General features: G+C 36.4%; 1 protein-coding gene across 1 annotated transcript; it reads left to right on the forward strand.

Moving 5' to 3' along the window:
- The first annotated feature begins 26,265 nt into the window (after window positions 1-26,265).
- Window positions 26,266-53,261, forward strand: TYRP1 (tyrosinase related protein 1). The gene is made up of 7 exons (XM_043976452.1): window positions 26,266-26,644; window positions 29,288-29,610; window positions 34,909-35,113; window positions 40,428-40,595; window positions 43,249-43,428; window positions 51,165-51,311; window positions 51,829-53,261. Exons 1-7 carry the CDS (start codon window positions 26,266-26,268, stop codon window positions 52,032-52,034), a joined length of 1,608 nt encoding a protein of 535 aa, XP_043832387.1. The 3' UTR covers window positions 52,035-53,261.
- The last annotated feature ends 18,828 nt before the right edge of the window (window positions 53,262-72,089 follow it).

Here is a 72,089-nt window from a genome sequence, read left to right on the forward strand (position 1 = left end):
TTTCATAAAACCAGCTCTTCATTTTATTGATTAATTCTATAGTTTTCTTGCTTCCGATTTTATTAATCTCTCCTTTAATTTTCAGGATTTCTAATTTAGCATTTAATTGGGGATTTCTAATTTGTTCTTTTTCTAGCTATTTAAGTTGCATGCCCAATTCATTGATCTCCTCTTTCTCTTTTTTATTCATGTAAGCAGTTAGAGCTACAAAATGTCCCCTAAGCACTGCTTTGGCTATATTCCATAGATTTTGTTATGTTGTCTCATTATTGTCATTCTCTTGGATAAAGTTATTGATTGTTTCTATGATTTGTTGTTTGACCCACTCATTCTTTAGAATGATGTTTCACAGCCATCTACCCTAGATAACTTGCAACATCTTGCCATGCATTCCATTGCTATATATGTACTTTTCTACTCTTCTCTGGGAATGATAATCAAATCAATAATGTATTTACAAATCAAAATGTGTTTACATGCTACCACTAATTAAATCAATATGTATTGTGGTAAAAAAAAAATGAAAGTCTTAGCTGAATCATTTGAGAGTTGAGCACATGCTACTGAAGTGGCTTTTGAAGGACCACCCTTTTGGGGAGGAGATCGTGACGAATGGCTGTGCGCCTGCTGCTGCCCAGAGAGATGGCCAAGCACGCTGTGTCTGAGGGCACCAACTTCTGGGATGGCAGTTTAAAAACTGAGGGTGGAACGGAAGTTGACTCTCTCTCTGGCTTTGCAGATTAGCCTGGTGGCACACGCGTTTGATAGTCAGCTCTGGTTCTTGGCCTGGCAGGCAGTTTGGGATTTGGTGAGTTTTATAAAAGAATATAGACTAAGCTTAGATCTAAGATTATTCATTTGTATTTCTAATTTCCTATTTCCCTAATTGGTATCACCTTTTTGTTATCTAATTAATTCCCAAATCATAAAAACTAATCCTTCACTGATTAAAGCTCAGAGGCTTCTTTTTCTTAGTGGTCTGGGAGATATATAAGGAAAAAGTTAAAGGGGGAGTTTAATGCTCATATACCCAATTTTAAATCTCACAGTATTGTATGCTCATGTACTATTCCTTGACTTTGCCCACCAGCCCTGTGATTTCTAAGACAAAAACTCCCTTCCTTGGCCACTTTTTCCTTTCATATGTTATCTACCCCATTAGAATGTAAGCTCCATGAGGTCAAGAACTGTCTCAGTTTTATACTTCTATCCCCAGGGAAAAAGTAGGTTCTTAATAATTACTTTTTTTAAACTTATTCATTAATTCATTCATCCGTTTAAGAATAACTCTAAAATATTAAAAGAACCAGAGACAAGCCTTCAACCTATAATTGGATGTTCTACAAATGGTTTATGAAAAGGCATTGACAAGTTAGATGTGGTTGGTGCATACTTATATTCCTTGTTAATGGGAGAGACTGGGGTTGGTGGGTTGCTTGAATTTGAGAGTTCTGAACTGAAGTAAGGTTAAAGTCAATTGCCTTGGGGGCAGCTAGGTGGCACAGTGGATAAAGCACAGGCCCTGGATTGGGGAGGACCTGAGTTCAAATGTGACCTCAGAGACTTGACACTTATTAGCTATGTGACCCTAGGCAAGTCACTTAACCATCATTTCCCCACACACACAAAAAAAAGTAAATTGCCTTTATGGTGAACCCTTGGGTATGGAGTAAAAGAGGAATAAGGCTACCTAAAGAGGATCCAATCAGACCATGTGAGAAATGGAGAAGGTCCAAGTTTCTATGTCATTCATCACTAAGATTGGACCACTGCCCTTCTAACTGGGTCAAGATAGGAAAAAGAGAGAGAAGGGAGGGAGAGAGGGAAGGAAAAAAGGGAGGGAATGAAAAAAAAGGGAGGGAATGAAGAGAGTGAGGTAAAGAAGAAAAAAAGAAACAAAAAGGAAAGAGAAAATAGGAGAGAAAAAGAAAAAAGGAAAGAAAGGGATTGAAAGGCATGGACAAGGATTGCATAAGATAAGAATATGGAGGGGTTGTTATCTATCTATATCAGAGGTGAGAGTATCAATACCAAGGATGATGATAATTCACATATTAAGGCTCTTTAATATATATGATCAATTTCTTGATAGCAATGCTATGAGGAAGATTTTTCTAGGACTATTATCCTTTGTTACGGGAGAAGAAACTGATACTGAGGCAATATGATGATTCCAGGGTTATACAGCTAGTAATCAACTAAAGTGAGCTTCATACCAAGGTCTCCCAATTCCAAATCTAGCTCTCTTTCAAGTTTGCCTCTCATGAAATTATAGATCCACCAATGTATTTTATTAAATTTGATAATCCATTTTAGGGAGATGATAATTCTATTTTCTTAATATGAAAACTAAATACTACTTCCTCCTTGAATCTAGAATAGTATTACCTTTCAGTGACATTTCAAAAAAACAAATAACAAAAAAGGAAAACTAAAACTAACGAAAAATGTTTTTTTAATGTCTAGATTAAAATGACAAAAATTATTTTAAATGTTTACACTGTTAATACTTTATTTTTTTTATAGATGGTCAGTGGCAGAAAAAGACATTTTTATACTTATGTCTTGATTTCCTGTTATATGGAAGAATTTATAGTGGGTCAAAGATTATTTTGCATTTTGTATGTACATTTCCAAAAGTGACATTCACATGTTAGAAAAATGTCACTGCATTAACATGTGTCCTTCTTCATTTTAAAATAGTTATGCCCAAGCTTTACAATAATTGCCAAATCAGGCCATTGTATGGATTGTGCTTCCATATCCATAGATACCATTTCCATGTTTATAAGTTAATTATATCTTCTAAATGTCAGCTAAATGACTTTGACATTCAGGATCCATAGCAGCATTTTGAACACCATGATATCTGTGCTATTTGTAATTCATATTCATGCAAATCCCTAGTCCCTTTTCCATTACTCCATCCCATCTGCTACACAGGTTCTCACCCTTTAGAATCCTATCTGGCTAGAGTGAATGTCACATGTGAAAACCACATTGGAAAACACAGTCAAGCTAGTTGTAGTCATTCCTAACAGGCAAGATGCTATGATTATTCAAGTCTATAGCTATAAAAGTTATATTTATTTCTATCTGAAAATAGTTAAAAACATATCTATATGGCATACCAATGACAAAAATAGAGGAAATATGTAAACACAGTTTTTAAAAAACTTAGGAAGGTATAATAATTCTTCTAAACCATATGTAATCTGGGCTGACTCCTGTGTTACTTAAAACCAATAAAATAGATATTTGTAAACTATTTCCCTATAATAACATATGAAAGTGAACAAATATATTGGTGTGGGCAAAAAAATTAGCCCCAGTTCTCGGGGTTTTACTCTGTGTGAGATGGAGCTGCCCCTCCCCCTCCATTTCAGCTGCAGGGGTCTCAAAGCCGAGCTAAGCAACACAGAGGAAAACCCCAGGCCCCAGGGATGGCATGGCAAGGCCCTGAGACCCTGCATATCAGGGACGCACAGGAGGCCTGAGGGACGCCGGAGCTTCCTTCACCCAGCCCCCAGCTCCCAGAGTGCCAGGCACGGGGCTCTGCAGAGGCACTAGGGCAGTTAACCAATTAGTTGATATGTCGGGGAGCTTGTCCCCTGGGTTCCCAAGGGGAGAGGCCTTTTATATACCCAGGGTTGTTAGACAGTGAGGGGGACGTTAGAAGGAAGGGGGCTTGGAGTTAGAAGGAAGGGGCAGACAGTGAAAGGAGAACAAGCAGAGAAGACCTAGTGAGAGAAGAGATGCTGAGAAAGGAGAGGAAGTACTGAGGACTCTACGGAGTGGGGAGGATGGGGAAAGTGATGGAGAGCTAGCGAGAAGGGAGAGAGGCTGAGAAGTCAGTGGGAGAAGAAGCGCTGGGGAACTGGAGTGAAGGAGAAAAAGAGTGAAAGGGAGAGGACTGAGAAAGTTGGAGAGGACTGAAGGTGAACCAGTCAGAGTGAGGCATGGCTGCGGGCCTCAGCAGGAGCGGCCAACCATACTCTCAGGTGAGGGACAAGTGGGCAGAAGAGAAAGTTTAAAAAGCAGACAAGTCATATTCTACTTTTGTTATCCTACTTCTCTTGTTATCCTTATCTTTAAGTTTATTCATATAAATAAACCCTGCTTTGATTATTTTTTTTTTAAAAAAGGCGTTTGCTTATCAGTCTGAGAGGCAGTCGGGGAAGAGGCAGGCCCTTGCTTAAGGAACCTGGGAGAATTTTTAAACCCCCAAGCAGGTAGGCAGCTAATAGCCAGCTATAGCTTTACCAACTAACTAAAAGCAGTCAGATAGCCAGCCAGGAGTTGACAGATTAGGCCCACCAGCCAGTTAAAATAACGTTTACATTTGGATGCCGACCGTGAGGGGACATACAAGCCAATTATAATCTTTCTTATAGATATAATTTTTCATATAGCCTACAGTTATAAATTTTTCAGATTAGCCATTAAGTTAGTGGTTTTTTTACATTGATAAGTATTAAGTAATATAAGAGGAATTTAATAATATCAGAGTTAGGAAAGGCCTCAGACAACATCTGGCTCACCCCAGACTGGAATAAAAATATTCACACACACACACATACACATGAGCACATGGGCAGACAGACACACATACATGCAAACAAGGATATGATATGTCGTAGGAGCATTCTTCTAGCCTTTAATTGAAAGTCTCTAAAGTGAGAAAATTATATCCCAAAGCAGTGAATTCCAGTTGTAATATCCTAGCTTTCCTCAAAACTCAGCTCAAGTGCCATATCCTACACAAAGCCATTTTCCTTCAAGAAGCCTATACTGTGTTGTACAGAATCAGTAACAACCACTTTGGCTGGCAGGTCCTTCTGAGGGTCTGTGTCTTTTTGTTTCTTTGTTTCTTTGTTTGTTTCCTGAGGATTAATTAAGCTTTCTGGCTGCAAATGTTTGTCAGTTCTTGGCGTTCTGAGTTTTTTACTACATTTTCCCTTGTGCTTCATTAAGACTGTACTTTATTCCAATGTGTGTGTGAGCAATGTGTAAAACACTGAGACTTCAACCAAACATTCACTACAATATCTCCAATAGTCATGGAAGTGTGCTTCATAGACCTACAACATTCAGAGTTGTAGGGAGGGGACTGAGAGGGATTCTTGAAGGGATGGGAGGAGAAGATAAAGTAACTAGGATAGGATGAAAAGAGAGGCTGAGAAAGAAAATAGTAAAAATAAAATGGAGGGAAGTTTACAAATAATAATTATAATTTTGAACGTGAATGAGATATTTATAACAGCTCTCTATGTGGTGGCAAAGAATGGGAAATTGCTGGGATCCCTGTCAATTGGGGAATGACTGAACAAGTTCTGGAATATAGTTGTGATGGTTTGATACTGTGCTATAAGAAATGATGAACTATAAGAAATAATCTTAGAAAGGCATGGAAAGACCTGAACAAAATAGTGAAGAGTGAAGTGAGCAGAAACAGAAGAACATTGTATACAGTAACAGCAATATTGTTCTAAGAAGAACTTTTAGCAACTAAATCATTTTGACTATTATAAATGCAGAAATTTAAAATAAAGGACATATGAAGAAAGACACTATCTGAATATAGAGAAAAAACTAATATATGTTTTGAATAATTTTACACACACATTTATATTCATATGTATATGTGTATTTGTATACATATTTGTTTATATGTATATGCATATATATATGTGTGTGTGTGTGTATCTCTAATGGTAGCCATCTCTAGGGTGGGGCGGGGGAGAAGGAAGAAAAAAGGGAAAAAAGAAATTGACAATAACATATTTTAAAGGAAAGCAAGTTGTACATAATAGATTTGCAGTTTCATGTTCAATTGTCTCTTTTATTATACTATGTTATGATAAGGGTTTTTTAATTCCATAAATTTAAAAATATATATTTTTGAAAGACCCATAATTTTCATATGTTTTCTTGGAATAATAACCATTCTTTAAAAAAAACTTTTAAAAATAAAGCAATTAAGCATGTGTGTCTGACACAAAATACAGGACTCAACTCACAGAGAAACCAACCCAAAGTCAGGAAAACGGTTTGATGTAGTTTTACTCTGAGTCAGCCTAAAGTGAAAAGAATGACTTTTGTCACACATGACTTTTGTTTTTCAAAATGAAATATCAAAATGATTGTCCCAAGTAATTCTGGGTTGGAAGTAGGAGAAGAAGACAGAAGAAGAGAGACAGAGACATAGAAACACAAAAAGATATAGAGACAGACAGGTGTAGGTATAGGGGAAGGAGAGCTGGCCACAGCATAAGGATGACATGAGTTCAAATTATGTCTCCAATAAATATTGGCTTTCTGACTTTAAGCAAATACCTTTTTAGGACCTTTATACAAGTATATACATATAAATATATGTTCAAATATGTGCACAAATGTATGCATGTATAATTCACTCTTTTTTTCCCCTAGTCATTAGTGTAATAGTAGGTAGACAATAAACTGAATAAGGACTTCAGGCAGGATTATATGGGAATTTTGGTTCTTTTAATGATCTCAGATTGGCCACTCCCATAAAAGTCTTTAACACTAATATTCTCCAAGCAATACTAGGTGTTTGTGAATCATGAAAGACCATAGACAAAATGATGATAGTACCTTAAAGAATTTTTTTTCAGAATGATTGGTCACTGAAGTCTTAAAACTACAATAATCTAAAAGCAAGGTGAAAGTCACTGGACTGGAGCTTATTGCCAAGAATGACCTATTGTAAAAAGTGGAATAGAGGACATTGAGACTCTGGCCATGATCTAAGACCAAGAGATAATAGATGGATAGTGCAGGTGTAACGCTGGTACTTCTGAGCTATTAAAAGAATAAAGAGGAGTTTCTAGAACATGAGATAGAACTTTTCTGGAGGATTTATAGAAAAACATGAACAACAATCCCAGAGAATGAAAAGACATGACATAGAGGGGATGCAATCTATATATATGGAAGAAGAAAGCATGGATGACACAGAGCTTTAAAATATGAGAGAAGGAAGTGACCTTTCAGATCATTTAGTACAACCTTTTCATTTTATATTTGAAGAAAATGAGGTCTACAGAGTTGAAATGTGTTGATCAGTGTCATACATAACATTACATATAAGTGACAGGATTCAAAACTAGGTTTTCTCACCACAGTCCAATGTTCCTTCTACTACTTTATCCTCCCACCTCCACCAAAGAATCAATTAGCATGACTCATAGATCTTGGAACAATATTAAAATATATCCAATAATTTCACTATGAATAATTTATAGTTTAAGTAAAACAGAGGCAAATCTCAACAGCAAAGATATTATTAATAAAAAATTAAACTGCTTCTTGAGCTATTTACACTTACATATATTTGATGTATTTGAACTCTTGTAGTTTGGAGAGGGTGCTTGAAAGTTGCATGACAAATCTAATAAATATATAATGTGAGAGTATTGCCTTATGAGAAAAAAGCATATATTAACCAAATTTAAAACTGATGACTTTCAAATTTGTGGGAAAAATACAATATTTCATTCATCTCACAGATCATGAGTTACTACTACTAGTGTGCATGACTTACGTCAATTGACTCATGAACAAACAGTACTAAATTATCAATGCATCCAGAAAAGGCTATTTTGGGACTTGATTTTGTTTCCCATTGCTAATCTCTCTTATGAGAATTTATGCTTTTAGTAATAATTCTCCTGTTTGAGAATCATTCCCTGGTTCACGAAATTATTAGAAAATAATAAAGGGCCATTTTTCAAATTAAACATATATGAATATCTTAGTGTATCTGTTACTTATGTCCTAGAAGTAGAGTCCATAAAATTCTCTAAGATACCCAACCCCATTCCATCTTTATCTATTCATGTTTAAACAGACTAGATATAAATGTTCCCATTTAAATTCTACCCACTTTCTTAGAACTTCTCTCCCATGCTCACAACTTTCTGGGAATATTAAGGCATTCTTTCCTTCCATTACTTCTTCATAATATCATGGAGGTGACTTTGGGTTCTCAAGGGCAATGCCATTGCAATGTAATCTCTGGAAATTCCTAAAAAGTCAAGAATATTTTAAGTATGGCTATAGTAATGAATTATGTGTCTATCCAAGGACTAGTATAAATTGAGAGATTCACCATCAAAAGTTTAGACAGAGGATGGTGTTTGTTGTTAATGTTAATGTTGTTATTGTTGTCTGTACAGCCACTCACAAAAACTACCTACAAAGGCACAGAATATTTGAAATCTGTTACAATCACAGATTTTCAGAGTTGGGATGGACCTCACTGGCTATTAACCCAAAATACCTTTCTTCAGTAAAATATCCAGACACATTTAAAAACCTGTTCATTTAAAGCTATGAAGGGCCAAAGGAAGCATAAAAGAGTAGGAAGAATATTTGACTGGTTTACAATATTCCTGAAGCTGTCAAGGACTGGCTTCGTGACCTAGCACAAGTCTCTTAACCATTCTGGTTTTCATGTGTAAAGTGAAGTGTATGAAATAAATGATATGTAAGATTATTGCAAATTCTAAAATTCTCTTAGCTCATGATTTCAGTTCCTCCAAAAAGAAAGTGAGTCATTCAGTTAATGATCACATCCTATTTTAATATCATGCTTATTGCCTTGTATCATGATTGGGGATATTTTTTTTATTCTAGCGGCCCACTGATCTCCTTTGATTCTACAATAGATTGGGAATGAAATCAAGTTACACAGTCCTCCTTCTGATCTTCCTTCTTTTTCTTTATTCCTTCCTTTGGTCTTCCCTCCCTCTAAGGTAGGTAGTATGTTATAAAAATAAAATCAAATAAAAAACACTGGATCTGAAGTCAGATAAAGGATTTCAAATAACATCTTTGTTCACTCTATCTGAATGACTGGGCAAGCCACTTATCCTCCATGGTCCTCAGTTTCTTCATCTGTAAAATAAGGAGGCTGGAATATGTGGTTTCCAAGGTCCCTCCCAACTCTACATCAATAACCCTTTCTTCTTTCCTTTCATAGAGAATATTAAATATTTGACACCTATTTTTTAACTAAAATTCTTACATAATACAAATGTATAGGTACTTAGGTTTCATATAATGGAAAATTATTGAGACAAACATGAAGGGAAAGGAAAAAAAGGAAAATTCAATGAGGAAGAGAGAGACAAAAAGGAAGAGAGCATCAGGTTGTGACAAAGGCTATCTTCTTACCACACCATGTTGTTTACTTGGGCCTCAGTCTTCAGAGAGCATCATTTATTATCACTACCCTTTGAGATATGAGTTTCTTAGTGGATTGACATCCATAGTTCTCTACAAATCTGTCCTTTGTACAATAGATGAATAAGTGGCTCTTGAATGAATCAGTGAAGAAATGAATTTCCAATTGTTTTGTATCCTTTACTTTCAGAGGTTCTTGCTTAAATGGGCTAACTGCAGCCACCTACCAGAAGGAAATTATTCTATGGGTTGTAGAGGATATTGCTAAAGCAGTTTTAGTCACTGGTCAGATTAAAGAAGTTTTGGACTAGGTTCAGATCATGGAACAGAATTTCTCCAACTGCCCCTTACACAGCAAAGGGTGTCCTAGGTTGGATGACATAGGTATAAATCTTCTGTATCACATGAGGACAATCAAAAAGAGCCACATACAGATTTTTGAAGTACTGTACCATGTCCTCAAGTCCTTGGTATCTTAATACAGTATATAGGACATAGTTACTGTGCTATTACAAACAAAACATAATTTGGCCAACAATCTGGATGTAGCTGATATTCAACATAATATGTCTGAGTTATTCCAGAATCACAAGTTTTAAAGGAGAAAGAAGAAAGGAATGTAAAACACTTTAGCTTGAGATTCAGCTGCTGAGCTCAGTCATATGAAAAATCTGGAAGCCACTAGAGATTATACCCATAAACCTCCCTTTCTGAATATTTCTAAGCATTGCTAGTCTAACACCATGAATTATAAACAGCAAGTCATAGCAAAAACATTCTATTCTAATTTCCCTCTACACTTGAGAGGAGGAGGGGAAGATTAATAATTTTATAGAAGACTAATAAGGTTTAGAGAAGGAAAGGACTTAAGAGATTACATATGGCAGAAGTGTTTAACCTTATTTGTGTGTAATGAGCCTCTTTGGCAGTCTGGATATTCAATAGACCTTTTCTCAGAATAGTATTTTCAAATGTATAAAATAAAATCCACAGAACTACAAAGGAAATAAATTAGATTGAATTAAAGATTCATTTTTCCTTTTCAATTTCATGGATCTCCCAAAATCTAGAACTATATGGACCCCATGTTATGAATTCTAATCTAGTGAAATAAGCTAAAACTATGATTCTATAATCATAGATCAAATCTTTCATGTTACAAAGGAAATTGAGACACAGGGAACTTGCACTAGTGACTCGCCCCAGGTCACACATGTAACATTTAAACCTAGGTCTTCTGACTTCATATTTAGTTCTCTTCCCTTTATACAATGTCTAATTTGGATTTTTTCCCATAGGCTGCCAAAAAGGAAATCTCTATCAATGATTATCAGTCCTTTGAAGCTGGCAAAAACTTCACTGGGATTTGGGATATTTTATTTTAAATTTCATAAAATGCATTATCCACGAGTTCCAACATGACAAATTGTGTGTAGACCCATATTAAGGCCAGTGCTCGTAATCAAAGTCCCATGTTTTACCTGATGTTGGTAGCACTCATTTGGTAAATACAGAATGGCAATATGCATCTGACTTTAGGGGAAAGACAAGATTAGACTTATTTCCTTGTATCATACTATCCAGATTCTTTCTGTGTGTAGGCAAACTACAAAAAGAGGAGAGAGTTGTTATTTCCCTGTGTTTGGAAAAGAGCTCCTGAGTTCAAATCTTGATTCTATCCTAACTGTCCATATGATACTATGAGTGAGTCATTTAACTTCTCTCAGTTTCCTAATATATTAAAAATAATAAAAATTAAGCAGTTTCTGTGGTTCTATGTTCTTCTTAATAGTGGAATACAAGTACACTACTGAGGATGGTTGCTGCATTGATTTGTTATGATTGAGTGCCTTTCTTAATGGGTCTTAAAGAGGGTTTAATTATTAGAAAGCATTAGCAAAAACTTTTTTTTAAAGAGAGTTCTAACAAATATGCCAAGATCATGATATGGTTACTGTTTTTACATATTCTAAATGTATACTATTTTGCCATAAACCCTTATTATTGTTGTTTTTATCATTATTAGTATTATAATATGTAATGTAAAATGGTCAAGGACCTTAGTGTCCATTCAGCCTTATCTTCCAGCCATTTCAAGAATTCCTCTATAGCATTCTTGACAGGTAGGCATACAACTTCTGCATGGATATTTTGTGGGTAGGATAACCATTCCCTTGAAATGGAATGGAAATCTCCTTGGTATGAATGGGAAAAGCCATATTTTCCAATTTTTATAGTTATTATTTAAATTTTTTCATATATTCAGCTAAAAATCTGTTTCTTAATATCTACCACCCACTTGAAACAATAAAAAAGACACTTCCTCTTTTACATGGTAATCCTGACAAAAAAAACATGGATCGATCAACAAGTATGTAATAAGAACCTGCTGTGTACAAGACATGAGGTGTTGGTGGGGAGGGAGGGGATAATCAAAGGACATCAGATCTATGCTGTGATTAAAGAAATACATCATAGACTGTCAGTTGAAAAAAAAATTTTCCCAAAGATAGTAAGGTCTTCTAGAGTTTCCTATTTTTTGGATAACATGTTTAGTCAACACGCATTTTAAAGTGTTTACTATAGGTCACTCACAGTACTAAGTGCAAGAGATACAAAGAAAAGCAAAAATAGTCCTTGCCTTTGAGGTGTTTACATTCTAATGGGGAGGACAACATGTAAATAACATGTAGATAAAAGAGCTAGGATGTGGTCTTAGAGAGAAAGGCACTAATAAATGGGGACATCAGGAAGCTTCCTAAAGAAGACAGAATGTAAGCAGAGTCCTAAAGGAGACCAGGGAAGCTTCAGGAGGTGGTGGTGAGGAGTAGCAGGAAAGCATTCCAGACAGGGGTATAGTTAGTGCAAAGAAATGGAGATAGGAGATGGAGTGTTTTGTGGAAGAGCAAATGAGCCATTGTAACTAGATCATATGGAGGAGAGAAAACTGTAAGGTAAGAAGAGACCAAGTTATGAAGAGTGTTAATCACCAAACAAGTCTCAGAGGTTCTTGGAAGAAATCTATAATAGCTTAAATAACACTGACCTTAACATCCCACATAGGAAAGACTAAATGGATGAAAAATTCCTATTGCCCAGATTACTGTCTGTATTTGGATGGACAAAATATAGGATAGATAGATGAGAGAGAGAGAGAGGGAGGCACATATACATGTGTATCCCATGTAGGCTTATGTTAGACGCACAGTATAGACAATGAGCTGAGCCAGAAGTTGAACTAGAGGAAAAGAGAAGGCTGGGAGAATAAAAAAAGCCCCTTTAATACTCCAAACTTCAATGAAACCAAAGGTCCATCTTTTTAAAATAATCATTCTACTGATATTGTTATATGGCAATAAGACATTAAATCCAACAGTCTCTGAAGAATGTGAAATGAATATCATCCAGAGAGCAACCATGAGATACCTTATGAGTATGAGCAAGCTATAACATATAGCTAACGAGATACTCTGGAAAACACTAGTAAAATACCTCATCAAGGAACTCTGAGTCAACAAACCAAGTCACCAAGCATCTATTAAGTGCTTACTGTGTGCTAGGCACTCTACTCCACCTAATAAGAAGAGAAATTAGTCACATCGCAAGAGAGAGAAATAACAGGTGAGCAGTCAAAATGTTCCACTGGTATCCTCTTGAAAATATAAAACAGAAAAGAGACCTCCAGAACACTGGACATATTCTTTGTAGTGAACCTATGTTAAGACATGGAAAAGAGTCAAATAGAATAGCAGGTATAGATACGAGTTGCTTTCTACATCACCACTGAGAACTTCAGAATTCATGAGATCACAGGTCCATTGGAGTATGTGATAGGCACATACTAGGTGCTGAGAATACTTTTGACAAAAATCACACAGTCACTGCCCTCCAAGCACTTTTATTGTATCAAAGGAGGCAAGGTATATGTAAATAAACATACAAAATATCTACAAGGTAAATCTTTAAGGAGTAGGGCATTAGCATCTGTAGAGATAGGGAAAGATAACAGAGTTTCACTGGAGCCTTTTGAAAGAAATAATAGATTCTAAGACACAGAAGTGAGTTGGGAGTGTAGTCTAAGCATGAGAATAGCCAGTACAAAGTCTCAGAGGTAGGAAATTGAGAAACACTAGCTGTGAGGAACAAAAAAGGAGTTAAGTTGTGATGAGAAACAATCAACTTAATGGAAGCCTGGGGTGCAGCCATTTTCATCATGTCTGAATACTGGACACACCCTGAGACAATCCCTTATTCTTTCTGCCTTTCTCAAGGCAAGTTTGCTTTTAACAAAGCCATCAGTTTAGATATAAAGACATCATTCATGTCACCATTTAAATACTAAATTAACTGAATTCCTGCAGGGAGATGAAAAGTCTGAGAAAACAAATTGCTTTGGCCACTTTTAAACTGCTTTCTTCTCTACTTAAATACCATTCAGGTGGAAATACTAAGTGCACATTCATTACATTGAAATCAGTAATAAGTCCAGGTGAGGGCAGTGATAAATGTCTTGAGAGGCAGATTTTTTAGTTGTTGTTAAAATGTATTATGCATATACCTTATCTTAACCATCTTAGTATAGAGGGAGGTTATTCTATAGCCAAAGCATTCTGCTTCCACTATTGGAAAGAATAATTTTTGTTCTCTTCTGATTGTAAAATCATGAGTTTAGAGAAATGGAAAGAGCACTAGCTGTTAAGTCTGATGATCTGGGTTCCAATTCTTCCTCTGGTGCTTACACACCTAAGGGTGACCTTGGGCATGCCACCTCTCTGAGCTTCAGTTTCCCAATTTGTAAAATTATAGGATTGGACTAGATAATATATCTTCCAGCTCCATAATCATACTCCTTTGATCCTTGGCAAACTGGAAGGACTTTCGATATTATGTAGCTTAAGACATATATTTGATAAATGGGGACACTGAAACCAAGAGAGATGTAGTTGCCCCAGGTCACAAGGAGTACATAGCTGAGCTGGGACTTCAATCTACTTCCTCTGACTCCCTATTCCACATTCTTTTCTCTGTACTTACTTTTTCCTGTTTATTTATCACCTGGTTTTAAGTTTTCTTCTTTTATGAATACTTCTCTCCCGTTTTCCCCTAAACTTTTCATACACTAGTCAGTTGAAGAACAATTGCTCATCTCTGTTGACTTTTACAGAGTTACCACAGACACTTAGAGAGAGATTAAATAGTATGCCCAGAGTCCCACAGTCAGTATGTGTCAGATGAGAGATTTAGAACCGAGACATTCCTAACTTTGAAACTAATCAAATCATGATGTCTTTATTATTCTTATTATTATCTCTCAAAATGTTTGGTTTGCTTTCTAAGATGAGGAGAGGAGGGAGAGAAGGATCACTGATAAAAAATGTCACATACTGTACATATTACTTAAAACAATTGTGTAAGGGGATCACAGCCTAATTAATAATTATGTGGTGGGACGGAAGTAATGTAGTAGGAAAAAGACTGGCTTTGGAGTAAGAAGGCACAGGTTTGAGTCCTTGTTCTGAAACCCACAGATATGCAAATTTTCATCATAGAGGCAGGATCAGAAGGTGTTGTAGTACAAACACCTCATGGATATGTCATAGGGTGCAGAGCACCCCAAAAGTTCTCTGGGGCACATCAAAGAACCTTCTCCTTGAGAAACTAAACCAGAGGACAGATAACGCCTAGAGAGATAAGCTGAACCAAATCGGACTGAGCTAGTTTGGGATTCCTACCCTTCATTCCCTTACCCTGGGGAGATAAATTTGGGTGTGGCTGCGGCCTTTGTGTTCTGAAGAGGGATCCGTAGCCACCCCTCACCCAATTCCTCTAGTCACCACCAGTGGGGGATGGTCCTCCACTCCTCACCCAATTCCCCCAGCTACCACCAGTGGGGGATGGTCCTCTCTCACTAAAGGAATTTTTCACAGGCAGATGGTCCACCCCCATCAGTCCTCTATAAAAGTACCTTCCAGTCTCCTGTTCGAGGAGATTTGGTACCTCTGAGCCATGTGCTTTGTGCCTGTCTCCCCATAAGAAGTCTAAGGATTTCTTTCATGGTTTCCCTCCCCCCACCCTTCCCTTCCCTTGGCCCTAAATAAACTATCACCTTATTCTAACTACTTTTGCGTGCAAGAGGGTGTAATTCTTTAAAGAGGAATTCCTAAGAACCCCAACCCCTAACCCTAACCCATACTCCACTTCCCCCCATATCAGATAAGGAACCTGAGACCCAGAGGTTAAGTGACTTTAACCAGTTCATAGAGGTGGTAAGTAACAGAGGTGGGGTGTCAACCTAGGTCCACTGACTCCAAAGCTGGTCCTCTTTTCCCTGTCCATGTAGCAGAAGTAATACCCATTTCCAGCTTAATATAGTTAATACATATTTGGTACACTTGACAAAACCTTGGGCAAGTCATCTCAACTCCCTGATTCTCATTCTCTTCATATCTCATCAGAGGCAGCTAGGTGGCACTGGGTCTGGAATAAAGTTAGACCTAAGTTCAAATCTGTCCTTGGACATTTAGTAGCTATGTGACACTGAGCAAGTCACTTAACCTCTGTCTGACTCATTTTTCTCAACTGTAAAATGGGGATAATAACAGCACCTACTGCTCGTTTGTCATCAGAATCAAATGAGATATTTGTAAAGTGCTTAGTAGACAACCAGGCATATAGTAGGCACTTGCTGTTTTCTTCTTTCTATTAAATGCAGATTAGTATTGTCTACTACCTATGTCAGAGGGGCATTGTGAGGAAAGTACATTATAAATCTGAAATATCTGTATAATGTGTTATTATTACTGAAGACTTCTAAAGAATATTGGAAAAATTCAGCTTGTTAAGCAATTGTTAGTATTTGATACCAATTTAACGGATACAGCCACCCAACCTCCCTCACTCCCTCCCTCTCTCTCTCTCTCTCTCTCTCTCTCTCTCATCAGTGTAATTTAATGTTGCATTATAATACAACCCCTGAAAATTATGAGATTGGCCCCAGACACTGAGTTAAACAAAGCCCTACTTTTCTACTGAACCATTTTTGTTAAATGAGAAAGACTTAGAACACTTAACTATTTTTTTAAATTCAAGAATGCTTAGGCCATTTTAAATATACTCATAACAGGGCACAAGAGTTTGGCTCCAGTTTATAAACAAACAATGTTTTCCCAAGTTATGATTAAGTAAGCACACTTTTGCAAAATGTGTATATAAGAAGTATTGGCCATTTTCCCACCCAGAAAATAAATTGTTGTTCCATTTCTGAGATCTCCTTCTTGAGCTCACAGATTTGCAGAGGATTAAGGTCATGGGCAGAAACCATGGAAAAGAAAGAAAATCATATATTCCTAATTGTTCTCCTAGATATCTTTAACAATAAAAAATGGTGAATTTGGAAGATCTTAACTGAGATAGAAGAATTGTAGGTGGTGGTAATAGTAGTAGTAGTAGTAGAGTAGTAGTAGTAGTAGTAGTAGTAGTAGTAGTAGTAGTAGTAGTAGTAGTAGTAGTAGTAGTAGTAGTAGTAATAATAGTGTAGTAGTAAGTAGTAGTAGTAATAGTAGTGCTATTGTTCTTTACAAAGAAAAAAGTAAACAATTTAACTTCAAAAACTTTATTACAGAGGTTTAAGGAAGTAAAAAAATCAGAGGCGATAGAAAACTCATGAAAAAGGAAAATGTAACTGTTATGCCATAAGAAATTTTGAATCCATCTTTTTGTTTGTTTTTGTGGGGTAATGAGGGTTAAGTGACTTGCCCAGGGTTACACAGCTAGTAAGTGTCAAGTGTCTGAGGCCAGCTTTGAACTCAGGTCCTCCTGAATCCAGGGCCAGTGCTTTATCCACTGTACCACCTAGCTGCCCCCCACCATAAGAAATTTTGAAAGATGGCTTCAGAAAAACCTGGAAAATTTTATATGAACATGTATGATGTATGTTGGGAGCATAAGCAGGAGAATAATTTGTAATTAAGATCAACACTTTAGACACTAACATTTTGAGACTCTGGTTGATATAATGATCTACCATAATTCCAGAGGACTAATGATGAATGACACCTATCTCTTCACAGAGAGGAGATGCATCAATATGCAAAAAGGAGACATAAATTTTTGTTCATGGTCAATGTGGGAACTTGTTTTACTTTACTCTGCTTATTTGTTGAAATGATTTTTACCCCATTTTTGGGAAATAGGGAGAGGTGAGCAGAAGAATAAAAATATATATGCTTGACAGTTGAAAAAATAAAATTTAATTTTAAAAATAGGTATAGGAAATGTCTGGTCATCTATATGATCCAACACAATGAAAATGAAGATTGAGAAAGAGAAAGCTGGTGTGCTGTTAATAAAACAAGTGACAGAACAGTTATGTCATAGGAAATGACTAGCAGTTCCACAAATCTGAAAAGCAGTGGGGTTGGGTGAGATCCATAATTATTCACTCAAACTGTTCACACTTACTAGCAAAGTACTTCACTATGTTCCTCTCAGATGAAAGCTTGACCCCAACTTTATTATGGAAAACATTACAGAACTAGTAACTAAATATGAGAACATCAGTGATCCCTCCAAATATAGGCCAAGTGGGTATGCATGTACTGTATACAAAGTATTCATGTTGTATATCATTTTATAAAATCTGTAAACAACTACTAGAAAAAATATATATGTTGCCTGAGAAACAAAAAAATGTGCCTAAAATTCCCAGAACTATAAAAAGGAACTTGTTATCAATGATAATCATTGAAAAAGCTGCCCCAGTGGACCATATCATCTATACTGCTTCTGTTGAATTGTCATTTTGACCTTAACCATCTCTGTCCATAGTCTGATTATCTCCTGGATTACACATGTACAAAATTAATTAAAAAACCCCTTTTTCTAAGTTATTAAATTAATTGGCAATTCTGGTACATTTCCCTATAAAGAATACTGTATGAAAATTGGATTCCTGCTTAGGCTGCCTGAATTAGAAGGGGTAAGGGAGGACAATAGAGTTATAGCACAAATTCCCCTTTTCCAACACATTCTTATGAAGGCAATCTCTGCAACTAAGTTTTAAATTTTCCCTCTCTTTAGCCAAGCTACTCAACATGAGTAAACAACAAAAATGTACCACTGGTGTTCTTGTAATTTCAAAAGAACCTAAGGACAGTTACCTCAGCATGTTGGATGTGTAGCATGTAGGTATGCATAGAGGTTGCAATTTACATTTGTTGAATAGGACATTCATAGCAATGAGATCACCAGTTTGTTTGAATATTTTGAAATAATAATATTAATAATTGTATACCTAACATATACTAATATACAATATGTAATATAATATATAATATTAATAATTGTGTTTATATACATATATATCTCAGTTAATGGTTTTTAAAGCATACTTTAGTATTTTGTCCTCACAACAATACCCTGGAAATTGGGTATTACAATTATTATCATCTCAGTTTTACCCAAAAGGAAACTAAGATTCAAAAGGGTTAAACAAGATGCCCATGGTCCCACAGCCAGTAAATGTGAGAGCCTAAAATGGTAAATGTGTTGAGTTCAATTGAACTATAGAAGGTTGGAAAAGAGCTATTGATGTGCCAGAGGTGTTTTCAAATAAATACATAACTTCTTCATCTTCAATCTTATTATCCTAGTGACTTAGAAGAGCTTTATAATCAAAAGCCACTTGATTCTAAAACTATTCATGAGGGAAACAAAAAATCAACATAAGGAACAAAATCAGCTGAAATCCCATGATACGCTGATTAAGTCCAAAATTCTGGGGAAGCTCAGCCGCTCTCTAAGCATATGATGGGTTCATTAATTTTAAGCTTTATATTTCTACTCCAGTAAAGCCCAGAATTCTTCTGGGACCAAAAAAAAAAAAGAAAAGCATAATTCGATGCTGTGAGACCTACCCTGTTGCCTCTAAACTATCCTTGCCAGACTCTTGATCTCAGTGCATTGAAAATAGCTACAAACAGGTCAAATAGATGGGTAAAACAAGTACTTATAACACCTGGGAGCTACAGAAATGAATCAACAATGATTGGTAAGGCATAGTATACAGACCACTAGGCTAGGTATTGGAAAAGATACAAAGTAAAGATCAAACTAAGTCCTAGTCTTCATGAGGACCTGACAGTCTAGTAGAACTAATGCCTAAAGTATGGAATATGCTAGCATGAAGCTCCCTTAGACAAACTTCTTAACTGGAGGGATGTTAGAGATCAACTAGTCCAAATGATGAGAAAATTGCAGCTGCAAAAGGAAAAGTGACTTCCCTAAAATTTCATTCCTTTAAATGACCAAACTCCTATTCAAGCCCCAAACTCTCCACATGCCAAATCCAGAGCTCTTAATTATGCTGATACAATTCTTAATTTTTTAGGGTGGGGGCAGCTAGGTGGCACAGTGGATAAAACACTGTCCCTGGATTCAGGAGGACCTGGGTTCAAATCCAGCCTCAGACACTTGACACTTACTAGCTGTGTGACCCTGGGCAAGTCACTTAACCCCAATTGCCTCACCAAAAAAAAAAAAAAAAAATTAGGGTGATGACAATTCCCTGTCTTCAGTCGACTTTCATTTCCACCAGATGTGCCAGTTATTTGATTCTTTGTTTTATATATTTGCAAATGGATCCTAACTAACCCTTTGTCTTCTAACCAAATCCCATGGTAATTGTTTTCTGTTGGACCAGAAACTCTGAGTTCTTCTCCACCCATATTGATACCTTTGTGATGGTAAATTGAGTCATCTTTTGTCTCAACTTTTATCTATCCCTCAGTCGTTAAATGGCCTCAGACCTGGGAAAGACCTTAATTTAGAAAGGCCAAGGTCACTCACTGCATCCTGGGCCATCACCAATTGTCTTTTTTTTTCTGTCTTTTTTTTTTTCAGGGCAATGAGGATGAGGGTTAAGTGACTTGCCCAGGGTCACACAGCTAGTAAGTGTCAAGTGTCTGAGGTCAGATTTGAACTCAGGTCCTCCCCAATCCAGGGCCAGTGTTTTATCCACTGTGCCACCTAGCTGCCTCCATCACCAATAGTCTTGACCTTTGTCTTGCCACTGGGGTTTAATGACTGGAGGAAAGAATGAAGCACAGCTCTGCCCTACTTTATATCTAATTCACAGGGAAGTCAAGAAATCACCCTCATGTTATCATTGTTCCTCTTCAGTAATGAAGGACCAATAATAACAGCAACAACAATGGATTGCCTTCCATTTTTATGTCTGTATTTTCTTCTCCTTCATTCTATAAAGACACTGTTTCTCCACTGTACTTAATGACTTCACCCTGTTGTTGTTGTTTTTTTTTTTTTCAGATTATCTACTCATGGTACAACTTACCCTTCCTGAAATCGCCTTCTGTCACCCAGATCAAAGAATCAGAATATAAAACAAATAGTAGTGCCAAAAAAGTGAACAGCCTTCTATTTCCCCCCTAACACATGCAGAAACATACTCTTGCTCAGCCCCTATACTATCAATTCCCAGGGCCCCATGGATGTGATCAGATTCTTGTTATGTCATCTCTGGCTGTTTCCCTATAAGCTCAAGGTTTTTGTCATTATCTTCTTTACCCTAACCCTTTCTCCCCTAAATAAACCAGGTCTGGGATATATTCATCCTTCTCAGTCCCCATAATCAGTCTCTCATCTACCTCAAGTTATGTACAAGAGTGTTTGTACCTTAGTACAAACCCTTCTCCCAGCTCAAGTAAATCTGCCCCCTGTGCCAGAATTCCTAACTATAGTTCTGCATAGTGTCAGAGATTTAAAAGTTGGAAAGTATCTGCTGACGCAGATAACATAGCACACCTAGCTAACTTAAATCCAGGTCCTCAGGCTCCAAAGCCAGTACTCTTCCTCCTATACCATGCTGAGTCTTAAGCAATTCAGTTTTGAAGTAAAAGTATACTCAAAGATATACATATCACCTTTGGAAGAAAACTAAGTTACAGTATGGCTACAGCAGCCATGCCTTTGAGGTCTAGATGGAAAGCGGTCATTCCAATTCATTCTTTATGCTACTTTTTCCCCTCTTTGAATAATCAGTACTATGTAGTTTTATGGTTAATTATTTCTGATCATTTCATATGTTTTGATTTTATCTGCCTGGCTAATCTATAATTCAATCCAATAATCTATTGTTGGAAGCATGTTATGTATAAGGCATTGTGCCAGGTTCCACATGGAGATACCTCACCTATGCCCTCCTAAGGAACTTGTAATCTAGTCAAAGAGAAAAGGCAAGTAACTACAACGTTAAAAAGTATGGTGGGGCAGCTAGGTGGTGCAGTGGATAAAGCACCGGTCCTGGATTCAAGAGAACCTGAGCTCAAATCCGACCTCAGACACTTGCTTGATACTTACTAGTTGTGTGACCCTGGGCAAGTCACTTAACCCTCATTGCCCCACAAAAAAGTATGGTAAACATAAACAAGATATAGGAAAGTGTTAAGGGATAAAATTCTAGCTAGTCTGTCTAAAATATCCAATGAGTGGTCACCAATAAATTATAAGCTTTAGCAAGTGTTATACTTTTAAGCATTTATTAAGGAGAATAAGAATTTGGTAAAGAGAGAGAAAGGCCTAGATTCCTATCTATTAAAGGGAGAGCACGTTTCTAGCTCCGCTCTCCACCAGAGCCCAAAGGAAAAAAGAGTGAGACCGAGCGCCAGTCTCTTCCTTCCTCCTCCCACTAGCCCACATCACTTCCTGACACCAAAGAAAAGACTCCAGGTCTTGCCCTCAAAGACCTTCGCTTCATGGGCGGAACTCTTCTACAGTAAGTCTCCAGCAGGTAGCGTCATTCCAATCATTACAAAAGATACTAAAATATTTATCCTCTTATCCTGAGGCTAATTATTAAAAATCAAATGAGAAAATGGGATCTGTCATTGATCCTCATTATTACTGCTATAGCAGCTCAGAAAATAGATACATAAACTCTGGCTCAGGAATTCAAGAATGAGTTTAGGGTACAGGTGGCAACTGAGCAGTGTTTTGAAGGACAGGTATGATTTCAGGCAGAGAAGGAAAGGAGGGCAGTCCAGGAAAGAAAAGGGGGGGCGGGGAAAGGGAAAGGTTGAGCAAATATAGAGAGACATAAAAGAAGGAACATTGGATGCTATAACTTGTCTTCACTAAAGCACACCCTGGACAGATAGATTGGGCCCACTGGGGTCCTAAATTACAGCATAAGAAGCTTGGACTTCAATCTGTGGGCAACCATCTAAAAAGTTTCTTAAACAAGTATGTTGTCTATTAGGTTACTTTGGCACTGGTATATTTGTAATAGAGAAGAGAGTGACTAGAGGTGAAGAGACACATGAGGAAGAGTCTGAGAGTCTCAATTTGTAGACTAGCAATGAGAATGGAAAGAAGGTGACACATATAAGAAATATTATAAACATAAAATTAACAAAACTTGGCAATTGCATGCATGACAAAGAAAAGAAGGAATTAATAGCACCAAAGCTCTGAATACAGATGGCAAAAAGAATAGCTATGGAACAAATATAAATATATACATTCATATATTCATATATATGGAAGTTAGAAGGAAGAAGAATGTTTGATTTATTTTTCCTTATCAAGAAGGAAAAAAAGAAGCTCAGTTTGGGGCATGTTCAGATTAATGAGTCAATGGGACATATAAGTAGGCAAGAAAAGGTCATAGGATCATACATTTAAAGCTGGAAGATACCTTAATGGTCATCTAGCTGATCTCACCTTATTTTATAGATGTTCGATAGCCAATTAGAAATGTGTCTGACACATGAGAGGGCATGGCTGAAGACAGATTTTGTATCTTTCTACATGTCTATGATAGCTAAGACTCTTATAGGGAATGTCATATGAAGGTTGAAGATAAAGACTTGAGGAAAACTTACACTTAGGGGGCAGCAGGAGGAAGAATAATAAATAAGGAAGAAATAAAGTTATTGGAGATGTAAGAAAATTATCAGGAGAAGTCAGCATCACAGAAGAGGCAAGATGGACTTTGACTATGATTGCAGGGAGGTTAAATTAAGCAGTCAACATTTATTAATCTCCAACTATGTGCCAGACATGTGCTAAACCCTGAGGCTACAAAAAAGCAGCAAAAGACAGCCCCTACCCTCAAGGAGCTCAACAAGCAAGATATAAACAGAATAAATAAGAAAGAATTAACAGAGGCAAGGCAGTAGAATTAAGAGGGCCTGGAAAGGTTTCTTGTCAATGGTGAAATTTAAAGACTGTAATCACTGAGAAAAGATTATTGAATTCATTTGATGAGGAGCTATCTTGAAGGAGTAGTCTACTCTAAGACAGAGTCCACTCTGCCTCTCCAGACGTCTTCAAGCAAAGACTATAAGAATACTTGTTGGGGCAGCTAGATGGCGCAGTGGATAGAGCACCAGCCCTGGAGTCAGGAGTACCTGAGTTCAAACCCAGCCTCAGACACTTAACAATTACTAGCTGTGTGACCCTGGGCAAGTCACTTAACCCCAATTGCTTCACTAAAAAAAAAAAAAAAGAATACTTGTTGGTAAATATTATCCAGGTATGTTGTGGAGATGGCCACCCTCAGTCCCATTCCAACTCCAAATCTCTCCAATTCTATGTTATTAGACAAGAGGTTCAAGTATTGTCTTAGTTTTCTGTCTTCCCCAGCCCCTTAAACTGTCAGCTCTCCACAGAATAAGTGCTCAATCTTTGTGTTTCATAATTAAGCTAAAACTTTGTTTTAAAATAATTAATTGCTAGTGCTATAGAGATCAGTTTTGTTTAAGCATATTTTAATTTATTAATATTATATATCAGCTTAAGTGAAAAATGAGGAATTTTCAATGAGGGCCCATTTTTACTGTCAGAATTATTTGAATCAATACTTCTATTTCTGAAACTATAGTTAAAAAAATAATAAATTCAAAGCTGATTAGCAAACTTCTAAAAGAAATCTACCTCTTAGCTCTGTGACCCTGGGTAAATCACTTAACTCTGTTTGCCTCAGTCTCTTCATCTGAAAAATGACCTGGAGAAGGAAATGGTAAACCATTTCAGTATCTTTGCCAAGAAAAGCCAAATGGGATCATGAAGAGTCAGACACAACTCAAACTGCTGAACAACAATGGTCTTATCAGGATAGCTTTTTTTTTTTAATGAATCCTTTTTTAAGTCAAAATGGAAACAATTGTGGAACATCAAATTGTCCAATAGAATAGCATAAAAGAAAATAGATCTCTGTCAAGAGGTCATTAGCACACAGAAGAAATAAAAAGTTAAAATATTCAGTCTGCTAAAATTCTGTGTAGAAGTGGAAATCCATCCCAATGGTCTACTAATTTTTATAGGACTGTGCATCTGCTCATGGACTTAAAAATCTATAAATTTTTTTAGCCCCAAGTTTATAACAAAATTAATAAGGAAGTAAAAGGTTTCTTTTTTTCCCCATTTTCTTAAATATACCACTCTACATGTGGTGACTAGTAATGTGCTATAATGGATAAAAAGCTATCCTTAGAGTCAGAAAAACCTGGGTTCAAATTGACCCTCAGGCACATAATAACAAAAGCTAGCATTTATATCATCTTCACTTTACATGTGTTATGTCATTTGGTCCTCATAATAGCCTTGTGAGGTATAGGCTATTATTATTCCAATTTTATAGATGAGGAAACAGGTTTAGTGACTGGCCTGTGGACAGACAACTACTAAGTAACAGAGCTGGGGTTTGAACTCAAGATCCATGGGTCCAAAGTCAGGGCTTTTTCTCACTATACCATGCTGTTATTCAAAACGTAATTGTTTCATGATAAAGAAATATGTGAGGAAAAAAAAAAGAAACATGTGGTCTTGACCTTTAGTCTTAGAACTGGGACCACTTTTCTGACCAGTCCTATGAGTAAGATCACAGGCATTCTGGATATCTGTTGCTGCTAGGCCTCATGGCTTCTCAAACCACAGTCCCACCCTCTGCAGACGTCAATAGAGGAACATGTTCTCAGGCTCCAGAGACTGGACAAGTGTCATTGTCTAGTGTGATTAGCAAATGTTTTTTGCTTTTGTTACCTCCTGCCCCCATCATCTGATAATAAGGAAAAGGTCATTAATCTTATTTTCCATATCTAAAAATGAATACTGTCCTAGAAAGATATCCACCCCAAACAAAAGCCCCCTCAGTTTCTCTGACTCATTTTATTTCAATTACAAGCTTCTGACCTTTCTTTATACCTCTAAGCATCACAAGGAGATCAGCATGGAGGGAATCATGTGCTGGCCAAATACTTACTTAAAGACAGAAAAAATTCACCGAAGCAAAAAGGGGATTAGCAAAAGGCTGGTGGGGGAGAGAGCCAGCCCAACCCAAAGCTTGGTTGGTGTATTGGAGATTAGTAAACAATCAGAAACCCCAAAGAAATTAGTAGCTGTTAACATCAGTGGAGGAACAACTTAGAGGTGCAGGAGACTGAGCAGAGAAGAATCTGAGGAAAGGTAAGGGAGGGTAAGGAAGTGATTCATTTTAGAGATGGGGGGAAAGGTACCAAATGCTAATCACAATATATGGCTCTCAATCCTGAAGAATAACTCAACTGAAATCTGCTTTCAGCACTTTTCATAATTACATGGTTTGGTTTAATTAATGGTGGTAAATTGATAATGAGCTCCTTTTATAAATGGCCTAGATAAGAACCATATTAATTTGTTGGAGAAAAGAATATTGGAATTTCAGTGAATTAAAGAAGAATAGTTGCTATAGAAATTATACAAACTGAAATTCCTCTTGGTAGATTATAATGATGATTAAGCTGAAATGGCACACTCTTCTCTTATTTTGTGGGGAAAAATGTAGAGAGTCATTTTGATGGTGGAATGGGTAATGACACATGATAAAAACCTGGTTTAAGTGCATATTATCATATTTTATTTTCTCTCTCTCTCTTTTCCCCCCTGCTTAATTTTATTCATGTACTTGAGCTCCATCAGAGGAGAAAAGAAGGGAAGAGATTTGGGGTTACATTCCTGAAGGACTTGAGCAGAATTTTCCAGTTTCTTGACTAAACTAGAATGGCAATGAGTGGCTACCTCTTTTGGCTGTTCTGGCCACTGATGCTCCTTCACCAGGGTGATGCACAGTTCCCACGGGAATGTGCTACCCTGGATGCATTGAGAAGTGGTGAATGTTGTCCTGACCTGAATCCAGGATCCGAGCCTGGGACAGACAGCTGTGGCTTATCCACTGGACGGGGCAGGTGTGATGCAGTTGTTGCTGATTCCCGGCCCCATGGGCCCCAGTACCCACATGATGGTAGAGATGATCGTGAAGCCTGGCCCACCAGGTTCTTCAACAGAACCTGCCGCTGCAATGGTAATTTCTCAGGATACAACTGTGGGACTTGCAAACCTGGATGGAGAGGATCAGCATGTGACCAAAGGGTCCTTACAGGTAAATACTATGAAAAAGGATGAAAACACTGTATAAGGACTAAGGCAACAGTTGTGCAAAAGGGGAATGAGTCTTAAGTAGGAGAATGTTAAACAAAAAATGCTACACAACACTAGAAATAAATTCTTTCTCTTTTTTCCTTTTCCTTTTCCTTTTTTTTTTTACAGGGACAAGGAGGGTTAAGTGACTTATCCAGGGTCACACAGCTAGTAAGTGTCAAGTGTCTGAGGCTGGATTTGAACTCAGGTACTCCTGAATCCAGGACCTGCACTTTATCCACTGCACCACCTAGCTGCCCTACTAGAAATAAATTCTTTGAAAAAGGAAAACGTTTAGTAGAAATAAGCAGACTCAGATTAGAAAATCAGGGAGTGAAACTGAGAAAAAAATATCAAATAAATAAGAATATAGAGTTGGAAGGGACCTTAAAGGTTATCTAGACCATTTCTATCATTTTGTAGATGAGGAAACTGAGGCCTATAGAGGTTAAATGACTTGCCTAAAGGTCACATAGGGAGTAAGTAGAATAGCTGAGATTCAAACCCAAGTCCTGTGACTCCAAGAAAAACAATAATTGAGTAAATGGTGATAAAAATAAATGAAAATAGAACTTACAAGCAGAACAATGGACAGAATCACTATGTTATAGGGGGGAAAACATTAAATTTTGAGTCTGTGAACCTAGGACAGAATCCCATCTCTGCTGCTTATTATGTATATGGTCATTGACAATTCACTTCAAAATCTTAGACCTCAGTCTCCTAACCTATAATTAAGGGAGCTGTATCACAAGACTCAAGTTTCTTCCAACTTTGAACTAAATGAAATTATTATAGTGAAAATGGAATTATATTGATATTTCTATCAGAATACTAATCAGCATAATTTTAATGGATACTTCACTGCATCTCATGGTAGTTAACATTAAAAACAAAAAGACAAATTATTGCTCACATTCATCCTCTCTATTTTGGATGAATAGCAGATAATTAGAATAAAGCCATATCAAAAACCAAGACTAACATATTTTGACCAATGTGGACCTGCCCCTTTCTCCAAACAACCAAACACAATGACAGGTTAGGACATTGTGAGAGGTCTGGGTCAAGAGACAGCTATCATATAAACACAAAATCTGCCATCTCAAGGAAAGATCATGACCCAACCAAGAATTAATGACCCTCTTGTCTCCTCTTAGAAACCTTACACTGTTGCTAAAGCATCATGGTAAAGCAAGAAGGAAATATGACAGGAGCTGGGATGCCTGGAAGAAGTACTATTCCCCAGACTTATAAGGATGCTATTGAACTTTGCAACCTTAAAACACCATGACCAACAGCCATCCAATTACAGAAAGTATTTAGCAATAATGGATTTCTTAGAGTTAGATTTCAAATTTATAATGACCCTATTTCTAGATGGTTTTCCAAAGAACTTCATAACTACCCAGTGAGATAAGTAGGGCAAACATTATCCTTCTTTTATAAATGAAGAAACATTCAGTTGAGACAAATGAAATGACTTGTCCAGGGTGAGTCAACTAATCAATAACCATCAGAGTGGGAATTGAAAACCATGTCTCCTTGATACCAACTCCAAAGCTCTTTCCACTATTTACTGAGTACCCTCACTTTATTGCAGTAATTAATTTGTCAGTCAAAAATCTTCAAACATAGAGGCTCTCCTCCCTACCTCACTCTATATGTATATATGTATGCATGTATGTATATTTGTATGTATATGTACATGCATACATACATGTACATACAGAAAGAGAAAGAGAGAGAGAGAGAGAGAGAGAGAGAGAGAGAGAGAGAGAGAGAGAGAGATGTTCCTACTTTCAGCTGGTTTTTATCACATACCATTATCCATCAGAAAGAGTAATTCAAGCTCACTGGAATTTTTTTACTTTATATGTTACAATAAATTCCACAGAACCTTCAATTTCAAAGTATATTCTTTTTTGTAGTGCTCTTTTCATAAAAGACTCTCTACTATAGTATGTAAAGAATGTTGACTATACCTCTACTCATGCTAATTTATGCACATCTGATTCTCTTATGTGACTTTAGTGTTCTGGAATCTCTCATGTGTATTTTGCTTGTGATAGGGTAGTTGGGGGTTGCTTCCAGTAAACCTGTCCCAAAAACAAACAAGTCACCACTTCATTCAATTCACCCCATTTAAAGCATCTAGCACAGTGCCTGGCACATAGCTGTTACTATGTAAATGCTTATTCCCTTCCATATCCCTAACCTTATAGCTCCTTTAAAATAAGAGAAAACAGAGAATAATGTGGACAAAAGACAACTGGAAGTCTTTGGTGTAGACTGGTTTGACCTATTATTGAATTGAGAGCACTGGATTTAGCAGCAGAGGAGTTGGGTTCAAATCCCACATCTGCTATTTGCTACAGGAACCTTGGGAAAGTTATTTCTCATCTAACAGTCTCCATTTTTCAATATGTAAAACGAGGGCATCAGACAAGATGATTTTTAGGAATTCTTCCATTTCTGCATTACATTTAAGCTGCTAAAAAGTTTATCTGAGTTCTAGTCTTCAAAGAACCACAATTCTTTATCTTGTCTCTGTTGTGTATTGTCTCCTAGTATTGATTCATGTTTAATTCTTATATTTTTCAAGTTAGGAGAAACCTTCTAGACCTGAGTAAAGAGGAAAGAGATCGTTTCATCAGTGCCCTTGACACGGCAAAGCGCACTATTCATCCCAATTTGGTCATAGCCACCAGGAGATCAGAAGAACTACTGGGTACAGATGGCAATACCCCACAGTTTGAGAATATTTCCATTTATAACTACTTCGTGTGGTCCCACTATTACTCAGTCAAAAAGACTTTCCTTGGGGAAGGGCAGGAGAGCTTTGGGGCTGTGGATTTTTCTCATGAAGGCCCAGCATTTCTCACCTGGCATAGGTACCACCTACTACAGTTGGAGAAAGACATGCAGGTGAGCTTGGGGAATGGGTTAGCTTTTAAGAATTTTTGTTTGAAAGTAAATTGCTTCTGGAGAACTGACTCAATTCTAGGTGCTGGAGATAGGGCTGGGAAGTAGCAATTCCCATTTCTCATTCTGCTCTTGACTCTAACTGGTTATTTAGCGATGTTCAGTCCAGTCACTTAATTTGTCTTTATGCTTCATAAACTGTCTTAGAGGGAGAAATATCAGGTCTCCGTACCTTTCCATGTCATAAGAGCCACTTATAGGAGTGAGTTCAGGCTTTATAAAAACTATAACATCTTTTTAATTACCTGACTTAATCTTGTTGACCCGTTTTGAATTCATATAGTGCATGCTGAAAGCTTGTCCCATTCAGACTCTTTTTTTCCTATGTCAAAGTGTGAAAATTACCCTCCAAAAGTTCTCAGCTTTCATGGGTCCCTGATACTTTATCAATGTATCAAATCGAAGTGTTGTCCAGTTGTGTCCAACTCTTTGTGACCCCATTTCTGTTGTTGTTGTTCCTGTTGTTGCTTTGGCAAAGATACTAAAATGGTTTGCCATTTCCTTCTCCAACTCATTTTACAGATGAGGAAACTGAGGCAAACAGGGTTAAGTGACTTTCCCAGAGTCACACAGCTAGGAATTTGAGTCCAAACTTGAACTCACAAAGATAAGTCTTCCTGATTCCTAACCCAGTGCTCTATCTACCTCACTACCTTGCTGTCCCCACACCCCCAAAACCCATAAATATGTTAGATCATATTATTGTGCTAAAGAACAACTACTGTAACCTGGCACAGGTACCATTCTCTCTATACTGTGCTATTTTCATCTACATTCACATTACCAAACCTCTTCCCATCTGAGTCTAAAGTGGAAATCTGTTTAAAACATTACAGTTGTTCTGATCTCATTTTTCATTGAAGTGCCTTTTTCTCTATGTGGTAAATCCTTAACATGCCTATCTATCTGATGGCTTGTAGCTTGAGCAAAGTGATTTGCTGATTACTATCGAGGGTAAGATAAAAATGCTTTGAATCTGTTATTGAAGTGAGCGTCCTCATGCTATTCATACTGCACTATCACTTGTAACAAGTACTAGAGAGCATAAAATCAATTCCAAAAATAGCAAAGGTGAACTAGGAAAGGCACCAAGTACATGCTGTTTAAGTGGTGAAAATGACATTGTACAAGAAAAGACTTTCTAAAAACCTTTATATCTTAAAACCATTTTGAAGGCATTTTCAGAATATGATTTATTATTTTTAAAGTAGGTGTGACAAATTTTTCCCATTGTTTTGTTTGCACTCAAAAAGGATGATAGAAGAGGGGATATCCAATTCATTAAATCACAGAGCTAAAGATAGCCCCATGAAATATTCTCTGTGCAGTTCCAGGATGATTAAATGATCTCAGCTGATACTTTGGGCTTCATATTTTATAGCTCTGATTACAAGTAAGACATTTAGAGGATTATGAGTAGATAAATCTGTCATCTGTAATTGGGTGCACATCCCTGTGCCCTCAAGTTATTTTCTCCTGGGCACATCATAATGAAAGGGCAGCTGGAAAAGATGTAAAAGCTTCAATTTTGTCTATCTAAACTCCAACCACCATGACTAGCATTCTAGAAAACCAACTGCCCTGCAAATCTGGTCAATTAAATCCTACATACCATGCTGTGGAAATGCCACATGAAGATGCTGGTACTTCAGAATGTTAATTACAAAGCCACAAAATGTACTCTTGATGATTACTTAAAAGGCTGTTATAATTTTGAGGGCAAACATAATGGTTTAAAAGTGAGAAATCTGAGTCCCACTGTGGCCAAAAATTAGAAAAAAATAATATTTTATATCTCTTTGGCCATCCAAATCTCTTAGAAGACTGATCTGAAGGGGCTTCTTGTGCCAGGCATAGCAGCAATTTACTAAAAGGAGAGAGAGGGAAGAAAAGGAAAATAAAACAACACTTAAACTTTTAAAAAAGAGAGAGACTAAATGCAATTTCCCAACGTACAAAAAAAATTAGAATTCATAAGTAAAATAAATGATCAAGCTATCTGGAATTCTTTAAATTAAACATGAGTTCATGAACCTCTTTTAAAAAATGAGGGTGATACTAAGAAAAACCAGACCACAGAACTAAAGAAAACAGACAGAAAGAAATTGACCAAATTCTTACTCTATAGAGGTATATAAAATTTTCTTATCCATGTAATTGACATACATTATAACCAAGCACTTACCTAACACCTTCTTCCCTACTAAAATGTCCTTTAAAGAGTCCCCAGAAACCATCCAAATTTATCCCTGTCACCCAGTTTGAGTCTTTATGTTTCACTTGGGCTGTTAAATGTTACAGAAAGTTGCACCATTTTTCTCATCAAGTAGGTAACTATTAAATGCTTCTCAATTAAATGAACTGGATTGAATTGAACAAAAGGATTTCTCTTGGCAGCAGTGGTAGTCAGTACAAAGATGTTGTATAGCACCTCAAGTTAGTTGATCCACATAGTTAAAGAACTCTGGAATTCAATTTAGTTTATATATACATATATATATATATATATATATATATATATATATATATATATATATATATATATAAATAAGGCATCTACAATGTTCAAGGCAGAGTGCTAGACAAATAGGATACAAAGATAAAAATTAGACTGGCCTCTGGAGATTTTCAGAGGGTGACTGTAAAACATGTGCCAATCAATTAATACAAGATCATTTAAGAAAGGACAGTACACTAAGAACTGGAGGATGAGAAAAGGTTTTGTGTAGGAGGTAGCACCTTAGCTATGCCTTGAAAGCAGCTAGGAATTCTCAAAAGGGCAGATGAATAGGGAGTACATTCCAGGCATAGAAAGTATGACAATGGAAGATAGAATGAAAAGCTCATAGAAAAATAGGAGTCCAGTTTGATCAGAGTATAGAATATATAAAAGGAAAACAGTATAGAAAGGATGGTGAGAGTCAGAATATGGAAAGAATTTTAATGCAGGCTTAGAAAAATTGTATTTTATCCTAGCAGAAACAAATAATGAAGAGAGTACAATTCTAGAAATAGGGACTGAGAAAAGGCTATGTTAAAAGTCAACTGAAGCCTTTTCCACATGGGAGTAACATGGTCAGATCTTTATTTTAGGGATACTAAATGTCAGTTCTGGAATCCAAACACCAGCTCCAACTCTAATGAATGACCTTGATCTTCCCTTTCCCACATTCACTTGGGCTCGGTGCTTTTTTGTTGTTCTTTTCCTCTGGGATGATGAATTATATATCGCCAAACTGAAAAAGAATAGCTCTAACTATAGATCTATCTGCTTTTTTGAGAAACCATATCCTAATTAGAGAGTTGTCATCTCTAGCTACATCTTAAATTAGAAATTAAGGGATTAGGGAATCCTAGGAGAAGAAAGAGTCTGCCAGTTTTCTCAACCTTCTCCTAATATGTCCCCAATATCATTGATTTCTTTGTTTCTTGCCATCTGGCCATGCTGACCTTCATTTGTTCCTCTACTCGGTTAAGACATCCAACAGCAAATCTCAAGAGTCTCTGAGATAACTTGGTATGTCAGGTCTCCATGCCTGTATGGGTCTTAAAATCTTCCCTCTTCTAATCAAATCCTATTATAGTCTCATGTCTCTGAAAAGACATATTAAATTGCTAGAGTCCTAATTCTGATTGTAGGGTCATAGCTTTCATTTATAACATTGTTTGTTTTGTGTGTGTGTGTGTGTGTGTGTGTGTGTGTGTGTGTGTGTGTGTGTGGCAATTGGGGTTAAGTGACTTGCCCAGCATCACACAGCTAGTAAGTGTTAAGTGTCTGAGGCCGGATTTGAACTCAGGTCCTCCTGACTCCAGGGCTGGTACTCTATCCACTGTACCACCTAGCTGCCCCTCATTTATAACATTGCTTGCAGCTTTGGGATTATCTTTGATACTTCTGTTTTCATGACTTTTCCTATCCAGCCAGTTATGAGTGTCTCTTCTACCATTACATCACTTGTCACATCTATCTCTTACTTCCACTGCTAGTACCCTAATTTAGGCCTTTGTTAACACTCTTGGTACAAAACCCAAGACTCTTAACAGTGATTTTTACTCCACTTTCTTCTCCTATTAATCCATCCTACAATCCCTACCAATACCAGAGTAAGCTTTCTTACCCATAAAACTAGTCATGTCACTCGTGATAAAAAATAATAATAATAATCATTTGTGATTAAAAAATACCTGAAGAGTAAATTTCAAACTTCTTTGTCCAGAATTCAAGGGTATTCATAATCTGGCATTATCCTATTTTCCCAGTTTCATCTCAAATTTCTAGATTCCTCATACTCTGTGCACTACCATATTAATGTACCGAATATACAACATTGTTGCTCAGCCATACCTTCCTTCTTGCTGTTCCCTGTGTTTGCAATGCTCTTTTTAATCTGTGAATTTCTAGCTTCCTATAAACTGGAATCAAGCACCACCTTCTCTAGAAAGCCATACTTAATTGCCCCAGGTGGTAAAGACCTTCTGCCTTAGCCTTCACCTTGTACTTGGCTTTCCACCTCTATAAAGTACTTATCCAGCAATATTGTATATTATTGTGATCTGTGTTTCTGTCTTATTCCCCATAAGACCATAAGCTACAGGAAAGGGTATAGACTATGTATTTGATAAATGTCTCCTTCTGTCAACACAATGCTTGGTACCTAGTAGCTGTTTAGCACTTGTTAACTGAATGAAGAGTTGTTGACTGAAAAGTTGCCATTTCATTTAACTGTTGAATACTGTTTTGCCTAAAGCTGTGTTTTCAAGCAACCAATTAACACCATTAGGTGGAGTTTCACTGCACCTTTTATTCCCATCTTGTTAGTCTTCCACATCTGCTTCAGACAGATGCTTGTGTTCTTTTACTTCATTGATAGAGTAAACAATAGAAGGAAATATATACTTCTAGGCAGAAAAGGTGTCATTGACAATTGCTGCTAAAAGCAAAGTAAAATTTGCAGACCAAATTCTTCATGCATTTAAAGATGCTTTCAAATGATTTGACATGTATCATTTTATATAATGGGCTTTATTTTCTTAGTGCCTAAGTCACTCTTTCTATTATTGGTGTAGGGGTTCATTTACATGGATTGATCCTGTCTATGCACTACCAATACACTGTGAAAAACCGAGGTGAACAGAGAGCTAATTATCTAAATTTCTATCTGAGAATGATTTTAGCAAAAAGGGAAATTTGACCTGTAAATGATTTTATTAGAGAACAGTAATAGCATTTCTGTGTTTTAGGAGATGTTGCAGGACCCCACTTTTGCCCTTCCATACTGGAATTTTGCTACTGGAGGAAACACCTGTGATATCTGCACAGATGACTTGATGGGCTCAAGAAGCAACTTTGATTTTTCTCTGATAAGTCCGAATTCTGTCTTTTCACAATGGCGAGTCTTATGTGAATCTGTGCAAGATTATGATACTCTGGGAACCATTTGTAACAGTAAGTTCCAATTTCTTTCAAGGACCCTGAATTCTTTAATAGGCAAAGACACTAAACAAATTACCTGAAAAGTGGTAAGATTGAATATGTCCATCAATACTCTAAAGAGCTACTGATACAGACAAAGTAGGTGCTAGTACTTTTGGTGCATGAAGCAAGTAGCATAACAATTAATTTTGTGATTCAAAGTAAAAATAACAGGGATATGGTGTAGACCTCTGATTTAATTATTATAGGGAACTCCCAGATGAGGAAACTGTGTCTGCCAATGCAGGTTGTCCTGTTTTCTGCAACTTATGAATTGCCCAAGGTCACACAGCCAATGTGTCTTGAGGCCAGAGTTATATCCAGATTTTCCTCATTTCAAGGACAAGTTCTATCCATTAGGACAAACTATCTTTCATAAAAAATAATACAAATCATTAAGACACATTCAGTTGTATTGCAGGGGATAAAGTGTCACCACAGTGGCTTCTACTCTGCTAAAGGAGTTCATCCTCTAAATTCTGGTGTGTTGGGTCAACCTCAACTGTTGCAAATATAGGAAATAAGTAAGAAAGGAATTAAAGGTAATGTCCTACCCCCAACTAATGTTGTGAATTGACTACCCTGACTAGCTATGATTCTGGTGTGGGCATTCCTTCTGTTGCTGCAAAGCCTAAACTCTACTCTTTGCTAGTTTCCTTGTTGGTTGCTCTGCCCCCCCAAAATTTAAATCATCTAATAATCTTCTGATTATTTGCCCCCCTATATTTCATTATAATTTTACCACTCTGAAAAATCACTCAACAGCTCTCTTAGGTGATACAGAGAATATAGACTTTTCATACTTTTCAGATGTTTGATATTTCTATTTGGGCCAGAAATCTATTCAATTAAGCATTAATTTCTACATGCATTTTTAAAAAATTGATAGCTATGAATTAATCCTCTCTTTATACTCAGGGATGATCAGAGTCTTCCTACCATAATCATACCTTTTTTGGGGCTCTTAAAAGTCAAAAAATTTTCAGTGGAAGATGCCAAGATGCTTAAGGTATTAGAAGACATGTAAGAGAGAAAAGAGAAAGAACTACATTTATTTCATTTTAGGTATTAAGCGCTTCACTAACAGCTACTCTCTAGAGTCACATAATTTCAGAGCTGAAAAAGAACTTAGATATCATATAGGACACTTCTTCCTTTTATAGATCATAGGAATCACAGGACATAGGCCTTGAAGAGGTCTTACATATCACCTTAACTCAATCCCATCCATCATTTTACAGATGAAGAGACTAAGGTCATAAAAGGGAAGTGACTATCATCTTCTATTAGAGAGCATAAGGGATTCAAATTCAACTAAAGAAATTAAGGATAAATAGAAGTGAGAATTTTCTAGCCAGCAGCATAAGAGGTCTTGCTTTGAATAGATATAAAAGAGGTAGTAATAATATTAGCTAACATTTATATAGCACCTACCATATGCCAAGCACGGTGCTAAAATACAAATTTATTTGATCCTCAGAACCACCTTGGTAGGTAGGAACTATTATTACTTCCATTTTACAGATAAGGAAGCTGGTGTTAAGTGACTTGCTAAGGGTTATGCAGCTAGAAAGTACCTGAGGGTGGATTTGAACTCAAGTCTTTTTGACTCCAAGCTTAGGGTTCTATCTGCTGTATATAGTAGCATCAAGAGTAGCAATGTGTGAAATCGCCTTCTGTAGAAGATGTTTTGTGTTGTTTCTCCTAATAATAATAACAATGACAACAACAAAAATAACATCAACAACAACAACAACAATAATAATAATAAATTATATTTTCATCTGGGGAGTTGGTTTGGAATGGCTCTGCCTCAAAGCAAGAGACAGAAATAGAAAGTTTCTCAAGGGTCCTTTAAGCCCCATGACTTTTTATATCTCTCTATATAACTATGATTTTGTTTGAGTACTCTCCTAATGCCTCTTAAACATCATGATGATATCATGCTGGGAAAATATAAGAAGATGAGTGAAATTAGAGAAGAAAGAGAAAGGGAGGGACATAAGTAGGGAAGCAAAGAAGGAAGGACGAAAAGAAGGAAGGGAGGGAGAAAAAGCAAGAAAGAAGGGAGGAAGAAAGGAAGGAAGGAAGAAAAATAGAAGGGAGGGAGGGAGGCCATTGCTTTACTCTATAGTTGAACCATACCTTTTTTTCTTGTAAATCAATAATACATGAAATATATATTTTTTCTAGTACTTTATAATTTTCACAGTAATTTCACATTCATTACCAAAGTAAATTCTCACAACTCCCAGAAACAACTGGAGATTTTAAAAATGTAAGTAAGTTTTCCAAGTTTTATGATTGGTAAGGACTAAAGTCAAATCCAGAAACTCATTTTTTGTACTTCTAATTCTTTGCTCTCCCATTGCATTGTTGCCTAATTATAAGGATCTACTCATAATTTGCAATGTACAAGTATTTAGGGGGAAAAGAGAGATTTAGACAAAGAAAAACATTGTACCAACAACACATAATCACCACCTTGATAGGTTTTTCCTGAATGATAAATAAGTACAAATATTAGATAGAGCAAAAATGATGATGATAATGATGAAGATAGATAGATGATAGATAGATAGATAGATAGATAGATAGATAGATAGATAGATAGATAAACAGAGAGACAGATGACAACACTACTAAGGGTGGTTTGCCCTGACATAGAAGGCATTGTTTTTGTTTTGTTTTGGTTTGGTTTGGTTTGGTTTGGTTTGGTTTTTTTTTTGTGAGGCAGTTGGGGTTAAGTGACTTGCCCAGGGTCACACAGCTAGTAAGTGTTAAGTGTCTGAGGCCGGATTTAAACTCAGGTCCTCCTGAATCCAAGGCCAGTGCTCTACCCACTGCGCTACCTAGCTGCCCCGAAGGCATTGTTTTTTGAATATTTTACTGAAGAACAATTGCAATGGCTGATCTCTCAATGACGTACTTTTTTTGACAAACTGACTTTAATCAGTATAATAAATCAGACTAGAATCATTAATCTCAGTGTCACCATATTTTTAAAGAATCTTTTTGTTTTTTTTTTCTTTGATATAAGTTTATGGAAGGAAAAGAAATTCAGGGATTAAAAAATAAAATGTTCACCCTATACATCATAGAAATAGAAAATAGAAACAGCGAAATCCATGGGAAGGTATTTTACAATGTTGGATTACATAGGTAATGAGCTAGAGGTGGTTGGGAGTGGCATTGGGGGGGAATAGTCAAACAGTTCAAAAGTATTTGCTAAAATAGTTAGTCTTATGATTTATACAGCTATAACCCTTAGTTAAAATATGCTTCCTCAGGAGTTCGGGGGCGGGAATATTATGAATGTGACATAATCTCTCTCTGCTTCAATCTGACTGTCTCATTCCCTTTCCCTTCTCTTTACCTCTCTTCTCTCCCCTTTCCTTACGTACACTCTTTCTCGATCTCTCTCTCTCTTTTCTCTCTCTTTCTGTATGTCTTCCTCTGTCTCTTTCTTTATCAGTGTCTGTGTCTCCTGACTCTCTCTCTCTCTCTCTCTCTCTCTCTCTCTCTCTCTCTCTCTCTCTCTCTCTCTCTCTCTCTCTCTCTCATTGTGAGGAGCAAATAAATGTGGAACTTCCTCCAAAAAAAAAAAGATTAGCAAATCTTTTGTAATATGTACTTTGACACAGTTGCCTGCCTGAGACCCTGAGAGCTTAAATGATTTGCTCACAGTCACACAGCTAATCCAAAATCTAGGGGATTTGAAATAAGGGTCTTCCAGATTCCACATCTGGCTATTATTCACTAATCATTGTCACTAACATATGTAAAGTCTTTATTTTCTTTGAAGTCATAGCTTTTTAGTGGAGATTTTCAGGCCCTGGCTCTTTTAAATTCAACTTTCCAGTTCATTTGTTTGAATCCTTGTAGGTGCTTGGGATAATATTCAATCTTCTATTTAGAGTAAATAATACTGGAAGAAATAGAATGAATCACCTTTCTATAGCACTTACAGGTTTAAAAAGAACTTTCTTTACAACAATCCAGTGATGCAAATAGTTCGAGGATGTTTATTTTCATTTTAAATCAAGAACAATTGAGATTTAGTGAAATTAAGTGACATAGGTCAGCGGGAAGAGCTCTGCATATAGTCAGAGAACCTGAGCTGGGGATCTTGCCTTTTCCACTTAGTAGCTAGGTGACATTGAGCATTTTCACTCTCTTAGGCCTTAGCCTCATATCTGTGAAATCCAGGATTGGATAAGATGACCTCAGAAATCCTTTCCCTCCCTAAATCTTTGATCAAATGCTCACTGGCTGACACAGTTGAGTCTCCTTATTCCATATCAAGTATTGTTTCCACCATATCAATGCTGTGTTTCTTTTTTTTAAATTTCTTTTATATTTTGTTAAATGTTATTTTTATGAAATAAATAACAAATGACCATAACAATTATGCCTTTCAAAAGACTCTATTTTAAACATGAAAACTGAAACCTGGCTTTGAGGTGGAGTTTTATTTAGTCAGTAATTTCAAGCTGTCCAATTAATATTCTTTGTTGAAAAATAAATTTTTAATTGTATCTTTTGTTTTGACATCACTCCTGTTTTCTCTCCCTCCCAAAGTCACATCTATTAAAACAAAGAGTACAATAGAAAGGGGAAAAACTGTTCAGCAAAATAAACCAGCTCAATGAAAAATGTTTAATATTACATGTAATGTTTTGCATACATAGTTTCCCATCTCTACAAAGAAGTTGGGGAAGAAACTCTTCATATGTCTTTTTTTTGGTGGTGGTGGTGGGGAGAACTTAGTAATGATAAATAGGAAGAAGAAGAGGAGGAGAAAGAGAAAGATGTCATAATACTCAGTCTTTATTGTTTGGTTATTCCTCCTTCAACTTACATTGTTGTAGTCATTATTTATCTCTTTTTCTGGTTCTCTTTACTTCACTTTGACTTAGTTCATCCATGTCCTCCCATGTCCTCAATAAACTCAAACTACCCAATCAATGTTCTTTTCAAAACATTCATGGGGACTAAGCAATAGTTTAATTTTAATACATTCTTGAGAGGTAAGCATGAGAATGTATGTGCTTGCTTTCCATCTGGTTTGTTTGTTTGCTTGTTTGTGGGGAAAGGAGGACTTAATTTTCCATCTCCCATCTACTCCACTAACCTTGGTTCCCTCTCACCTTAATACTTCTATTCTTTTCTCTTCTGTCTCAAGGAAACTGCCTACTGTTGTTGATATAGTGCATTTGTGATTTTTTCAGAACCATGACAGGGTTAACTAGCTGTAAAATATCTCCTTTCTTTCAATCATTCTCAGACACAGAAGGAGGACCTATTCGAAGAAACCCAGCTGGAAATGTAGCAAGGCCCATGGTGCAACGTCTCCCTGCACCACAGGATGTCGCTCAGTGCTTGGAAGTTGGTTTATTTGATACTCCTCCCTTTTATTCCAATTCAACAAACAGTTTCCGAAACACAGTGGAAGGCAAGTAAACAAAATGAAGGATTTGGACCCCTTCTGCTTCAAAGGAATTAGAAGGAGTCTTTAGACAGCATATAAAGTCAGTTGTGCTTTTTTTATGTACATTGCACCCTGGTGAAATCTATGAATCCCTTATCAGAAAAATGATTTTTAAAAAAATGCATAACATTAAACACATATGATTATAAAAGAAACAAAGTGTAGTGAAATATAGTTATCAAAATATTTTTAAATAAATATATGGAAGGCAGGTTAAAAAATTTGTTCTAGTTCAATTCTCTAACAATGAAATAAAAATATTCTAGTTCAGGTATGATAATTTTAAAAATCAACTTGATCTTGTGGCTTTTTATCAATTAGTCACCATTGTTTTCTGAGAAAGGACTTTCTAGTTGGAGACCTCAAGCTGTAGAACTTCTTCTAACAATCTTAAAAGCAAAGGCCTTAGATAATATTACAGGATTCCAAAGTAGAGGTAAAATCTATTTTCTATTACATTCAGAGAACCAAATTAAAGATGTGAGAATTCCACATTCCTGTCTGATTTCCTGCCCCACTTCCCCGCCCACCCCCCCCACATCTAGACAGGTTTCAACTCTTTTTTAGTTTATTTTAATAAGTAATTAGGCAGAAAGAATCAGGAATAGATTTAATGAATAATAGCTATATCATGGCTAAAATGGGCATGTACAGAGTACAAGCTGTAACTCTTCTGAAAAAAAAATGTACTAGTTTCTACTTATTTATGCTTAATTTATAAAAGAATAATGATGGTAGGCTGGTGGTGGGAAAGAATAGGCTAGTGAGGATAACTTCTAAAATTTCAATTAGCGATAAGAGGGAAAAATACATATTTTCCTTCCCTTTCTCCCTAATTCCTACCTAATCATCAAAAACAAAATTAAAGAAAGAAGGGGTGGAGAGAAAGGGAGGGAGAGAGGAAAGAAGGAAGGAAGGAAGGAAGGAAGGAAGGAAGGAAGGAAGGAAGGAAGGAAGGAAGGAAGGAAGGAAGGAAGGAAGGAAGGGAGGGAGGGAGGGAGGAAGGGAGGAAGGGAGGGAGGGAGGGAGGGAAGGAGGGAGGAAAGAAGGAAGAAAGGAAGGGAGGGAGGGAGGGAGGAAGGAAGAGAAATTATTATGTTAATTTTTTTCTTGTTTAATAGCAAGTGACCAATGTTATTAGCCTGGGATTTTGTGTGGCATGAGTAGTCCATTAGGCATGATCAGTTTCAAATTAATCCACTGAATGTGTTGTACAAAACTGGATAAACCCTAATAATAAGATGCTTAAGAACACTGAAGGAAGAAAGCACAAAGTGATCCATGCTTCAATGAGGCACATCCCTAGAAAATTTCAGTATCAAAAACACAACATGGATACAGTGGCAATTAGCAAAATTTGATAAACATTTTGAGACTAAGATTTCCAGATGGTTAGGACTAGTGCAGAGATGGCGGGGTAGCTTCTCTGAGAAATTGTAGCTTCCCCACACCATAAGGTAGGTTTCTAAATATAAATGTGCTGACAGTCGTTTGTCAGGAATAAGGTAGGAAGCTGAAATAACAGCTGGTGCATTCGGATGGGTATATATGATAGACTGGGTAGTATCCCTCAGAATTGTGTCAGCAATTTTCAGTTGAATTTGAAGATTTCCACTTCCTTTATTTCCTCATATATGGAAAGTCTATTGTTTTAGTCTAGAGTACTCTAAATATTTTGCCTGATGTCCTAAATGGTGATTTTTTTTTAATCTGGGAATCCCACATTCCTGTTAGTGTTCTCCTTTTAATCATCTTGTTTGAAAAACCAAATAAAGTGACAGATTTGGGAATCAATTTAATGAATAATAATACTACCCCCAGATTTAAGTCTAGAAGAGATTTTAGGCATCATCAAATCCAGGGGAGTCAGCAAACTGCAGGCTGAGGGCCAAGTCCACCCACCCCTGACCCCTGTTTTTATATGGCCTTCACGTTAAGAATATTTTTTACATATTTAAACAGCTAAAGCATTTTAAAATGTAAAACCCATTCCTAGTTCACTGGGCCACAGGAAAGCAGGTGGCAGGCAAAGGAGGGCTAGTTTTGGCCAGGAGGTCATAGTTTGTGAAACCTGATCTAATCTAGTTCCCTCATTTTACAAATGAGGAAACTGAGACCGCGATAAGCAAAACAGCTTGCCCAAGCTCACAAAGATGATAAGGAAAAGATCTAGGATTTATATCCAAGTTCCTGGATTCCAAATCTAATGCTCTTCCTACTGCACTACATCATCTGAAAATCAGTGCATAGAGACTAAATTGATAGATACAGTGTGTGCAGATTCACAGTGCTCTTTTCTAAAAAGCATGTGTGTAATTGGGAGAAAATAAAATACTAAATAAAAATTTTAAAAAGTGTGTGCGTTACTGCTTACTAATGTCAATTAAAAGAGAGAACAAAGCTAGCAAAATGGCCTCAAGTCTATATTCAAAATTTCTTAATATAGGCCTAAAAATAGCATATGTGTTACAGGGCGATGATCGACCATAGGTTCCTAAGAAACAATCTGATTATATATGTAAATGAAGCAATCTGATGAGTTTGCAAATATAATTGCTTCCTTTTTTAAAAAATTATAATGGTCATCAGCCTGTCCATTCTTATTTTTTGCATCTAGGTTACAGTGATCCTACAGGGAAATATGACCCTGCAGTTCGAAGCCTTCATAATTTGGCTCATCTGTTTTTGAATGGAACAGGAGGACAGACCCATTTGTCTCCCAATGATCCTATTTTTGTCCTTCTACACACTTTCACAGATGCAGTTTTTGATGAATGGTTGAGGAGATATAATCCTGGTAAGATGTTTCTGCTTATGGTTTTTGCAGGCTCAGCAAAGTGAAGTATTCTGATGGAGTCATTATCACTAAACTAAGGATCTGACACACATAAAGTACCCTGTAACATTAGGGTGGGCTCGTCATAATTTCAAGTCATTTCCACAACATTGAAAACCACTTAGAAAGAACAAGCATCAAATGTGTTCAGGATAGTTAATATAATTTGACAGCTGTTGCAAAGCATACTAGGATGATGCAAGTCATACCCAAGATAACTATGATTTCCATGAAAAATTACCCTCACTTCCTCTAGTCTTTTCCCTCCTCCAACTCCCTAAAAGAGATTAATTCTGCCATAACTGAATTTGAAGAATGACTACTCAAACCTGCACAGAGGCCTCAGAGACTGAAACAGAATTAGATAGTGTCCTAATATACTGTGCTGTTTTATATCACTTGTTGTCTTCTTAAAAATGAAACAATGTGAATCCTTAATTTTCCTGCCCTATAGTGTAATATAACTTTTAAATCTATTTGAGGTGGAATATTTTAGATTTCTTATTAATCTAGTTCACTTTGCCCTTTCTATCTAGTAGTCTCAAATGACTTTCCAATTAAGTGAAATTGATTCCACTGGTTAAGAAGGCATAAATGATTCAAGGGTTAGAAATGTTCTACCTTCCCAAAGTTTTCTCATCTGTATAGTAAATGGGCTATACTAGATAATCTCTATACTTTCTTCTGGTTCTATCATTTCATAATTTATGATCCACGAGGTTCCTTTGATCTCCTTATGCCTCTATCTCACAATGTACACATATGAAAGTTAATTTTCATTAGTCCTTTCCTTTCTTCTTCTATAGTTTCTATCTTAACAAAAAAAGGATATTTCATAAAATGCACAAATGAAAATGGTAGAAAATAATTGCAAAGTCTATGCAATCGTATCAACAATAGCCCACATTTATATATAGCACTTGAAATTTTGCAAAATGTTTTATAAACATTATCTCATATTATCTTCACAACAATTAGGTTATTATTCCCCATTTTACAGATGATGAAACAGAGGAAGGGAGAGGTTAAGTGACTTACTCATGGTGACGCAGCTAATAAGTATCAGAGGTTGAGTTTGAACTTTAAACTAAGGTCTTCCTGACTCCAGGTCTAGCATACTTTCCAAAGCACAACCTCACTGCCTCTAAATTCAAAGTATCATTAACATATATGATAAAATGTTCAAAGTATAACAGTATCATTAGAAACAAATATATTTATAGTTTTTCCTAAATATTCCATGTACCCAAAAGTGGACCTTGGGAAAATATTTGTAGATGGTCATAGCAGCCCATGATTGTAGTCCCTACTGGGGACACTGAAGAGGCCAGAACTTCTGAACTTAGGAGTTCTAGTTGAAGTGGGTTATAAATTCAGCTGCACAAACAGGTGGTACAGTGAATAGAGTGCTGGGCCTGGAGTCAGGAAGGACTGAGTTCAAATCCGGCCTCAAACACTTACTAGTTATGTGAACCTGCGCAACTTGCTTAACCCTGTTTGCCTCAGTTTCCTCATTTATGAAAGAACCTGGAGAAGGAAAAGAAAGGCAATCCACTCTGGTATCTTTGTCAAGAAAACCCCAAAAAAGGGTCAGAAAGAGTCAGACATGGCTGAACAACAACAAATTCATCAAACATTTGCACTGTTTAGCATCAATGTGGTTAAGCTGAGCCTCTGGGAATAGATTGGGAAGACAGGATAACAGATTGCTTGAGGAAGAGCAAAATAGCCCAGGTCAGAAAGTAGAGTAGGCCAAAGCTTCCTTGCCAGTCAGGATGGACTGGAAAATGAGTAGCCAGCACACTTTCAGACAGGATGAGAGATGATATGTCCATGAATAAATGAATAGCTAAATAAACTTAGGGAATGAAGAAATATTTCTTAAAAGAAAATAGATGTCAAAGTAGAGGATTTTTTTTCCTTTTCTTTGTTTAATATTTATGGAAGAAAAATATTTAAGCAGAATTTTTTTTTTGCTAGGACCATGGAAGATAAAACAAAATCAGAGAATAATAGAATTTTTATAGCTAACATGGACTTTAGGAATTATCAAAAGATGACAATGAAACCAATTCATATTTATGGAGTTGTAAAATATTTAAAATATCTCTTTCCCACTTGCAAAACTGTGAGGCAAGTGCAAATCATATTACTTCTCCCTTTTTTTTTAACAGATGATGAAACCGAAGGTCAAACAGAGAAATCCAACCTCTGGTGTCATAGATAAGCAAACATTCATTTATATAATTCTTTTGAATATAATTAACAGTATCAGAACCTCCATATTAGAAGGAACATCATAAGCCATCTAGTCTAACCCATGATTGATAAACATGATCAATGATCACCTACCCTTTATCTGAAGTGCTCCAGTAAGTGAAGGCAGGAAACCCACCATTTCCCCGAGCAGCCTATTCCACTACTCAATAGCTCTGATTGTAAGGATGTTTTCCTTTCAATTTAGCCTAAATCTGATTCTTTGAATTATTTGCCCATTGCTTCTAATTCTTCCCTCTCAGGCCAAGAACAAAAAAAAAATCTATCTCCTTTCTGCAGGACACCATTTCAGACACTTCAGAAAACTAGCATGCCCCTCCTAAGTCTTCTCTTATCCACTCTAAATCATCACCTTTCCTTCAATCAATCCTCAGATGGTATGAACTTAAGATCCTTTAGAATTTTCGTTGACCTCCTCTGGACACTTTCCAACTTATCAATGTTTCTCATAAAATGTGATACCCAGAACTAAATACCCAAATCCAGATGTGGTCTGACAAGTAGCTTGAAATGATCACTTCTTAATTCCTGGAAGTTATGCCTTTCCTAACACCACCTAAGCTCTCAACATCAATCTTCTTAGCTGTCATGTCATATGGTGACATATCAAGTTTGCAGCCTATTACATCTCGCAGACTTTTTTTTTCTAGCCACACCTCTCTTATTTTTTACTTGTGAGGTTGATTTTGAACCTAAGACTTTACACTTTTAGCTTGTAAAGATCATCATATTCCAGTTTGCAGTTACCAATAATGAAATATTTTGGTTTATTTTTCAGAAAATATTGACAGTGCTTTGGCATGTTCAATTCTCAGTTCACTATATCCAAAAGTCCAGTGAATTAGCAGCTCTAGTGTGGGGATTCTTAAACTTTTTTTCCATTCAAAACACCTTTTTTGCCCAAGAAATTTTTACACAACCTCAGGTATATAGGTATATAAAATAGGTATACAGTTAAACATTTACTGCCAAATTTTTTGCAAGCTCCACATTCAGTTACATGACCCTATATGAGTTGAAACCCACAGCTTAAGAAGCTTTACTCTTCTACAACCAAATAAGAAGACATTTAATGATATTTGGGAAAGCTAATAGATAAAGGTGCTTTCAAAATGTAAAATGCTTTCTACTTCTCATGAGAAGAAAGAAAGAAAGAAAGAAAGAAAGAAAGAAAGAAAGAAAGAAAGAAAGAAAGAAAGAAAGAAAGAAAGAAAGAAAGAAAGAAAGAAAGAAAGAAAGGATGGAAGGAAGGAAGGAAGGAAGGAAGGAAGGAAGGAAGGAAGGAAGGAAGGAAGGAAGGAAGGAAGGAAGGAAGGAAGAAAGGAAGGAAGTTTTGTCTCATTTCAGAAAGGAAAAACCAAAATGAAAGTATTCAAGCTAAACATATAAAAACTAGTTAAGGGAAAATGAGAAATTAAAACAATTACCTAAATAATTAAATGACTTACTCCAACGATTAAAGAATTATAAACAGAAATATTCACTGCTAATAGTTCCCACTCTGGGGGCAACTAAGTAGCACAACTGATAGAGTACTGGGTCTGGAGTGAGCTCAAATCTGTCCTCAGAAACTTACTAGCTATGTGACCCTAGGCAAATCACATAACCCTGTTTGCCCCAATTCCTTGTCTATAAAATGGGCTGGGAAAGTAAATGGCAAACCACTCTAGTATCTTTGCCAAGAAAACCTCTAATGGGGTCACAAAAAGTAGAATATGACTGAACAACAACAACAACATGGATGACCATACATAATACAGTCATAGGTAATGCCACAATCAGTGAATTACAAGATGGCATAGAATATTTCTCTTTAAAAGACAAAAAATACTATTGTTGGTCATGCATATAACATCAGTTTTGTAACATGCTTGAACAGATTGAAAATATCTCTTTTCATTTAAAATATGGCAACTTAAATCAACAAATAAATATGTATTAAACTCCCATGTGCAGGACCCTGTGCTAGATACTGAGGAAACAAAAATCATAAAACTGTCCTTACCCTCGAGCAGTTTACATTTTACTAGGGTAAAATAACATAGATGCAGATAAGTGTAGAATCGAACATGACTTCAAAATGATTGAACACACAGATAAGTAAATACAAAGTAATGTCCAAATAATAGATGAGGAATCTGGAAAGATTTCTAGAAGAAGGAGGCAGCTGAGCTGAGACTTGAAGGTAAGTTAGGGAATCTAAGAGACAGAAGGGAGGAAGGCTTCCTTTCCAAGCATGAGAGAAAGACTCTGCAAAGTGCTGGAGATTGAAGTTGGTATATTAAGTTTGTTGAGAACCTACAATTGCATCTTGGCCAGAATATAGAGTGAATGAAGGACAATGGAATTAAATAAATATGAAAGGTTAGGCTGGGGAAGATTTGGGATATAGAGTCTTTAAATGTCAGGCTGACCCCATTGCCCTGCAAAAAAAAAAAAAAAAAGCAGGCTGAAAAAGGCTCCCTCAACAAAGGAGGTGCTTTTAGGGTTTGGGTCTGAGCTGCTCATGCCCCTTGCAGAATATAGCATCTGTCCATTTAAAAAAGACAGGGAGTTTCTAGTTCAGAGCCAAAGAGGTAGATATTAATGCTTTATACAATGGTTAAGTTCATAACTGTGAGTTTTATAAGGAGGGTGATTAACTTGCACTTCTGGGTTTCTGCAAGTTTCAGTCCCTTCATTTACACCCATATACACACACAAAGTCCCTTCATTTTTATATCATCTGTGTTACTATATTGAAAGATATAATGATGTTTCCATTGAAATCCTCTCTTTTTAGAGTTTATAACTCAGTCATACAACTTCATGCTGGGCTTCAGTCCAGAATAGCTAATTCCCTCTCCCCTAAATGTATATACATGTGCCCCTTCTTCCATTAATGACGTAAAAATGAAGTCCTATATTCTTAGTATTTGTGATTTTTCTTATATTTTATTCCATTAAGCTGGGGGGTTGGGTATTGGGGAGAATTTCCTAAATCAGAGCTTCTGTCAAAATGATATGTGTTGTAAACTGCTCAGTTTTCTTAATACATTCTTCTCCTTAAACATCTCTGGTCAGAGATGGCTAACATCCACCTGTACATTAGAGTTAGTTACTTGTGTGCATTCAGATTGGGGGTTTTGTTTGGGGATTCTTTTATAAAAACAGTTAACTTGGGGCAGCTAGGTGGCACAGTGGATAAAGCACCAGCCCTGGATTCAGGATGACCTGAGTTCAAATTCGACTTCAGACACTTGACACTTACTAGTTCTGTGACCCTGGGCAAGTCACTTAACCCTCATTGCCCTGAAAAAAAAAACAAAGAAAAAAGAATGTAAAACAGTTAATTCTTTAAAAAATAAATGTCAGGCTAAATGTCCCCTTCACTAGAAGTCTTTAAGCAAAGGCTGGTTGTTACTGGTTGAGTATATAGTAGAAGGAATTCTTGTTCATGTACAGCTTTGCTTAGATGGCTTCTGAAGTCCCTATCCACTCTGCAAATTTGTTATTCTGAATTTTTCTTGTATCTGGGAGATAATAGGATGCCACTGAAAATTTTGGGGCAGTATTGTGACGTGGTCAGACCTATGATTTAGGACTATTTATTTTCTAGGTAGAGGCAGCTAGATGGCTCAATGAATGTTTTTTTTTTATCCATAGTCAGGAAGACTTTGTTGTTATTTAGTCATTTTTTCAGTCATATCTGACTCTTCATAGACTATTGGGGTTTTCTTGGAAAAGATACTAAAGTGGTTTGCCATTTCCTTCTCCACCTCATTTTACAGATAAAGAAACTGAGGCAAACAGGCTTAAGTGACTTGCCCAGGGTCACGGAGCTAGTAAGTATCTGAGGTCAAGTTTGAACTCAGATCTTCCTGACTCTAAGTCCAGCACTCTCTCTACTGTACCACCTAGGTGCCAAAATGGTATAGTAGATGTTGTTCATTCATTCAATTTTCTCCCACTCTGTGATTCCATATACCATAGAACATCAATAGCTTCCATGGGGTTTTCTTGGCAAAGATACTGAAGTGGTTTGTCATTTCCTTCTTCAGTGGATTAAGACAAAAAGAGGTTAAGTGATTTGCCCAAGGTCACACAGAGAATAAGGGTCTTTGGCCAGATTTGAATTCAGGTGTTCTTGACTTTAGGTCCAGCACCCTATCCACTGACTCACTTAACTCAGTGAAGATCAGAGTTCAAATAAGGCCTCAGACACTTACTAGCTATATGTGACTTTAGCTAAGTCACTTAACCTCTATTTCCCTTGGAAGTAGTTTTGCCAAAAAACAAACAAACAAACAAACCATGGACAGCATTGGTATGCTGTGGTTCACAGGTCACAAAGAGTCAGACATGACTAAACAATAACAATTTTCTAGGTACATAGAGGATGGATTGGAGAAAAGAAAGATGCGAAGGAGCAATTATAATAGTGAGATTATTGCACATGAAAGATGATGCAGATGTAAGCTAGGACACTGGTTGTGTGAGGAGAGATGGATGAGAAAGATTTTGAAGAGGTAGAATCTAGAAGACTCAATTGCAGGTTTCCTTATTTTCATCTCTAAATGCAACTTCCTAGACTTCCCCTTCCATATTTTCTGATGTGTCTGGATATATTCTTTAAAGTATTGGGTAGTATTGTGTCATTTCTGGATGCATAGCAACCCACAGAAGGGGATATTTGTAGCAAATCAAAGCCAGAACAAGAAGATATTTCCCCAGAGAACACATGAGGACTCATTGGAATGATAGCAGAATTTCCATAGCATTACTGATGGTATCCCATAGGAATTCTGGTTTGTCACAATGGTTTTATATTGCTAGGGTAAGAACTTCTTGGAAACCAATGAATTTGGAGGATGTAAGTTGAAAATTCAGACTGTCTCAGGTTGACAAAGCCTATTCCCCACTGAATAAATTTTGTTATTGACACCGACAGCTCACCACTCAAAAGTTAAGATGAAAATGTCAAATAATAAATATTCATAGTCAAGGACAAACCTTTTCCTGTAGGTACATTTGTTTTCTCATTTAAATGACAAATAGTGCTTCTACAAACTACAAACCTGTCTTTCTAGAGCTTTGAAATAAAGTTTAGTAAATTTATATTCAAATTAGTTTCCAGTGTTTAAAAATAACACAATTGATGTTGATTTACATGGAAAATATTCATTCTGTTCTAATTCAATTTTCTTTCCTTTGGGGGTGACATGTTAGTGCTACATTAAGATTATTTGTATAGTAATTCTTTCATGTTATTCCCAGTTATCTTGTAGTGAAACTTTAAAAAAAATTTCCTTATCCACAGTGAAATACTACAGGGTATTTGAAAGTTCTCACTAAATATTTCAATTATTTTAGGAGGAAAATTAATATTATTCACATTAACTTAATTATATCTCATAACCTATTTTCCTTGACATTTTTAGATATATCAATATTTCCATTGGAAAATGCTCCTATTGGACACAACAGACAATACAATATGGTGCCATTCTGGCCTCCAGTTACCAATACTGAAATGTTTGTTACTGCACCAGACAATCTGGGATATGGTTATGAAGTTCAGTGGCCAAGTAAGTAGTAGTAGTAGTTGTAGTAGTAGTAGTAGTAGTAGTAGTAGTAGTAGTAGTAGTAGTAGTAGTAGTAGTAAAAATGACAATGAGGATGAGGATGAAGATGAGGATATATATATAGAGAGCACTTTAGGGTTTTCAAAGCATGCTACATACATTATCTTAGTTAATCTCTGCAACTATGGTAGTTAAATACTACAGGGATCATTATATCCATTTTATGAATAAGGAAGCTGAGACTTAAAGAAATTAAGTAACTTGTTCATGATTTTATAACTGGTGTAGACCATTTTCACTCTAGAAAAAATATTATGGACTCATTCTTACCTTTAAATTGTTTGTTTTCTTAGTTGATATTTTAATTTCCTTCTATTCTTGGGGGAGAGGCAATTATAATATAAATTGTTGTGTAATAGAAGAGATACTAGAACATACTCTGTTTTTAGAATTTGAAATTTGCTAGATTCACTTGTATTAGCCATTACCACTTATTTATTCCCATTTTCTTTCTGAGTAGGTCGACCTTTCAATGTTACTGAGATCATTACTATCACAGTAGTGGCTGCCCTAATACTGGTGGCAATTGTCTTTGTTGTCACCACTTGTTTTATCCGGGCCAGAAGAAACAAAGATGAATCCAATCAACCTCTTCTCGGTGATCAATATCAACGTTATGCAGAAGAATATGAAAAATTGTCAAATCCTAGTCAGTCCATGGTATGAAGAAGAGATAAAAGTGTATAATATTTCAGTTTTCTACATCACGTAAGTCCTTAACCTCACTTGTTTCAAATGGTCACTTAAGTCAATAATATTTTTTCACCCCTGTCTTACATAGGTATATGATTATTGAGCCCATCATGAACAATTGAAGAGCCACTGAAAAACTCGTGAATTTGTGTTCAGTTTATAAATTAAGGAAATTGTAATAGATCACCCTTGAGGGTCTTTAGACTCTAGCCTCTCTAGAAGATAATGAAATGGAATGAGTGCTAAACTTAGAGCTAGCTAAAAGCCTGGGTTTTTCCTTCATCTGAAACTTATGTGCCCATAAACAAGTGAAAAACTCTTTCATTCTCAATATCTTCACTGATAAAATGTAGAAACAGTGCTTTTATTACCTACCTCACAGAGTTGTTGTGAGGCTCAAATGAGATGTCATATGTAAAGTCCTATTGGAAATGCTATATAAATATTATTGTTAAACATTTTATATATTTCCTTATTTGAATAATATCTTGTTACTGCACCAGTGAGATTACATAGCTACGACATAATGACATTGTGAAGGATGACCATGTGTTGTGGAATTCAAGAACCTTCTGGGCTACATTTCTGGGTTTGAGTATACAAAAATATCAACTGAGTTATGGTGTCGGCTGAGTATGAATGTCCATAACACTATTAAGATGTCACAATTTACTAACAGAAGTTAATGGCTGGAAGGCAGAAGACCTTTGGCTAATAATAATAGACACACATGCTTAAAGCTCATTGAAAAGTATAAACAGGAGCTTAATGAATGTGGTTATTAATTTGTTTTTCCTACTGTGATTCTAGCTTGAATATAGCCTTAAGTCTCACATATCTCACATGAGATGATGGCACTTATGTTGATGATTGTGACTACAATGATTTTTAGCCATTTTTGCCACACTAGGGCTTCATGTGAAACTCTTCTATAATTTGCAATTGCAGTTGGTATTACCTAAGTCAATCACTATTTGCAACAAGGGCTCCTTGCCTTACAAGCTGCCTCCAAAGCAGGGTCCATCTCTAAAAGCTGTTCTTTAACTTTACCTACCTGGTGAAACAGATGTTTAGTAGTTCACATATGTGTTATATCACTGACAATCATACATCCATGCTATTCAACTATTATTATTATCTCCCACACAAATATCAGAGCTTTACCTTGCATGGTGCATTTGTATGTTATTTGAATAATAAATGGTTTAATCTTGTTGTTTCCCCTCTTTGCATATTTCCAATGTTGAGTAAATAAAATGCTCCCTTAAACCATGTATTTTTCATTCACCTATCACCTGAAGATTATTTCCAAAGAATCACATGAAGTGACAAAGGAGTGGTCATAGTAATTAGGTTGATAGTAAAAATTAAAAGTTATATCCTGAAGAAGACGGTTATCCTAATTTTCCCATAGTCAAGACATTTTAACAAGGAAGAATGACATAGAGACCTGGTCTTGGAGTCAGGTAGACCTGAATTCAACTCTCACCTTGCCACATACTAGCTTTGTAACCCCAAGAATGTCACCATCTCTCAGTGCCCCAAGCATGCTTCTAAGAGTAGAAGTTGTAAGGAAGATACAAATCTATACCAAGAAAGGACATTCTTTATGGGGTGCTCCCTACCCCTCCCTCCTTGAGGTGAAATAAACATGCCTGATTGAGCCCACAATTAAGTCTAGCGTGAGAAAGATCAATCATCATACCTATGTTCTTCCCCATGTTCTGTCTAATCTGCCTGTACAGACAGTATTCATCTTCACTAAATGACCTCTGAGTTCCTTCCAGCTCTGAGACAGTAGACAATCAATAGCAACATCGTGTCCAGAGGTAATCGCATGCTATTTATATCTGGGGCTCTGTGTTTAGGACCAGGAACTGAATAAAGTAGTAAGATTGTTAAGAAAATGAAACATCTAAAGGATATTTATCAATGTCTTGAATAAAAGTATAAATAGCATGCTTATCAAACTTGTATATGACACAAATCTGGGACAAATAGCTGATACAATAGATGACAAAGGAAGTGTTCTAAAAGATATTGACAAGATAGCTCATTGGGTCCAGTTAAGTAAGATGAAGTTGAATATGATAAAAATGAAGTCTTACACTTGGAAAAAAATCTACTTCACAGATACATGGCTGGGTGATGGGAATGGATTAAGTGTAATTCAATCAAAAAAGACCACAGTTTTTAGTGGACTGAAAGCTTAATATGAATCAATAGCATGCTTTGGCAGCCAGGAAAGTCAATGGGATCTTTGGGCATATTGACAGGCATACCTTTCCAGGAATAAAAGATTTATAGTACTCCTGTATTGTACACTGGTCAAAACATAACTGGATATTGAGTTTGATTCAGGGCATCAAATTTGGAAAAGATATTGATAAGGTAAAGCATGACTAGAGTAGGGAACCCACAGGGATGAAGGCCTCAGCTTCAAATTGCCTAAGGATTCATTGAAGGAAATGGGATTTGGGCCTGTAAAAGAATTGAAGGAGGGTATAATAGCTGTCTTAAGTATTTGAAAAATTGTCAGGACGAAGAGGGTTCAACTTGTTCTTCTTGACTCCCAAGGGGAATGAATTGAAGTAGCAAAGAGGCTGATTTAGTCTCGATGTAAGGAAAAGCTGCCTAATGAATTTCTTTGCAAAGTAAGGCGTTCCCTTTTACCAGAAGTCTTCAGACAAAGGATGGATGAGCCCTTGTTTTTTATGTCATAGAAGGGAATGTGTTTTGGGTACCATTTGGACTAGTTGGTCTCTCAGTTCTACCACCTCAGGGGTTCTATAAGTTCCCCAATAGTAGGTAAAAGAAGCATATATGAAAGGACTCCTCCCTGACTAATGACTAAATGAACATGTTCATAGAATTATTGATTTCATTCCAAAAAGGACCAGATGAGGTTAAGCAATTTGCCCAAAGTCACAAATATGGCAAGTGGTAGAGTTGGGATTTGAACCAAGTCATTTGGTTCCAAATCCAATACTTTTTCCATTACACCCTACTGCATAACATTCTCACTGATTGTGTATCTTAGAAAGAATTGCTACAAGTCATACATAGTTTTGTTTTAGGTCCCTCCCCAGTGCCACATTGTTTGTTTTATAATTTCTTTTTTTATTGTGAAATAATCATTAATAATCATCTTCTTATTATACTGTAAGAATAACAAAGAAGCATATATAAGAAAAAACCATAAACAGCTCTGTTTTCATACATTATGACTCTCCTCTTATTTTATAAGTGTATCTGTAACTAAATCCTACTACCTGCAAAGAAGAGTCAAAAACTGACCTTTATCAAAGAATTTTTCATTGCATATATTTTTCCTTCCTTCCTACTCAGGGTCAGGGTGCCAAGGAAAGAGTCAGGATGTTTTCATTTTTGAAAGGTTGATGATTTCTCCCAGTTAGGAGTAAGAGAGAGACAGAGTCAATTTGAAGGAATTTATGACACTTTTATGAACCTAAAAGCATATAAATCTGCCTTATATAATTAGTATGCACTTTAGAGAACCAAACTCATGAGTGTAGAGCAAATTAGCAAAGAAGATGCATTTCAATGACATATTTTACTGTCAAGAAATCCATTACCAGAGGTATAAAAATAATAGCTCTCCTTTCTATATTTTGAAGTTTACTAAGTGATTCCCTCACAACCCTATGAAGTAGGTGGTATAAATATTGTTATTCCTATAATTCAGACAGAGAAGCTATTGTTCTAATATATTAAGTGGCTTACTCAAGATTCCACAGTATCAGTCTAAGCTATAGCACAGGTATTCTGATTATAAAACCAGTGCTCTAATACTTTGAGGCTCCCAAGGAGTACTTTCCTGGTTCACCCCCTCCTTTCCTTCAAGTGAAGAATAAGTTGTGGCATGTTAGCCCTCATTGTTCTACCTCTCCTGAGATGATCTTACATGTAATGATGCAGAACATGACAATAACCTATGTTCCTTTTCTCTCTGTCCCAAGTAACCAAGATAGATGTGTGTGACAGTGGTATGTGAAATACCACTGGATTTGGCATCAGAGGACTTAGGGCCAAATTGTAACTCTACTCTATAATATTTATTTATCATTAAGAAAGTCATTTAAAAAAAAACAAAAAAAGTTATTTCTCCTCTTAAGGCCTCAGATTCTGTGAAATAAGATATTAAATACCTTCTAGCTCTAAAAGTTATTAATCCACGAATGTAACCCTCATTTCAGCTTTGTCTCGATTCTGATCCATCCTGAAAAAACCTGGATCTAAGACATTATTATTATACCTTCTTCTTCTTGAGCTTCTACCAACACCTACAAAATAATGAGTAGACCACAACTTCCCAACCTCATTTTTATCACAGTTCAACTTTGATTAAAAGTGGTATATACCAAGATTTGTTAATAGAGGAATCACCTTATTATTACATGTAACTTTAATATTGTTAGTACAAGAACCACTGATCCAGTAGGTCTACTGTTATACCATTATCTCTGATTTTATCAGTATTTATACTTTGTCTACCAATATTCACACATATCTTATATGTCTGAGTAGAAAACTTTCATGAGTAACTACATTTGAAAGAATTCATCACCTGGTGGCCCATTTCTTTGATAATAAGCTTATTTAAGATGGTCCTTGAACAAAAGATATGCAATGTATTGCCCTTAAATGGTTTAACCATCAGGATTCTACATCAACAGAGCAAAGAGTCCAGATTGTGAGGAACATCACCCCACCCCCAAAGTGGAGCCCATTCTGGATAAATAACATGCCAGCTTTCCATCCATTTGTTTACATTCGTATCGTTTGCCAAATTGACATGCTTCTCACTATCTGGCAAAAACCAAATGTGAAAACATGGTTTACTCAGAGAAAGGACTTGTTTTTAGAGAGTTTTGGTTAGAAAATGTAGTCAATTTCTTATATTGTTTCTTTTAAAATATCATTTTTAAAAATGTTTTATTTTCCAATTGCATGCATTTCCCTTTGTCCCTAATTCTGCAGGACAACAACAACAAAAGAATAACTGAAAAATGTTTATAAAATGTCTTTTAGATATTAGATGTTATAAAACGAGGCAACATGGCATAATACAGAGAGGACTGGAAAAATCTTAGTTCAAATCTTGTCTATGATGGATGGTCTGTGTAACCCTGGACAATGTTCTAAACAAGTCTCTAAGATTCTAAGTTTCAGAGAAGATACTCAGCTGCCTTAGTTGAGGCTCACCTGAGTGTTCCCTATGAAAATGAAATCATACAAATCCCTTAACTAAAAATGAGAGCCAGTAGAGTACAGTGGATACAAGGTTGGCCATCAAGACAAAAAACAGCTTCATTTATAGTAAATTTTAGCTATGTGACTATATATAAATTACTTAACCATTCAATAAAGTCTTTAAAATTCTAAGTGGCAATGTTGTTAATCTTTTAAATATTACCTCGATTTTGAAGGCTCACAAATTCAAGTTCATGGAGTTTTGAATTGTTGATCTACATTAGGAAAGGATATTTTCATACTAGGAGTTCCTGATACAGATGAAATCACAGACCTGAACCAAAAAGCTAAATGAAATTTTTTTTTTAAATGAGTCAATCAGGCATGCTAAATTAGTATTGCATTAACAGAATATTTTAATGCTTACTCCCCTCACTTTTTAGCAAACTTCTTGAAATTTATGTAGTCTTCTGCCATGTGCTAAAATATTTTTCCTTAGTACTGTCTTCTTCAGCCTTCTTCAAATTGAAATTCCCATTACCTAAAAAGTTGTTAAGAAAGTAATATAAGATTACCACAAGATGGCAGTTTTGAACCTCATAATCAACTATGACTATACAATGATCAAAAAAAAAGAATAGTAAACATTTTCCCTGTTTCTTTTTTTTTTTTTACATATTATCTTGTAAAGCAAAGGAATATGATTTTTGTTTTGTTTTGTGGAGAAGTAGTTCATGAGAATTGGAGTTTCAGATTTCTAAGTCCCTCACCACGTGCCTCTACATTGTACAAGTCTAGCCACAAAATCTCTAATCAGCATTGTCACTTATTATCAAATGTTTCAGGACCTCAAATGAAGAGTGAGTGGTGGATCACCCAAATGACTTTATGTGCCCTCAGTGGCACTGATATGAGCATGGATCCTGATTATATGTGACAAGGTAGTAACCACTAGACCTCTAAAAGAACCTCATCAACAAGAAGACAAAGTCAAACACAAGTAGTTCAGGCTTCATAAGTTAGTGCTTGTGGTCACTGTTACAAAAATGATCAGAAAAAAAAGAGTACTTAATGTCTAGCCATAAGGAGAAAAGGAATGCAAATAAATGAAGATGACAGGAGTAGAGGAAGAAACTACATTTAATTTGGAGTTATCTAAAGGAAATAGAACCTGAAAAACTGGGATTAGTACTGATTTCAGAGATTAAGAAAAGCAGAAGTTATCATGATGTAAAAAGGAGCCTTGCATTTGGTCAGAGGCCGTGGGTTGAAAGGTTTGGGTTTTGGTTTTTTGTTTTGTTTGGGTTTTTTTTTTTTTGCTCCCCCCCCTGCATCCCCCCCTTACTGCCTGTATGAAATGAGGCAAGCCATTGAACCATTTTGTGCCTCAGTCTCCTCATCTGAAAAAAATGGAGCATCACTTCCCACTCTATATCTTTGTTCTGTGGGGAAAGATACCCTACTGCAGAAAGTTGTTTTGATTATTGTAGCTGAATTTTCCAAATGCAAATTAAATATAGATTTTCCAAAGAAACATGCTCTATAAGCAGGGGTACTTGATGTTTTTTTGTGTCTGCTGAAGATTTCTCAGAATAATGTTTTTAGATGCATAAAAGAAAATGTATGGGATTGACAAGGAAACCAGTTATATTGAAATATAATTATCAAAATATTTTAGAAAAATTATCTACAGACCCCAAGTTAAATGTCTCAGTTCCACTTGTACACTACATGGACTCACTTGGTTTATGATGTTCTGTTGCATGTTGATTTCCAACTGAATGCTCCTATCCTTCCACTGACAACCGGGAGCATGTCAAAGCTAATTATCTGCCATCACGCCCTGTTGCATGAGCAGCACCTTGCCTGCTGCTGCTGGGACCTTGGTGCTGTCTGCTGCTTTATTTGCATGGACTTCTGAGTGTCTCTGCTGTGTACAGATCACACAGAATGTTGCCCAAGGGGCAGCTATGGGCCCACATGTATTGGAAAACATACCTAAGGCCCTTCCTTATAGCTTCAAGAGTAATAGCAGGACTCTTACGCAGGTTCACACACCCTGGCAGCAGAAAGGGTCATCTGTTGCCTCATCTGCTTTTTGGTGTCTGGGGTACAGTGCCAGATCGGCAGAGGACTTTGCTTCTGCTCATGCAAATGTCTGTGGGAGGCTCCTCGGGTTGGCAGAGATTCTTTCCATCCCCCCAATTTGTGGCTGCACCGTCTGTCTGCCACGTATGTGCTTCAATCGCTTGTTGAGGAAACCTCAAATTAGATATTTCCCATTTTCAGATCTTCTATTTCTGCCTCTTTTCCTTGTAAGGACCAAGAACTTCCCCAAGAATTTTAAATGTTCCTTCCTCGAATTCAATTAATAGAAATGATATTCAGTTTTTAAATGATAAAGGAACAATTATTTATATAAGTTTCAAGGCTTTGCAACCAGGCGACTACAGGAACATATATCCTATTAATTTAGGAGATTGTTCCAATATTTAAATGCTTTGTATCATTAAGATAAAAGAAAATTGTATATTACATGCAATTATATAAGATATATTACATATAATGCATGATATATTATTGCACTATAAAGTATATGAGGAGAGTTTGGAGCTATAAGGAAGCTTAGAGGAAATTTAGTTAAATCCCCTATTTTACAGTTGAGGAAACTGAGTTCAAGAGCATTTAATGACTTTCCCAAAGACAGGTAGGTAGCAAGGATCAATTTGAATTCCAGTCTTCTGATTGTGGAGCCAGTATTCCTTCTATTATTATACCCCTGATTCAGACAGATTATCACTGTTTGGATCTCACTAAATTTCTTCACTCTTTTCCTAAAAAGGCTGAATTACCTTTATTTATTTTTCTAAATTTAAATGAATTACAATTAATTATCCTTTTGGAAATTTAGAGAATTGTCAGAAAGTGTTCATGTTAGACTAGAGCAAAAGCAAGAGACTGATTAGGACAAAGGAGGGGGAAATGTTTATTCTGAAAGGGAAAAAGAACAAGATTTTTAGTCAGAAGTCAGTGGTTCAGATTTTGTTCACAAAGGTGGATTAAGTATCACATGAAATTAAGGGATAAAGGACTGGATGATTATAAACTATTTTCAGGAAAGCATAATGTTGTATAGCAAAGGTTCTGAACTTGGAGTCAGTCAAACAGGGGTTCAAATTCCAGTTCTGAAACTTTCTGTGTGACCATTGGAAAAATCATACGATCTTTCAGATTCTCAGTTTAACTATCTGTAAAATGGAGATGATTTTCTTTGTATTCCCTCACTCATACCCTTGCTGTGAATAAAATTATGTCTCTCTACAACTTAAAATATAAAAATGTGTTATAATTATTATTCATCACTCATATGACCTTGGCCAATTGATTTCCCCTTCTGGGACCTTAGTTTTCTCACCTGTAAAGCAAAGGACTTTGAGAGGGAAAGGAAATCATTTTCTTTAATGAAATCCCTGAAAAGGGGGATTATTCTAAAAAAAAATAAGAATAGGATTGAGCTAGATGATCTCTAAGATAATTTCTCCCATTTTAAAATGCTGTGATCCTGTACTATTAGCTAAATCATGTTGTGTGTGTGTGTGTGTGTGTGTGTGTGTGTGTGTGTTGTTCAGTCATTTCAATCATATCTGACTCTTTACGACCCCTTTTGGGGTTTTCTTGGAAAGGAAATTGAAGGGGTTTGCCATTTCCTTCTTCAGCTCATTTCACAGTTGAGAAAACTGAGGCAAACAGGGTTAAGTGATTTGCTCATAGTACTACAGCTAGTAAGTATCAGATCGAATTTGAACTCAGGTCTTCCTGACTCCAGGAAAGCTAAGTGGACCTGGAGTCAAGAAGACCCATATTCGTGAGTTCAAATCTGACCTCAGCCTAGTCATGTGACTCTGGGAAAGGCACTTAACCTTGTTTGCCTCAGTTTCTTCATCTGAAAAACGATCTGGAGGAGGAAATGTCAGCTCATTCTAGTATCTTTCCCAAGAAAACCTCAAATGGGGTCATGAAGAATCAGACAGGACTAAAAAAACAATTGAACAACTTCCTGGCTCCAGGCCCAGAACTCTGCCTACTGTGTCACCTAGCTGCCATAGATAAATAGCTAGATGGATAGAGATAGACGGACAGACAGACAGACACATAGATAGATATTTAGGGGCAACTAGGTGGCACGGTGGATAGAGCACTGGCCGATAGAGCACTGGCCCTGGAGTCAGGACGACCTGAGTTCAAATCTCACCTCAGACACTTACTAACTGTGTGACACTGGGCAAGTCACTTAACTCTAATTGCCTTAAATATCCAGGGACATGTCCAGTCATCCCAATATATATCTTGCCACTAGACTCAGATGGCTCTAGAGGAAAGAGTGAGGTTGGTGACCTTGCACATCCCTCCTTCACTTAAATCCAAATCACTGAAAGTTATAACATCACCCTGATGTCATGGTCCTCTTCCAGCACAAAGGGTAAACTACAACAATAACAACACAACAGATATTTAGATTGATAGTTGGGTGTGTGCGTGTGTGTGTGTGTGTGTGTGTGTGTATACAGTGTTCAGTTAATAGATTAATTTTTCTCTGCTTTTTATGCTATCTCATTAGGCTAATATAAAAATTGTATTAAACTTTAATGTGTTAATAATGTTACAATAAAGTTCTTGAACAACAACTAATAACCTTGATATTGAATGTTATGTTCAATGACTAAGTCAATTCCCAAAGTAATGAATGTTTCTCCCTCTTTGCAGTGAGTTGGAGGTAAGGAGACTATAGATATTGATGGAACATTACATATACTGTTGTTCACAGTTGCTATGTCGACTGGATTTGCTGAACTACAATCCTAGTGGTGGTGGTGTTCTATTTCTTTTTAATTTCTTTGATGTTTTTAAAAAGGGATGGTTTGTTGGGTAGGGGAGAAGACGGTATAGAAAAAAAAGTGATACAAAACCAAAAGATAGCAATAAAATTCAATTTAAAAAAATAAAAATGCTCACCACCTATCATTTTCTTTCTAAAGGATGATAATCCTATTTCCTAATGTTTCAGGGAAATTAAATTCAGTTTATTGCTCAGAAAACAAAGAAATAGGGCAGTGTTAGCACAAAATGGACTGACCAAAATAAAATCCTGAGCCAGTGTAAAAACTTCTGAAAGTATATGATGCTTAAAGTTAGTGTCCTCTAGATGTCAGTATAGTACTGAATCTTACAAATTATAATTTGTACTGAAAATAAAAAGCTGAATTTATATTGGACAAAATAAAATGTGTGAACTGTGCCAGTTAATGCAATAAGAAATCTTTGCTAAATGTTGAACTGAAATATCTGCAGATAGTTTTGAGGTTCATTTTCGCCCAACTGTAGTTAAAGTCATTAATTTCTAAAATAATAAAAAAAATAAAATCATTTTTAAATACCATACTGATCTGTTAGGGAAAATTCTAAGTGTTATTAAATTTACATTGTTAAAAGATACTCTAAATCAAATAGATGATTGGAAAAAAATTGCAAATAGAGAAGGAATTATACAGAAAAAGAAATTTTAAAGTAAAAATAACTTTATTATGATTTTATGATTCATAATTAGACAGCACAGTTCAGTGGCAAGAAAATGAATTTAGAATTAGACAACCTTGGGTTCAAATTCTGTTTCAACTCTTGCCTATGTGTCTGTGAAAAATGTTTTCCCTCTCTGTATATTTTGTAGAGTTCTTCATAAATAAAACAAAGAAATTGACTTCTAGAGAGTAGAGAATATTTTTCTTTTTCTTTCTCTTTTCCTTTTCCTTTTTGTTTTTCTTTTTTTGGGACTTGTATCACAAGTGCCTAAAACAGGGCCTGGAACATAGTAGCCATTTACACACTTCTTGATTGATTGGCTCTATTATCCCCTTCCAGTTCTAGATGTATCTATTTCATTCAGAGTTCATACTTTTTTCCCTCCACTGACACAAGAAATAATTCTAAGAAAAAATAAAGTTGTCAAGTCAATAATACTTGCTATTAATTACTACTAAGTATTAAGTCAGCATTTACAATATACCAGTCACTGGGCTAATCACTGGGGATACAAAGAAGGTGGAAGGGAGGAAGATAGTGTCTGGACTCATGAACCTCATATCCTAATAGGATACACAACATGAAAACAACTAAGTACACATAAAATTTATAAGAGTAAATTGGAAATCATCTCTATGGACTAGGGACTGTGGATAGAGATTGGGAAAGGCCTCTTGTAGAAGGTAAGATTTGAGCTAAGTCATGAAGGAAGCCAAGGAAGACGGGAGGTGGAGGTAAGCTTGCAACAGGGGGGAAAAAATCTATGAAAAAGTAGAGTCAGGAGATGGGATGTCTTTTGTGAAGAAGAATAAGAAGTTAGTATTCATGGATCATAGAGTACATGGGAGAGAATAAAGTAAGAAGGTGGCAGGTTGTGAAGAACTTTACAGCCAAATAGAGGATTTTATATTTGATCTTGAGACAGCTAGGTAGCTCAGTGGACAGATGGCGGGGCCTGGAGTCAGGAAGATTAAGTTCAAAATTCACCTCAGATACTTGCTAGCTGTGTGACCCTGGGCAAGTCACTTAACCTTTGTTTACTTTAACCCACTGGAAAAGGGAATGGCAAACCACTCCAGTATCTTTGCCAAAAAAATATCATGGACAGGGGCAGTGGATAGAGCACTGGCCCTGGAGTCAGGAGGACCTGAGTTCAAATCTGGCCTCAGACACTTAACACTTACTAGCTGTGTGATCCTGAGCAAGTCACTTAACCCCAATTGCCTCACCAAAACATTTTTTTAAAATATCATGGACAATATGGTCTGGGGGTCAAGAAGAGTCAGACATGACTGAATAACTGAGCAATTTTTTTTATCTTGGAGGTAATAGGGAGTCATTGTAGTTTATTGTTTAAAGGAGTGAACATAGTCAGATCTATATTTTAGAAATATTCTATGGGGGACAGCTAGGTGGCATAGTAGATAAAGCACCGTCCCTGGATTCAGGAGGACCTTTGTTCAAATCCAGCCTCAGACACTTGACACTTACAAGCTGTGTGACCTTGGGCAAGTCATTTAACCCACATTGCCCCACCAAAAAAAAAAAAGATTACTATGGCAGCTGAATAGATGATGGCCTGGAGTGGGAGGAGACTTAAAGCAAGGACAGTAACCAGAAGGCTATTAAAATAGTCCAGGCATGGGAGCTAGATGGCACAGTGAATAAAGCACTGATCCTGGATTTAGGAGGACCTGAGTTCAAATCCGGCTCAGACACTTGACACTTACTAGCTGTGTGACCCTGGGCAAGTCACTTAACCCTCATTGCCCTGCCACAACCTAAAAAAGTATTCCAGGCATGAGGTGATGACAGCTGGTCCCAGAGTGGCAACTGTATCAGAAGAGAGAATTGATGTAGATAAAAGAAATTGTGAGGGCAGCAATAACAAAACTTGGCAGGAGATTGGATATTTTGGATTAGAGAGTGAGGGGGTGAGGATAACACCTAGGTTGCATGCCTATATGACTTGAAGGATGGTGGTTCCCACTATAGTAATAAGAAAGTTTGGGTTTGGGGTGAAAGACAATGAGTTCTCTTCTGCACATAGTGAGTTTAAGATGTCAACAGGACATCCTGTTCAAGTTGTTCAATAGGCAATTGAAGATTTGAGATTGAAGGTCAGAAGAGAGGTTAGGGCTTGATAAATAGATCTGAGAATTATCTGTATATAAGGATGGAAATTAAATCCCTGGCCACTTATAGCATCACTGATGACAAGATTAATATAGAAGGAGAAGAGAAAAGGGCTCCAGACAGACACTTGGGATGGGAGAACACCTACAGTTAGCGGTCATGACATTGATAAAGATTCAGCAAAGGAGATTTGGAGGGATGAACAAGGAAGAGACAAATACACGAGACATGATACACAATATTAGAGGAGAGCTAGGTTTTGAATTTCAGATTTAGAATTTATCATTGAAGATATCTGATCCCACATTAACTATTGATGTAGCTGAATGAGCAAGGGGTAAATTCCAGAGTGAGATTATGTGACTTGCCCAATTTCACCCTGATAGAATTAAAACATTGGTTTTGGTGGAAGAGAAAACTGAGGAAGGCTTTCTTGAGAAAAGACAACCTAAACTGAACCCAGAAGAAGAGAAGTCTTCTTAGAAGACATAAAGAGGAAGTATATTCCAGGAATGAGGGGAAGTTTATGCAAATGCATGGAAGTTGGAGATGTTTAGTTTAATTCCACGTTAGATGGCACACAGAGTAGGTAAAGATGAGTACTGTGAGATAAACTAGGTAGGTTCGATAGGGGCAGTGTGGTAATATAGTGAATAGCATGCTGGACTTGGGACCAGATAGGTTGAAACCAAATTGTAGAGGACCTTAAATAATGGGAAGAGGAGTTTGTAGCTGCTGGAGTTTTTTGAGCAAGTAAACAATTTGGTCATCTCTCTGCTTTAAGAAGATTATTTGGAGAGCTGTGTATATGATAATTTGGAGACAGAAGAGACTAAAAATATGGAGACCAATTAGCACTATTATAATCATCCAGACAAGAAGTGATGATGCCTAAAATAGAGTAGTAACAGTGAGTGAAGAGTGAGTCTCAAGTCTCAGCTCAAGTCCCACCTTCTGTAAAAGCTTTTCCTAGTCCTCCTTAATCTTAATGTCTTCTCCCTGAGACTACCCCAATTTATTATTTATGCTCCTTGTTTTGTATATAATTGTTGTTGTTTATCCTTAGGTTAACATGAGCTCCTTCAGAACAAAGACAGATTTTGCCTTTCTTTGTATTCCCAAACCTTAGTGCATTGTATTCCTAACAAATCAAAGGAGATCTTATCACAATACCTGTCACATAGCAGGTACTTAATAAATAATGGCTGACTGACTGACTGACTGAAGAGAAAGAGACCAATGTTAGGTAAGTAAAATTGTCAAGAATTAGCAACTGATTAGATATTTAATTTCATTTAATACAATGAGCATTCATTATTTACCATGTGCCAACTCCTGAGTCAGGTTTGAGGGATACAGATGTTAAAAGGAAATAGTCCCTGCCTTCAAAAAGCTTTCATTTTATTGGAGGGTAAGGACTGGGGATGAAGGGGCTAATGAAGAGGCAAGAGTAAAAGATAACTATAAGGTTACAAATTTGGTTGAATAGTAGAATAATAGTATCCTGAACAGGAAAAAAAAAAGAAGTTTGGAAAAGCAGTAAGTTTAGTGGAAAAGGCAATTGTTTAAGAAATGTTGAGTTTCAGCTGCCAGTGGGAAATCCATAACAAATCAAAAGCAAGTATTTGGTTAGTCAGTCAATAAACATTTATTTGCTAAGTCCTATCTGACTCTTTGTGAGCTCATGTGGTATTTTCTTGGCAAAGATATTAGCCATTTCCTTCTCCCTATCATTTTACAAATGAGGAAACTGAGGCAAACAGGGTTAACTGTCGCCCAGGGTCAAACAGCTAGTAATTGTCTAGGGCCATATTTGTATTCAAGAAGATAAGCCTGACTCCGGACCCTCCACTTTATCCACTGTGTCACCTATGTGCCAGATACTATGCTAAGCACTAGAGATACAAAGAAAGGCAAAAAAAAAAAAAAAAAAAAAAAGATGCATCCTTCAAGGTCCTTACATTGGGTACTTTGTGGTATAGAATTAGAGTCCAGAAAAGAGATTATGGTTGGATGTACAAATTTAGAAAAAATCTGCACAGAGATGACAATTAAAGTCATAGAAGTTAAGATCATCAAGGGAAAAAAGGAGAGGGAAGGGGTAGGGAAGTAAGAAGAAAAGAGGAGAGTAATCTATTAAAATATTTTTGTACTTGTAGATTTGGATTGTTCTCTTTAATTTCGTGGGGTATAGGTCCTTGGGGTATAACTACATCAAAGGGTCTTCCCAATTTAATAACTTCTGGAACATAGTTCCAATTGCTTTGCAAAAAGATTAACCAATCCATTCATAAACTAACAGTACATTACCATGTCTGCCTTTTCTGTCCCTCCAATTTTTGCCATTTACTTCTGTTATTATCATTGCCCATCTGATAGCTAGAAGGTTCAACCTTGTGTTGTTTTCATTTGTATTTTTTTTAATTATTAGTGATTTGGATCGATAGCTTCTATTTCCTCCTTTGAAAACTGCTTTTTAAAAATCATTTAATCATTTATCTATTAGGGTAGGACTGTCTTATAAATTTGGATTAGCTCATTATACACCTGGTTATAATATCTTTATTAGATAAACTTTTTGGAAAGATTTTCCCAGTTATTTGTTTTCATTCTAATTTTAACTGCATTAGTTTTGTTTGTGCTAAAACTTTTTAGTTTTATATGATCAAAATTATCCATTTTATCTTCTGTGATCCTCTATGTCATTTATTTTGGTCATGAACTTCTTTTTTGCTCTGTCTATACATCTGAAAAGCAATTTCTTCCTTGCTCCTTCACTTTGCTTATGATGTCACCTCTAAGTCATGTATCTGCTTGGAGTTTATCTTGGCACATACGATATGAGATGCCAATCATTTCCTAAGTTATGCTAAACTGCTTTCTATTTTTCCAATAGCTTTCGTCAAGTAGTGAGTATTTACCCCAGAAACTGGGTTCTTTGAATTTATCAAATATCATGCTACTGTGATCATATTCTTACATAAATTATGAACCTAATCTGTTCTGCTGATCAATTTCTCTATGTGTTTTAAACAGTCCCAAATCATTTTAATGATTACTTTTTTGTGGTACAGTTTGAGATCTGGCACTGATAGATCTTCTATCTTATACTTTTTTCATTATTAACTTTGAGATTCTTAACCTTTATTCCTCTCTAGTCTTATCTTTATCTAAGGTATTTTCTATCATCTGTGCCAAAGTATCTAATGGCATCCCTATTTTTTGGAGTGTATATATCAAAACATCAAGGGTATATCCATGTTCCCTCAGAAAAAGGATTTCTTTATTTTTTTGCAGGGCAATGAGGGTTAAATGACTTGCCCAGGGTCACACAGCTAGTAAGTGTCAAGTGTCTCAGACTGGATTTGAACTCAGTTCCTCCTCCTGAATCCAGGGCCAATGCTCTATCCACTGTGACACCTAGCCACCCCATAAAAATTAAATCTTAAAATATCTTTAGGGTAGTTGGGTTTCATAACTTGGAAATTCTTTCTTTATATGTCCATTTTGAGCAGTTGAATAAGTTATTATACATAGATGTAATGGAATCTAATACCAAATTCCTGGATTTTTTCTTTTTTATTAGACTAACAATGAAAAGTTTGTCTGTGGTCTCAACTCTTTCAATGAAAACAAATAAACTGGTAAATTCTTCTTTTCTACATGGTAAGTAGTCTTCTCTGGGTTTTCCCATAGCTTGGTGGTTCAGTGGATAGAGTGATAGCATAGAGTCAGGAAGACCTGAGTTCAAATCTTACCTCCAATATTTACTAGCTGTGTGACTCTGGGCAAGTCAATTTGCCTCTTTCTGTCTCAGTTTCCTCAAGTGTAAATGGGAATAATAAAAGCACCCAACTCAGAGGAATGCTGTGAGGATCAAATGAGATATTTGTAAAGAATCTGGCATATTGTAGGTGTTTAATAAACATTTGTTCCTTAGCCCCCTTTTTTTCCTGCATGGCACTTTGCCCATTTGTACTCTACCTTCTATTTCCTCTACTGACTGTGTTGTAAAACTGCTTCTCTATGATACTAGGGGCATATTAACTTAGTATGTTATATTAAGAGATTGAATAGGGGCAGTTAGGTGGCACAGTGGATAGAGCACCGGCCCTGGAGTCAGGAGGACCTGAGTTCAAATCCAACCTCAGACACTTAAAACTTACTGGTTGTGTGACCCTGGACAAGTCACTCAACCCCAATTGCCTCACCAAAGAGAGAGAGAGAGAGAGAGAGAGAGAGAGAGAGAGAGAGAGAGAGAGAGAGAGATTGAATAAATATTGGAGGTAGTAAACAGATTACAAACTCTGTTTCATTTCTGGTTTTGTATCTCTAGGGTATCACACAGGATTGGGAACATAGTGGTCTTTTGCTAACTCTTTGCTGATTGATTTTTATAGATGAAGAAGCTGAGGTTAAGAGAGGGTCCAGGGGGCAGCTGGTGGCACAGTGGATTGAGCACTGGCCCTGATTCAGGAGGACCTAAATACAAATCACACCTCAGACACTTGACACTTACTAGCTATGTGACCCCTGGGCAAGTCACTTACCCTCATTGCCCTGCAAAACAAACAAATAAATAAACCAAAAAGAGAGAGAGAGAGAGGGAGGGAGTTTCCAAAGCTTATTTCAAACTATTCTCCTTTACTCACTCTACAATAGAGCCAATCTGACCTTTTTGCTGTTCTTCACAAACTTACATTGCTTCTCTTCTTTCTGTGCCTTTCCATGCTGTCAGGCCCAATATATACTCATTGTTCATCTTTTCTTTAGCGTTTCTAGGTTCCTTCAAATGTTACTTCAAACATCACATCCTTTATGAGATCTTTCCTGATTCCTCAGGAGAGTATCTAATATTTTTCTTCCATATATTTTGTACATGCCTGTAAGTACACATGTTGTTCTTCCCCTTCCCCATAGAAGTTCCTTTTGTCTTTGCATCCCTGCCCAGTGCCTAATAAATAATGAGCACTTAATAAATACTTGATTGATTACTCAAGTTTTGACTCTTTTATATAGCATATATAAATATTTATAGATAAATAAGTACATATATAGAAATATACCCCTTAATCAATTAATTATAAATGTACATATATAATTTAACAAATAATAATATGGGGGGCCAAAAGTCACAAGTATTTAATAATGCCTGTATTTTTTGTTTTTAATTTACAATGCCATAGTATCATATTCAGTATATATAGGAAATGAATTTATGTTATGTGCAAAAAATCAAATCTCTTAAATGGTGAAAAATAAAGAATAATTTTCAAAAAGTTACTAAAACATCAGACCCCCTTCATGACTTTTGCTCAGCCTATGTATTTATTATGATTAAAGCTTTCTGTATCTAAGATACGTTCTATTACTGGTATCAATATATCTAGTAAGGTCCTATTCACTTGTGTTGGAACATACCTTTTCACCCAAGTAAAGATATCTTATAAACTGAATCGTGTTCTAGTTCACTATTCCAGAATCAGTTTCTATGTCTCTGCCTCAGGGTACAGGTACCTGAGAGTATCATTTAGGGGGTGTAGTGACTTTCTCTACTGTCAGTGGTTCAAGCTGCTCCCCCCAATTTTGCTCCCCCCACACCTTTTTTAGCCACTGGTAACTATCACACCAGTTTCATCTCATTTAATATCAATTAACTTTTACAAAGGGAGATTTACTTTTAAAATATATGAAGAACAAAAGCAAAGCAATTCCCCTTAACACCCTGGAATCACACTCTTCCACCTAGGTCATGGGGCAGTGCGGGCTCACACTTAGAACCGTTTCTACAGATCCTTGGTCCCATCAAGTTCAGATCCTAATGTACCTAATTAGTCCTAATCTTAGCTACATCTGTGCTAGATTCTTATAGTCTTTGTTCCTCAGGACAGACTTTAAAACCGGGCAATAAGTCTTGACTTCCAGACTTCTAGAGACTAACTCCACTAGCTCTTTGTAACTCACAACATTGTTGACTCCAAATTAACTCCCTTCCCCTTTACCAAAAGAACAAAGGACAAGGAAAAGGACCAAAGCTTGTTTGTATAGGATCACATGAAAAGCCTAGAGGGGTTCTCTCACCAGATGCCATCAATTAAGGAGTCAAAACCAATCAAAGAAATCCTTTGAGAGAGAACCAATAAAAAATGACTAAGGCTCTGGTTGGCTGGCACCTTTTGAATGTACCTTTAGCTCTTGGCTACATAGCCAATCAAAAAAACAGCTATTTAACAAATGGTTAACATATTGTAAATAGTAACTGAATGTCTACACTTGTTTCAAAGTTTTCCAAAGTGCTTAAATTGCATATCATCATATTACCCCGATAGCAAGCCCCACAGTTTCTTCCATGTGGGGAATAACACCAAAGGTACTTTGTGCATTCAGTAATCTCCTATTTCATTTATATCTTTAGGTGAGTCACGTTTCCTAAATTTGCTGTTCTTTATGCCCCAAAGGTAGTAAGCCATAGAGCTGGAATTAGAATCCATATCCTCTGATATTAAATCTGACATTCATTCTCTCATAATGCACTGTTCTCAAGGTTACATAAATGGTAAGACACCTATTGCCAGGGTTTGAACCTATATCCTTTGACTCCCAATCCTGGGCTCTTTCCACAGCACCATGCTACTGGATAGAATCTTTCTAGCTTTCGTTCCTCATCCATGCCACTGCATTTCCTTATTTTTTGACAATTTTTTTTTTTTACAGAATCAAAATGGTTTAACCTCTTGCACTAAAGATAGTCAAGTGTTTTCCTAACCACTCTTCTAGTATTAAATGAGTCTGGAAGGGCTGATGTTTTGACTTTAAACTCCCACCAGATGGCAACATTTCAAAGCACTATCCATTTATGAACAGGAAGCTGTCTCTATCTATCTATCTATCTATCTATCTATCTATCTATCTATCTATCTATCTATCTATCTATCTATCTGTCTGTCTGTCTGTCTGTCTGTCTGTCTGTCTGTCTGTCTGTCTGTCTATCTATCTATCTACCATCAATATGTATGTTGGTGTATATATAAGTACATATAAACACATACATATGTGTCTGCATGCATGTGTATATATGTGCACGTGTGTATATATGTAGGT

The sequence above is a fragment of the Dromiciops gliroides genome, chromosome 1 (genome assembly GCF_019393635.1).
Source record: "Dromiciops gliroides isolate mDroGli1 chromosome 1, mDroGli1.pri, whole genome shotgun sequence".
Lineage (NCBI taxonomy): Eukaryota > Metazoa > Chordata > Mammalia > Microbiotheria > Microbiotheriidae > Dromiciops > Dromiciops gliroides.

Coding starts and splice junctions, on each gene's coding strand:
- TYRP1 (XM_043976452.1), top strand. CDS start 26,266: ATGGCAATGAGTGGCTACCTCTTTTGGCTGTTCTGGCCACTGATGCTC. Junction 40,596..43,248: donor TTTCCGAAACACAGTGGAAG/GCAAGTAAACAA, acceptor TTTTGCATCTAG/GTTACAGTGATCCTACAGGG. Junction 51,312..51,828: donor TTATGAAGTTCAGTGGCCAA/GTAAGTAGTAGT, acceptor CTTTCTGAGTAG/GTCGACCTTTCAATGTTACT.